This window comes from Theobroma cacao, chromosome 2, assembly GCF_000208745.1.
Source record: "Theobroma cacao cultivar B97-61/B2 chromosome 2, Criollo_cocoa_genome_V2, whole genome shotgun sequence".
NCBI lineage: Eukaryota > Viridiplantae > Streptophyta > Magnoliopsida > Malvales > Malvaceae > Theobroma > Theobroma cacao.
This window is the reverse complement of record NC_030851.1, coordinates 34,817,848-34,877,259: the sequence shown is the minus strand read 5'-3', so window position 1 is coordinate 34,877,259 and position 59,412 is coordinate 34,817,848. Positions and strand designations below refer to the sequence as shown.

The following is a 59,412-nucleotide window of genomic DNA, read 5'->3' as shown; positions in this document are numbered from 1 at the left end:
AATATTTTAAATTTTTAATGAAAATAAAAATTAAAAGATTAAAATATGAAAATACAAATAGAGACAAAATAAAAAGAAATTGCAATAAAATATCATATTAATAGTTTAATAATAAATTGTTAATATTTTAAATTTTAATGAAAATAAAATTAAAATTAAAAAAAAGTATTGTTAAATTATAATAATGAATAATTGTCTGGTTTATTAAATTATAATAAAGAATAATTTTATCATTTTATCATTTATTCTTTAACTATTCTAAAATTATTCTTACTAAGCAAACATTATAATGAATTATAATAACAATTCATACTCTATTATATTTCATGAATCAAACAATATAATAATTATTTTATTTTATTTTATTTCGTGAACCAGACATACAATAAATTTTATATAAAGGAGGATGGTTTATGGTTTTCGGGAATGAACATGCTAGTAAGGTTCGGCCCATAGTCAGCAAATTCTTAAACCCAAATCCAAGTATGTATTGGACTGCAGGGCTTTTACATTATAATGAATGGCTCGAGTGGCTCCTGGGCCTGCATGAGCCTTTCTAAGAAGATTTGCAAAGACAAGGCTTTTTGTTTTGTTTTATTATTGGGTATAATAGAAACACTTTTGTGAGGTTTGATTGAAAATATATGTATCCCTATTAGTTTGAAAAATACACTCTTATCTTTTCTAAGATTTGGTTGAAAATACACGTTATCTTTTTGAAAAAGTAATGATATTACTTACCAATTTGACTTTAAATAAAAAAAAACAATTATAATCAACTAACCAACTAGAGTCAGATTACGTTCTAAATTTTATAATTTTAATATTATTTTGAAAATTCTTAATTTGTTAATTATATGTTGATTTGATGTTTAAATTTTAAACATGTTATAAATTTTGAAGATTAAAATGTGCATAAAATATTAATTACTTTTCGTTTGTTTAAAAATATTTAAATAAGTAATTAAAACTGTTTTAGGCACGGTAAGATCACAAGATAGTATATTTATATATAAGGAATGAAAGAGAGGTTTTCTCCTAACTAATTAATTGTCAAAAAAATATAAAAGGGCATTGTGCTCATGGTTACTTCAATGAATTGATTACTAAGTGATAATCATTTTAAATCAAACAGATAAACAATGAGATAAGATACGCCAATCTACATTTTGTCTCTAAGCATTTTTCTTTCCTTTTCAAGAGATGTAAAGGTAAATCCTCAACCAAATAATTTTTTTAGGGTGAAATCATGCAAGATACGTAGCAGATTCAGTGCATAAATTACTTTTGTTTTCTGTTTTTATCAAGGAAAAAGAAACGTGCTACGTACATTGACAGGCATGTCTATATCCTTAAAGCTGTTCTTTGAGCCCTAGATGATTGAGCATTAAAATACTAATACAATCTCACCTAACAAGATTAGGATTTGCATCTAAATCCTGATAAGCATAAGGTTTAAAGACATTAATACTTTTTGTATATCGCAACTTGATTGGTGTAAGACGTTTTGTTTGCACTCTAATTCCATTAAAGTATTTGCTGTATATTTGTGACAAAAATCTAGCTAGTGCCTTTTCCCTGTAGGCGACATTTTCTGTATGGCTTGCTTTAGTGAACATGTATAGCACACTTTTATATTTATTTACAGACTGAAAATGAACTACTGACAGTCACAGGAGGCTTATCTCCACACATTTAATGTTATTTAAATACGAAAATGTTATTGAGTGCTTATAGGTGTTTGCTAAGATCATATTTATAAAAAGGAATTTATAATTAATGTGTTTTTTTTTAAAATTTAATGAGAATAATACATTAAAAAGTTAATTATGTATTTAGTACTCAAATTATAATTATATATTCGATTTAAAAATTCAGAATTCAGTATTCAAAATTTACTTTTTGTTAAATAATTTCTACAAGAGTAGTTTAATTAGTCATCAAATTGGTAACATGTTAAAGAATAGTCAACAAGAACAAGTTACATGTCTGATCTCTGATGTTTATTGCCTGTTTTTTTATCACGTTATCCATTTGATGAGTAGGGTTATCAAGGTGTATAGGCTTAATAGAATGGAATTTGGAGTATTTATTGTGAAATTATTTTTTCCAAGTACCAAATCAATAATTTCATAATATTTTAATTAATCTTAACAAGGTACTCCTTAATCAGACTTTAATTATTTAGTAATAAGATTTACCCTTAGCAGTTATTTGCAGAGAAAATATCAGTCCGAGTGCCCTGGCAAATCAGCAAGTTCAAAGTTTTGGGCCAACAACACGCGGCAAATGCCCGAAACGCTTGAAAGCCTGGGATGTTAATTATTTGATGAAAACCTGGGATAATTCCAATCATATATGCTTGCTTATTCAACTGAAAAATTGTGTTTTTAATCATCATTGCAAGACCTGATTTTATCTTCACCAAACTTAGAAGATTGATTTGGCAAGCAACCGACCTTTTGAGAGTGTTTTAATTGTTAAGGATATCATCTAGAGTCAAATACATTGACTTTTTTTAATTTTTGATTATGATTATATACGGGTCTAGTAATTTTCAAAATGAACAATCCGTTTCAGAAAAATATTTTCACGAAACACATAAGTTCTGTCATTAATCAACCTTCAATGTTTTTATTAGATTGATAATGTGGTAGTATTTTTAAAATAATTTTACTCTTTACTAATTTTAAAAATTACTATTATATAAACTATTTTTTATTTTAATTTTTTCTCTCTTTAAAAAAAAAAGAACTCTCAACCCAGTCACCCCGTGGCCAGCGGCACTACCTTAGGGAGTGTATTAATTTGGTGCTCCACTATCAAGAAAGCACTAGATCTGGTGCTCCATGGGGAAGTCCAAGATCTGGGGTGCACGGCCAGATCTCACACTCCCTTGGGGAGATCTCGTCAGATCTGGTATTCTACTGTCAGATTTGATCGTAAGGTGGTTGATCGATGTAAAGGAGTGTCGTCGATCGACCTGAAAAGAAAAGAAAATAATAAAAAAAAAAGTATTTTAAACATTTTACTTTTAGATATTAATGCCGTTTACACGTTTAAAATGGATAATTTATTTTAAAATTAATGAATTACATGCAATTATGATCAAAGGTTGAGAGTGTTAGTATATTTTACCTTATATTTTACCTTATCATCTAATTAGATAATCTTGAATTTGAAGAGATCCTCACTTGACATAATTTATGTAGTTTTTTACAACTTCAAATATAAATGGCAATCATTTATGTCATAAGAAAAGGATAAGCACATAAGAATTGGGATACATCTATAAATTGTTACTAAACTTAGGATTATGAATTGGATGACAAATTAATGGAGGTTTTCTTTTTTTTTTTTTAATTCGAGAAAGGAGGATTCGAACCTTGGTCTCTAGATAAAGGATTATACACCAATCAATGAGCCAAATGCTCGGATGCTGATAAATTAATTAATGGAGGTTGATTTTTTAATGCTTGGATGCTCCATAAATTTTTTTGACATTCTAATCTTTCTTTTTTATCTATTCTATATTTTTATAGTTATTATAGTTTTTTTTAAAAAATATTTATAATTTATGATGATTTTAATAAAATAAATATAAATATCTATTTACATATACTCTTTTCCATTTTCCACTTTGGATTGGAAATGGAGATTAAGGAAAATGATTTGACTTTTAAAGTTTTTAATATTTTTTAAACAAATTTCATAACATTGTTAGTTATACTTTTTGATGTCAAAAATAAAAAAAATTATTAAAAGGTAATACGAAATATAGAAAATTATGACTTGTAAATGCTTTCTAAATAAAAAAAGTAGACATGATTATAAAACAGATTAAAAAAGAAAAGTAAATATTCAATTTGAAATTAAAAAATATAACCTGACTGGTTACACGGAATATATGTAGCAATTTTTTAATTGTAAAACACGAAACCGTACTGTTCTTTTCTGCCCCCAAACTATCGGGCAATGCATGGTTTTCCATTTTTAGGAGGTAATATTTTTAAATAGAAATTACAATAATAAATTTGAAAAAGGAAAAAAAATAATAACAATTAAATAACTTTCGAATATATATTTGATAACCTATTTATGACAAAAACCATTAATCCAATCAATCAAAATAATATAAAATTAAATCAAATTCAATATGATGGGACTTTGATCAGCCCAAATTATTGCGTTTTAAATTGGCAATTAGTTTAGCAGTTCCCGCATAGAACAAAAGCACGTCTAATTGCAGGTGATCAGTATAAAAAATTAAAGATGACTTGAATTTTCAACTCCTCTTTAAAGAAGGGATGGGAATAAAGTACGTGCTAAGCAGGGCTATATGCATATATAAGCATATTCTGTAGAAGTATATAAATAGCCATATGGAACTCAAGTGTAACTACATGAAAAACCCTACTCTAGAAGCATTCAAAACCTCCCTTCACAAAAACTGAAAACACCTAACTCAACCTGTCGTCACAAGAGCAAAATTAACATGTCCTAAACAGCCATGGCTTTTAAAGTTCTTCCATCAAAACCGCGCCTACATGACCGAACATGCATTTGGATTTTCGTCACTAAAGAGAGTAATGAACTTCTCATCTGCTGCATTTGGACTAGGCAAAGCTTGCACAGCGTTTTTAACATAGCCTGACGGTGCCTTCTTGTCATAAGCTTGAGCAACGTAAGGGTAAGCCACTAAGTTATAAGGGACGTAGGGCCAAAACTCAGCTCTCTTTCCTGTGCTCTTCACTTTCTTTAACACCTTGTTTGGCTCAACGTATCCGGTCACGGTTACTCGGCTTTGCTTTCTGTTCACGTCAACTGATTTCGCACCTAAACAAGATTATAAGGAATAAAAAATATGACTTCATGGCATTTACCGAGAAAACAAATTAAAAAAATGGAAAGAAGCAAATTGGGGTAAAGTTTTAAAATATGTCATGACGAGGACAGAATAATTACGACGTGAAAGCGGTAGATGACGTGGCTGGTTTTGATTAAATCACTTGACGTTAAGGGTCTGTTTGGTTTGTGGGAATTAGTAATGCATTTATTGTGGCAGTCCAAGCCCTGAGGGTCTTTAATGTCTCCAAACAGAAAATAAAAGATATTTCCAACTACAGTTTTGTTGTTTCCAGAAAAACTTGTTTGTTCTTATCCTTTTCAAGTGATATGCATATATACATGTTTCCCTTGCTACGCCGAAGCAGAATAAACTGTGTATTTACCATGCAAGTGAAAGAAAAAACAAAATAAGGGAACTGGAAATAGCAATCTCTGGTTCTCTGTAGAAAATTTATGGTTTTAACTTCGAGGACTTTGCAGTACGGAGAGAAACAAGCATAAATATAGCTTCTGTTTTTTGCGGTTTGTAAAACGAGGAAGCTCTAGCGATTCTCCTTTTCTTTTGACTTGGTTTGTTTTTTCCTTTCCCTGTCCTCCTTTTGGAAGAGAAATTAAATACTCTTTATTGTCTGTGCTGAATTCTGATACGGTATAGCCATGGAAACCAGGCTCGGAAAATAAGGTGGCTAAAGTGATAGTCAAAGAGAAGAAGTGCAAAGGGCTGCAATGAAACTTGTTATTAACCTTTTTTCATGAACTCTCATGATTCAGTAGGCTGTGACGGATTACTATAGCTAACAGGCTTTGGTTAATTCTTTTTAGAAGGCAAGACCCCTTTTAGCCTGGTTGGCTTAAGGGCTTCCTTCCTTCCACCATGAATCAGGACATGCATGATTAACACGAAAAATTTAAACAAAAAGTAAAGAAAGACTGAAGATTGAGGGAAGGAGAGAGCATTCTATTGAACCTTTCATGGAGGACACAGCGTTTTTGACTCTCCTTTCACAGCCATCACAGTCCATTTTAACCTTGATCTCAACAGTCTGCCAAAAAAAAAAACAAAGAACACGAAACTCGGTTTTTAACATCAAATTAAGGGAGCCACTGAAGAAAAGATCATCACTAGCAAATCAAAAGAGTAAAAGGAAGGAAGCAGTTGACAGTTGAGAGAGCAAAGACTATTACTGTAACCAAAAGGCGAGAAAAGGATAAAAGAGATTATTGGAGTTGACGAGTACCTGCATTACTTTTCGCTTCTTCCTTTTGGTATGAACAGTAATTAAATCAGAAATGTAGTCAGAAAGAGAGTCCAAAGCACCCATTTTTTTCTTTTCAACTAGTTATGCAAAAGCAAGAGGAGTTTGGGAGAGTTTGAAAGAGTTTTGAAGGAGAGAAATGGGTCAGAGGTTTGGGCATGGAAAAACATGGGACATCGGGGTTGTATTTATAGCAGGGTAAATGATACGATGGGGGGAAATAAGAGAGAATAATTGATTATTGTGGAACAAGTTGTGCTTAGAATTTTAATATAATAAATTAAGATGATGACTTGTGCCCCTTAATCATGCCAATTTCTCCCAAAATATCATGCAGGACAACTGGGCATTTGGGGTTCTGCTTTGTTTTGCTTTGGCCGCAACACCTTTTAATGGGAAAAGAATTACATATTGAAAGGGTCTTAGGGTCCTTTCAGTAGTAGCTTGCTTATTTTACAGGTTAAATTAATGGCGAGCTGTTGTCTGGCTGTTTTCGTTGGTCCAAAGAAAGGGAAACTGTTGTAAAGCGGTTCAATGTCCGCGTTGATTACCTGTTCAGTGGCCTACAAACAGGTGTTTTCTCATTTGTAATGCAAGTAATTGATTGCCTATGCCCACCGTTTGTTCTATTTTTTTTAACCTATATTTTCCCTTTCTATATTGATCTAGTTTTATGGAATTAATAAAAAAACCTATTACTTTTTGAATGGAATATAATTGATTGCCATGGTTTAAAAAAAATTACATATTAACTTGGTTCAGTAATTTATACAGATTAATACTAAATGTATCAAAATGACGTGAAACAGAACGTGTTTGCAATATCGATAAAAAATAAAATTAATTTTAATTAAATTTTAAAATTATTTGTAATCGTAACAAAAGAAATAACATTTTGAAACATATAAGAGGGGTTATTTTTTCCACCGTTAACAACCTTACAATCATTGAGTCTCTTTTTATGAAGCCCTAAATGTGACGGATCACTTGATTGTGAGCGGCAAAAGGTCAATAATCTTCCAAACAAAATGTTTGAATTATTGTTTTCTTTTTCTGTTTAAATTATTTATTTATTTGGAGGAATAACTCCCATCGTTCTGATGGAGATATATAATTTTCACATATAAAAGGGGGATCAATTATTTAATGATCTGGAGCCCGTCTGTCTTGCATCATTGGGAGGGTGAAAGGGTCTGGGTAGCTGCCTGCCTCTCTTGGACTATTCCTGCCATGCATAGCCCTTTTCTCCTCATATTATACCCTCTTGTCCCACTCAACGCCGCGCCTACTAGTTACCACTGCATAATCGTTTGTAATTTGTAACTAGCGATGTCAACATCATGACTGCCAGGCTTACAAACTTTTAAGTTAGCCAATAAAATTCCCACATCCAAGCCCACAATAACACCAAAATAAATAATTATTCAGAAATAGAAAACAACCAAATGAGTAAGTAACAAATTAGATATGCAACATTTAGATTTCAATTACTTGTTGGAAATGTATTGAATGGTAGACATCAAATGATCATATCACTATGAGTTTTTTTTCTCAAAACTCAATGATTATTTTTTCTTCTCTAGAAGCAGAAGTACTCAATGATTTGACATCGAAATCTCCAAACAAATTTGTCACGCTAAAAATCAAAAAAAAAAAAAAAGACACCCTTTTGTCAATTGCCACGTTAATAATTTGCCAATATCAAGGAGGAGCCTATCTAATTTCTTGTCCAAAAATTAAATATATAGAAATCAAAGAACACTTGGGTGGTTTTTCTATATGCGGAATCTTCAAGTATTTCTGAATTATGGACATGCAAAGTACCTGTAAATGCAAATTTCCTCATTCTACAATTAGCTAGAGGTTAGCCGAAATGTTGATGGATTTGAGAAGTAATGCAAGCGTTCATCCTCACACAACTTTTTGGTATCCATTCCTGCCACAATTTTATGGCGTCCCCTCCTTGTCGTCAGCTTTCAACATTCTTACAGAATTCTTTTAGTTGAAAAGCAAAGAGCCTAATTTCGATTTAATTTCAGGAAATATTTATAAATTTGCTCTAGAATAATTAATTGCATCACACATTTTAAATTATATTAATAATTTTGTTTAGCTATATATCAAATCTGTTAATTATGTCAATTATATCATTTCTTAGTATATATATAATTATATATGTGTGTACAAGAGGAGGGATATATAAAATTAATTTACATATTCTATAACTTCATGTACAATTAATATTTTAACAAACTAATTGTTGTATTTAACAACTTATTCATACTCATTATTCATATAAAGTTTCAAGTCAATTCAATTTTTATATCATATCAATCGAGAACATTATTTTTTTCAATATATATTATTGTTACATGAATAGAACATAAAATCAAATGGTTGGATTAACAAAATATAAATTATATAAAAAAATCCAAAGATGTAAACTTAATTATTTTTATATCGGTATAAGTGGATCCCTAATGGTTACCTTAAAACTTCAACTTAGAAGTGTCGATTCCAATCCTAAAATTTATAGAAAGGATGAAATTTATGGATGGGAGAAGATTGTTATGTCTTTTGTTGTGTTGTCCTAGGTTCAATGAGTATGGCTCTACATGTACCAAAACAAAGTGTCTCAAGATGTTTTGGGAAAATTAGGGAAGACTGTCTAAAATGTTTATGTTATACTAGGCTCATATGTCAGCAATTGGAAATCATATGAAGGATTGTTGAGAACTATCACCAAATGCTTGTCATTAGGTAACTGATTAGGAGAGTAATCCCCCAAGGGTATTCAGTATTGTCAGAACCAAATGCAGACAAACTAATTAGTAGGAATGATGCATGCTCAATCTTATCATGCTTGATCGGAGGAAGTTGTTTCCGAGAAGTGGGTCTTGAGTTTCATTCCTATCAAGTATCAACATCCTTATCCTTTTTCAAAATGAAGCCTAAAAACCAATAAGCACTTTGTTAGCAATAATGTCCTGCAAAAAAAATCTAAGATTTCTGTCATTTGGCCTAATTTTGACAGGGGAAACGCATTAAATGAAATGGGGTCTACCTTATGTAAAGTCTTCTTCCCTACATACAAGGCAAACATCCAGCCATCCACTCGAGGACGATTTCCATGGTTTATAGTGCTTCCGCCTCCATAATTACGCCATGTCATTTTCTATTTATGCAGATTGGTTGAGTATATAACTGTTCAAACCCAAAAAAATGGAACTCTACCCGTTCACTCTAACTCTAGGAATTAGTTGACTCAAAATAAATAAAGGAAATACTAATTAAAGTGTCTGAAAAGAAAAATGAAGAAATTAATAATGAGAGAAAAGTTGTAAAGAGAAACAATGAACCATATATATTTATATATAAACCACCCTATATCTTGTTACAACTCTTCCACGTGAAAAGGACGTGCATCTAAGCCTCAAGCACCCCCTACTTGATAACTTTAAAACACGAGTATGGACATTTCTAAGCAGCTAGCATATGCATGGCTCATAGCTGAAAGCTGCTATGCTCCCTTCTTTCCTACACCTCGCATTTTATCAGGATGATTGTCCAATTCAAAAAGTATCTTATTCAAAGTTATGCACAGCTTATAATTCAAGTTATTGTAGAAGATGATTGTGGACCATAACGTTCACATGCGTGCTGCTCTGCTAAATTGGCCTCTTAGGGACATTTTGCTTGGATTGAGAGAATAAAAAAGGGAAGGAATTAGGGAAGTTTGTAGTACCTGTAATATAAATGTAAAATCTCCAATGTATTATTTAGAACATCAAGTTATAGAAAACAAATGACATACCTATTTAGATCATCGTGAGCAGCAAAATAAACAAGCGGAAGCTAGGAAAAATTTTTAGTTAGTGTCTTCTTCTCTCGTTTGTGGCAGCTCGTAATTTTGTGGATACTGTGATTAAGTCAGCGGTGAAGAGTGAACCTGATGTGTGTTGGGCCCCTTTCTCGCCCTCTGGCTCTCCTGGGGGCACTATCTTAGCTGAAGTGAAGGAATGAAGAAAATGTTGAAGAATCACCTCAAAAGCCTAACCAAGATTTAGACTTATATAGTGCTAACTCTTTACATTCTGATATCATCAATCTTAGTTGACGAGTCTTCCTAATCATAAATCAATTTGGATAGATCAAATGCTTAGCCAAGCCTAGTGTAATCTGATAACAACAAACAAAAAACCAGACTGATGACTCTAATATTGCTTTAAGTGGTGTGCTAATTTAAATTTGGTTAACATCTAAACTAGTAAAAACTGAGTGAAACTCGTGCTGCTCCTTACATGAATATACGCATTTGTTTCCTCTTTAAACTTCATTCTCATCATGTTTTTGATATCCTTGATACCCAATTCGGTTGTTTTACTCTTTTATGATTCTTATGCTTCTGTTCATACATTTATCGTTAAGTGTCATGCATTTTAGCTATAAGGTTGAATTATCTCATGTTATTCGTGAGTTTTAGCATTTTTTTTGCTCGTTCAAATAAAATTTATTAAATATAAAAATTGATACATAATCCTAATTCTTGTTAAGAAGATCAGATGCAAACTAACAAGTAAACGTCAAAGATAAATTGTAACAATTTCCTAAAGAGAGGAAAGTGCAAAACCTCACCCAAGTTCACCTCATTTTAGTATGATGCAAAAAACATCTTAGCTCTATCCACCCCAAATTTAACCCACAAAAGCATTGACTTTCTGAAAGGTTTACACAAAGACAATGTCCCCGATCACTTTACATAAGTTGTGATCAATTTCACTAAAAATATACCAATAATTCCATGAGCCAAGCTTGTCGATGAAATTACCACTTTAGAATTAGATTCAATAATCAACCTCTTAATTTGTACCAACACAAGATGAGGATGCAAATAGTTGGAGTGCATGCTTAATAGCCATCAGTTTCACATAATTATTGGAGTCTTGAATCCTAAGGGTGTCGAAGAATAATCCAATGACAGAGTCAAAAAAATCCTCAAATGCTCTTCATTCTGTAGATCAAAGTTTACTTCTAACCGATCTATCCACATTGAATTTACATTCATTCTAAAGGGAAGGAACCCATGAGGTACCTAAGAGAAAGTCACTAGAGAGTCAAGAAGTATTAGCATTTCAAGGTTCAGTCTCAAAACCCCATTTTACATATTTTACCTAAGGATTATCATCCATGATTTTATCTTCTTTCTGCTGAGATTTTTTACTCAAATTCTAGTTTATGTTTGTTTAGAATTACTTTGTTTAAATAGTTATTTGGTGATTACCTTTTTTTTACTTGTTAAATAAGTTTAAGGTTTTTTTTGGTGCTTATAAATATGTGCTTAAACTTAGGGTCAAGTTTGGTTTATTTTGAGAGTTGAAAGACTCTTTAAAAGAGTATAAGAGAGAGAGAGCTCTTGAGTGTAATGGGTTTTGGGTATGTGGGATTAAAAAGAATTGATGATTGTTTAATGAAAGTTGGTTAGTGAAAGTTGATTGTTTCATTAAAAAAATGTGTTCTTTGTATTTGGTTATTTGTTTTGGCTTACTTGATTGGGTATTAGTCATAACAAATGGCATCAAAGTTATCCTAATGAAAGATATCGGTGGATGGGTTTCGAAGTATGGGATAAAGCCTTATGATGGAACAAATAATTTTATTTTGTGGCAAGTAATGTGCTTGATGTGTAGTACAACAAGGACTGAGAGATGTATTTGAAATAAAGAAACTATAACGACTACAAGTGGGAAGAGATTCAATAAAGAACGGTAAATACAATTCATTTGCCTTTTACTCCTAAAATTAAATATGATGTATTGAATAAGAATTTTTTTGAAAGAGTTGATAAATGAATTAGAAGGAATTTATATGTCAAAATCCATCAGAACTAAGTTATTTTTGAAGAAGGAATTGTATAGGTTGAAGATAAAGGAAGGAAAAAGTTTAAAGGTATGCTTAAACGAGCTCGATAGATTTTTTACTCGGTTGTCAAGTATAGAAGAGATAATTAAAGAAGAGGAATATAGGACAATCATTTTGATTAATTCACTGTTGAGAAATGTGATGTCATAACTACACCAGTGATGTTTGCTGATGATACTTTAAGTGTGAAAGATGTGATTGTTATTTTTACATAGCATGATAGATTAAAACGAGGATATATACAAATATACATACTTTAAAAAATATATGTGTATATAAATTTACAAAAGAGGGATGTTAAGTTACACTAGCATATAACAATCACTAATTGTTACACTATTCTATAAATTTCAAAACAATTTTTATTTTAATAAATCAATCATTTAATTTAATAATTTATTTGTTCTTGTCAAGTATATAAAGTTTCGAATCAATTTAATATGGATTACATTGATTGAAATATATCTCTTCTCTTTATACATATAACGATTAAAATTTTATTATAATCAATTATTTAATTAAATTAAAATTCAATTTGCATGTGGAGATATATAAAGTAAATCATATAAACATATATGAAATGGTGTAAAATTTAATCAATTTTACACGATTTAAGTGGATCCTTCAATCCTTATATATTATATATATATATATATATAATATTGGATATCTTGGAGAGATGTACACTTGACTATCCAAAGTCAAAAACTTGGGAAAGAGTTGAAGGAAAATTATAGTGCTACTAAGATTTAAATTGAAAAATGGGAGCCACGCAAATTTGAAAAGATTATTTAAATAATCAGATGATAGAGAAGAAGATTATTTAACGCCAGGTAGGCGGAGTTAGATGAAGTATTGGTAAACGTCTTTGTTCATGTCACACTGTGCTTCAATCGATTTTATACGATGCTCACAAGTAAATGTGCAAAAAATAATAATTATAATAGAATAAATAGTGGTTCTCGATTTCAGGGCTTAATCAAAATATCAAGTTTAGTTAATTACACAAGAAAACTGCACTGATATGATGTCGATTTGCTTTAAATGATGATATAACAGCCCAGGATCGGGAGTGACTTAATGTGTTCATCAGTTGACTCAACAAAGCCCAAGGTTTTGTGAATGCAACTATCAACTCTCTCTTTCTCTCTCTCAATATTATATATAATAAACAATATGATTTGAACATAAGCAGATTCATCAAGGTTGCCCAATATCAAGTGCAAGTTTCACAATCATAATTCATAAGAAAATGATCTCTTCTTTATTATATTGTTATAAAAAAAATATCACATAGATTTTTCTAGATGAAACATATGACCGCAACATTAAATATATATATATGATAATTTTTACATCTTCTGTGTGAGGTATTAAATATAAGAAAATATAAATGTTACATCGTCTTTTAATGATAAACAGTTGTTGGTTAATTAGTGGTTGATTAAGCATGCCACGACTGGCAAGCCTTGATGACCTGGCATCACTAAGTGTGAGATACGCCTACGATGTTTATGATTAACATATATTTAATGAATTAGACATGTACATCGTGAAGAAGAGTTAAGTCAGGAACTTCAATGGGAGGAAAGTAAGCAGGAGTTCCCCTTTTATAAGCTATATTGCGAAGCACCAAGAGCATATTGTCCAACGCTTGATCCCAGCTCCTTTAAGAGGCCCTAGCCCAAATATGTCCAAGTCAGGCTTGCGAGCCAGGACATCAAAATTCTGAAACATCTCCCCTTCCTTTTTCTTTTTTTTTTAATTTTCTTTCTCCCTTCTCTAAAAGTCCATTCCAGCATCGTCAAAGTCTAATCTGAGTCTCTTCTGATTACTCAAATTTGTAATCATAACGCAAAATGTTGCTAGTTGAACAGTCTTTCACAAAACAATAGGAGTTAGAAGACAATTACTCGTCCTTACCATCATACTCAATTTAGTAGCAGATTGTAAAATGTAAACTAATGTCAACTATTCAGCGTAGGCTCAAATTAATGGCATTATTAAAAAGCCGAAAAACTCTGTCAAAGTCGATACCAAAAGCCCAAACCATATTTTCCTTACAACAATAATTGCATCCAAAAGATTTGTAGACAAAGAATCAATTCCTGGTTGTTTTCAAATATTCTCATCATAGGGCGCTTTGACTATGAAAAGAAAAACAGGCAGAATCTATCACCCTAACCATCTAGAAGCCTGAACCTACTCGAACCCAAAAAAGGCCAGATGGGCAAATCACAAGACTTGGGTAATTACGACTCAGCAGAAACTTTGAGAGAAACAGGCAACAAGTGGCTAATAAAATCTTGTCCAACTTGGAGTTCTCAGCCGCCCCACTTCTTGCAGCCACTCTAGCAAGTCCCCCGCTGTCACTGAGGCCATGAACAACGAGCCAATCACTTTGAAACAGGTCGCGGACCATAACCTTGGCCCCGTTGATCGTTACATTGGCATCAGATTTTGCAACAGTGATATTGAACCCTCCCAAATAAGTCTCTAGCACTACCCCCTCATCCCAATTAACCAGATCCCTCCCTGGAATTTTACAAGGCACGATGAGGCTTAAAAAGATTGACGGATACACGCTCCAATTACCCATAAATGGCTTTATCATTTCATCAGAAGGAGCAAAGATTGTGAGCTTCACATTGGCTCTTGGGCTCTCCAACTGCGAGTCAAGAAAAGATGCCATGGCAAAGTACCCTTTTGACCTTAAAGCTTCGCTGGCTTTATCAAATGAATTAAAACTTCGAAACGTATCCGCTCCTACACATCCATGCTTGGAAACCTTGAAGCTTGGATCAAAAAACTTGTCAAGTTTATAGACTACCAAAGTCCCATCATCGTACGCGGGTGTCTTGCCAATCTTGACTCCATTTAATGAAAGCTGATCATCAGACGGTGAAGAGGTTACGATCAGGGAGTGGCTAGGAGACAAAGTGGTGAGTTTGGAACCAAAGGGGAGGGCATTGAGGAATGAGAGAGGAAGAGATTGAGGAGAGAAGTGGAAACGGAGAAGAGAAAGAGAGGGTTGGCCGGACTTAGCGAAGACAGTATCAGATGGAGAGAAAATGGTGAGGTTTTGAGTTTGTGGGATCAGAGTTTGGGGACCGTACTGGAGGGTTAGAGACATGGATACCATGCCGATATCGGAGAGGACTTGAGCGGCGTTGGAGATGATATTGGAGGAGGCAGAGAAGGAGAGAGAGGGTAGAAAGAAGAATACGAGAGAAAGGAGAAGTTGGACTGCCATGGTGGAGCTTCCAATTAGGTGGGGGGTTTTTCCAGGGTTTTTGGCTCTTGCTTATTATGGTGAAGGGAGGGTTTTGTAACTGTATGTGATTAAGGTTGATTTTGTAGCCTGGCTTGGAAGGCATTTGGCGGGAAAAGTTTGTTAAGGAATGGTTTGTCGGAGTGACGATAATAGCCTGGGAGTTATTTGTGAGGGACATTTGTAGAGATATATGCATTTATTATTGAATCAAGTACATATACTCGAATACTTAATTAACAATTTACTTACTTTAAGAGTGACACGCAACTACTACGGAGAAGTTTTAGTGCTTAACGTGGAGTTTGTTTACTCCAAGAATGATATATATTCACGTGGCGGAATTGGTTAGTCTTGAAAACTGCACAATGAGCAAAGAAGTGCGCTAGGAAGTCCAGGAGTTTTACCTCTAACAATCCAGGATTGCCCTCCAACTATATAGATAAGCATGGTCCTCTCAGATTTGCGGAAGGAAGAGCATTACATATATCTATAAGCGTAGGCTCTAAGACGTCATGTTTTTGAGAATCTGAAAATCCAAGTAAAAGAAAGAAACAATGAAGTTACTTCTGAAGCTAATAACATCAATGCCAACATACTTATTCTCATTCTAATTTGATCTAGAAAGTATACAAGAGAACTAAGGGTGGGCAAACGCACTACACGCCAAATAGATGAGGCTTGGCAAACCCTAAATACATCTTCTTGGATCAAATAAACCATCGATGAAGGAGATCAAAAGGTAGTTAATTCAAAATAAAAATCGTTGATTGGCCAGCCAATCTGCTCAGATATAGCCCTTCCTAGAAACATGCCATACAATGGAACTCCAGTCTTGCTGCTGCTGCTTACATCTCACATCTCACATCTCACCACAAATGAACCAGTTATTTGGCAAGCAAACAAGGTTTAACAACTTAATTATTTGCAGAAAGCTCTCATATCTGTATATTGCACTAACACCCAATATGCATAGCTGACCAAAATCCTGACACTGCCCATTGAAGACAAGGTGATGACTATTGACATAACCTATAGAATTTGGCAATTTATGTTGTTCAAACGACAAAGAAGATAATTGAAAGGATGAGAAAGTAACTCACTTGATTGAGAAAGGGAATGATGAGCTGAAAGCAACACAACCCCCTTTCTCCCCTTTGTCCACTCTGAACCAGCTGAGAGGCAGTAAGATATTGGATTCATCTGTAATTCACAAAGCCAAATAAAGAGGCAAATATACATTCTTGTAATCTTTCACATTAAGTACTAAAGTGATATTAGATTCCAGAGTAATTAGTTCAATGATGAATAAGATTAAATGATAGCAATATTTTTCATCCTTAAAAAGATCATGTCTTCCCAGTTACAACTGTCCCCTATCCAACTGACTCCAAATCTACAGTTTTGAAACTGCAAAATCTTCAACCGGTAAATAGCCAGGATGAAGATAAAAGAAATTGCCACAAAGTCACACCTTTGGTTCATATCACGTCTATCAGATACCAAATATGTGGCCCAGATCCATTTACTAGGAAAAGATGATGACAATAGTGGGATCTCGTATGAACCTGAAGGGCACCATCATAAGCCCAAAGTCTCTCTCACTACTGGCCTCCACCAACTAATGGCATTTTCCTCAGCTTATCAATCTTCCTAGCCAAATTTAAAGCTGTATCCTTCTTCCCCTCATCAAGTAAAGCCTGTTTCAGATTACTAAACATCTTGGCTGGAGGTCGAATACCTGCATCCAACATTTCCTGAAAATACTTGCAAGCATCATCTAACTTACTGTTGTGACACAAGCTGTTAATCAAATCAGAGAACATATGCATTCCTGGAAGCACTCCCTCGGCCTTCATCTGAGCCCAAACCAGCATTGCCATATCCACTTGCTCCTCATTGCAAAACATCCTCACTATAATTTCATAAGTACTCACAGTTGGCTCACAGCCCGGCTCACTGGTCATTTTCTGGAAAACCAAATAAGCCTCTTTCATCCTTCGAGCCTTTATCAGGTGATGGAGAATTATATCGTATGTTCTTGAATTTGGACCGACCAAATTTCTTCTCATCTCACCAATCACCCGAAATGCATCATCCATTTGCATTGACCAACAATAAGCCCCTACAAGAGAATTATAAGTAGGTGCCTCAGGTGCAAAACCACAACTCTTGGAACGTTCAAAAAACTCAAGAGCTTCACTTAACCTCTTCTCGGAACCCAATCCATTAATCAAAGTACAAAAAATATGAGGACTAGGCTTACAATTCTTTGCCTCCATCTCATGAAACAACTCAACCGCCCTATTATACTTCTTTGCCTTACAATACGCATTGATCAAAATACCATAAGTCACAACATCTGGCTCGAAACCCTCATCTTTCATCTCTCGGTAAACCTCGTCTAACCTCAACAAGTTGTGTTCTTTTCCCCATCCTTCCAACAAAATTGTATAAGACTTGATATCAGGAACAAACCTTCTCTTTTTCATTTTATCAAACACTTTGTTTGCTTTCTCAACATGTCTAGATTTACTCAAAGTATCAATCAATCTATTAAAATCCGACGTATCAAGCTTGAACCCAAACTCCTCCATCCTCTCAAAAGCCTCTATAGCCTCTTCAACCTTCCGGCCCCTTGCGTACCGCCGCGAAATCAATGCAAAAGTATCTTTGCTTAACAATTTGCTACTCTTCATGTCATTCACCAAATTCCATATCAATTTGAATTGCTTAATCTTACCCAAAGCTTCAATCAAAGCATTGTAGCTTTCTGTATTGTATTTAAACCCTTTTTGCTTCTCTGCCCATGTAAAAAATGACATTGCAATGACACCCGCATTACTTAGCCTCTTCAAAACCTCTGCAACAAGTGAAGGGGACACTTCAATTGAAGCGTTTTCGAGCAATTTATCTACGTGAATATCAGAGCGGCTTGAGAGGAGTTTGCAGATTTTGGCTGCGTCTTCTTCGAGTTTGGGTTCGGCAGGTTTCTTTTCATAGGGCTCAAAAGGCAATTTTTTGGGCATCAAATCCTCGTGGATCGATCTGTAGATCATAAGATGAAGATTTGATGGATACCCAAATGAGTCTTTGTGGTCTGGAAGCGAGTTGAGATTGAAATTTTGATGTTTGATGGATTTCTGTGAGTAAGTGGCGAGTGATGATCTTGTGCAAGGAGTTAGAAATTTGGGTTTTGTGTGGGTTTTTGAAAATAAATTCAGAAATCGAGAGAGACCCATTTTGATTCTTTGTGATACTATGATTATGACTGTGAGATGAAAAATCCAAAATTGGAATTTTCCATTTTTGAGGGGATTTAATTTTGGCGGGAAGAGGTGTGGCCAGTAACAACAAAGAAGCGGTGAGATGAGAGAGCAATATTTTTATTTAGAGGGATTTTCCAGCTCTGTTTAGCGGCCTTGCTGCTGTTGCCAATTGAATTCAAACATTACGTCCTCAAATACAGTATTCTACATACACGAGTATCTGATTAACTATATTAATCAAGTTATTGTGGAAAAGAAGAAAAAAAGACCCTTTCTACTCTTTATAATCAGATCAGTATCCATGTCATTCGACAAAACATACAACTCCCTCAGTCACTCTGACTAGATAAAGTTGTCACTTGTTGATTTCTTTATCTCTTCATTTCCTATAGCTACTTTATTTGCTGATGTTGGTTAAAACATCAGATAAACAAATCAAAAGTTTGTGGGACTATGTAATGACCATCGCCAGCGACTTCTTTAATGAGCCTATCAGAAAAGAAATCAAGTTCTCTCAGGATTCATGATGCTTGGAAATGGTGACGGGATGAGCATAGCTGAGCAAAATAACAGACCTTTCCCAGCCTGTTTTCCTTGCCACAAAATATTCCTATTGCGGGGATAGATAGATAGATAGATTGCGCAAGAGAGAAAGAGAGAGAGAGAGAGAGAATGACAATACAACAGGATATTTTAATCAATGAATTTGTCTTCCAACATCAACGTGCCAAATGAAAGGTGGGTAGAACATACAAGAGCGTGCAAATGGCAACGCAAGAGGGAGGTCTTCTTAATCAACGTACACTTCTGGGTGGCTTGACCATTAAATACTAACCCTGAAGCCAACAACACAGAGCAAAACCTCAAGTGAATTCACTTGTTCTCCCCTTAATTCTGGCATCTCATATAAAAAATATCGTAGCCTGTGTGATAAGAGGAACCCCCAAAAAATAGGCATACAGACCAAAGAATGTATCTCATCTGATGGTGTTCTTTTGAACCTTTCATGAGATTCAGATGCAAGGATAATGCGCTGAGTCCCTGAAACATTCACCTTTTAGTTCACAGTTCACACCTCTTCATGTGCACTGATTTGACTGTGAATTCCAGTCATCAAGAAGGTTTATTATAGTTTCCTCAAACTTCTTTGCCTGAGGTCCAGGCTTCAAGACATTTACATCACCCCATTGGGAGCAAGGATCCATCCACCAGCTCTTTCGGCCAGTGCACCATGCCCCTGGGGCAGCACGGTTTCGCCCACGATTGAGGATCTTTTCATCAACCATGTCCAACACAGGATCATCTTTTTGAAACTGTCTCGCAAAAGCTGCTCCACTTTGGGCCATTTGATCATAATCAGTAATGTTGAGAAAGTGGGGTTCCATCTTTGGAGGACTGTCCCAAATCATATATCTTAAATCACCGTTAACAGTAGTATTCTTGAACTCCGGTGAATTGCAAATAACAGAATGAAAATAGCTTTCTTCAGCCAACATAACATTGTTGAAATACATCAGAAGGGTCCGGGGTAGATTATCCCACCCAAAAAGGCAAAATTCCAGAAAGGATCTGCTTAAGACAACCCATTGGGAACCTGCAATTCAATACCAAACTGAATGATTGTAGCATCTCCATAGAAAAAAACAGTCAAGTAAATTTTTATTTCATGAACAGTAATGGACTGCAATGGTATGGATTGACTTTGCCTGTGAATACTTTGAAAGCATCAGGCATTTGTCGTTTCTCTGTAGCATGAAAAATTTGGGTCCTCCTAGCTAGGTAAAGCCCTGGGTCAACTACAATAGGCTGGATCCGTTGACCTCTGCATAAAAAATGAACCAATATGATTTAGATTTAATTGCAACTGTGCAGCAGAAGCATCTATACATTTCATGAAAAGGGTTTGCCTACTCTTTCCACCCAAGGTCACTAGTATGATCAATGAAATTGAGGTCCCTCCTAACAGAAGAGAACACATGGGACAAATCTGAGATGTGAAATAAAACAAACAAAAAGGTTAGTACAATTAAGAACAACACAGCATGGTCTGACAGCGGAAGAATAGTAAAAAATTACAGAGTAACATATTGAGGGAAAAGAGGCATAGGGCCAGCATGAGGAATTCCCATCATCGAAATCGCAAAGGAGAAATGCAAAAAAAAGGCACAGGTGAATTCAAGGCTATTATAGAAGAAAAGTAATACTGGAATCTGAGATTTTGTCCAATGTAACATCCAAGTTTGGCACCTATGAACCGTGGGTTGGTTGGCACATTCAAAGTATTGAGGTTGAGAGAAACAAACAATTGGGAGGATATGGGACAGAGGGCTTTCTGGCCTAGTAGCATTGGGAACTAATTTTAGGATTTCAATTTTATTCTGTCTAAAGCTTCTCTTCAGCAGAAATTAAATCAGATTTTTCGATATATCCTATCAACAATGAAGTGGAAAACAAAAATTATTACAGAAGTTTAAATCAATAATCAAATAATGGTTCCAACATGATTATCGAGTATTTGAAAAAATTAATCTTTAAGTCAAAAGTGGTATCATAAAAATATTATGCTTCGTTTTATTTATTACCCAGCAACCACTATATTCATAGACCTGAGTTGCCTAGTTGCAAAAGTGTTAGTTTGCCAGACTCTACAACAACCACAATAAAATAAATAAAGAACATCAGAAATTCAAAGCACTTCACTCCACAAGTTAATGCATCTTCATCACGGGAATTCTTCTCACCCAAAGTAACAAAGGATACTAAGCCTCTTTCTTTCCCTCTAACATACTAAACCTTGTAATAGTTACTGACCAACCAATATTTTCATAATTGGTCACACTTCAGACAGCTGCTGAAGCTTCAGATCCATATCACCTCACAGTAAAATCATTATTATTATCCTGCCCTTTTTTAATATCTTTTTTTCAAGATCATAGAGTTTACTATAGCATAATGTTAGCATTTTTTACCCTTAAGTAGGCCATTAACCAAAACAGATACTACCATCTATAGCTAGAAAGATTTCAGTAGAAGAAAAGACATCGCTCATTTCCAGCGAGAAAAGGAACTGATTTAGTTTTCTGTGGCCCCTGGTTGTAATGGTATGAGGAAAATGGCCCTGGGTCTAATGCCAAAGTGTATTAACTTGAAGGATCTAGCTTCATATCTACAACAACCAATAATCACGGAACTGATGTACCAACAACTATGTCTGGCTATCTCAAAAACAGACTTAGAAAGTGAAACTGAGAGTGCTGGACCAGCCATAAAATAAGCAAACCACAGTTCTATCGATGTAACAAATAATTTAACAGGCAGAAATTCGGTCCAAAAGTTGCTTCCCTTCACTAAACTAACATTTGAGCAAAACTCTGCAGATCTGGACCCAAAAAGGAAATTGTAGGATTGAAACCTCCTGAATCATCAATACGAATCTGCTCAAGTACACTCATTAAGAAAAAATAAATGTCAGTCATCCTCCATTATGTACTTTCCACTATCCAGTATGTCAATCTGATACCCCCACTACCATATACATATGATCATGCACAAGTGCATTCGTTTACAACAGATAACAGCTTCAAGAGAATCTCCATTTCATCGATGCAGGGTGTTTGCTAGATGTTTTCCAATCTAATCTACTCCCAGGACCAGATTATGTTTTAAAATAAACTATGCTAACAACAGTTCTCATCTGATGGATAGATGTATCACCAAAATCATTGCAAGTTTCATTTCTAGATTGTTAAAACTGCTCCAAAATAAAGATTGCTAGTTAAAGCTAATCCATGCTTCCATGCAGAAATCTTTATTTAGTCAGCACTAAAACCGACATTTTAAGTAAATTAATATCTTGACACTATTATGAAGCAAAATATCTTGATAAGAAGTAATAGCAAGAAAATTCTTAGAATCATGATACCATAACTGGAACTGGAAACTAGTCAGAAACATTATCAAAATCAAGAATTTTCCTTGAATCATGTACAACATTCACAAATTCAATCCAGAGTTTTAGACTGTATGGAAAGAATTTAAGATTGGAATGTTGCACTAAATCTGGCAGAATGAATCTAAATAAGAAAGCAACTAAAAGAAAAGTTTCTGTTGAGGTGAACTATTTATACTGACTACACTGATTATTCAGCAAACAGCAACCTGACCCCAATACAGAACCTTTAACAAATCCAATTGATCATAAAAAAACACCTTAATCAAAAAATCTCAAATTCCCATTTCTTATTCAACCGCACACTATATGCCCAATGCTAATTCATTCGAATTTCCAGTAATTCCAACTATATCAAGAAGTTGTGTATCCAAAGTAAAACTTTTCTCCAAATCAAAACCTCAATTCTCCTAGCAACTCCATACAAAAGAAAACAACATAAATCCAAAACAAAAAATCAACAATCGAAACCGCTTACCGTCTTGAGTAACCAAGGGATAATCCAAAGCGCTCAAAGCAATAAACCAATCCCAGCCACGATCAAGCTTCATCAAAACAGCAGCAGCATGTAACGTGGCAGCAATATGCGTGGAACCCATATAAGAAAACCGATCAGGCTTCCCAATAACATCCACATTTCCAAAGCTCCTAATAGCAGGCACAGATTTCAAAGCCAAAGCCAACCTATACCTTTCCTCATCAGAAGCATCAGCTCCAAGTTGCAACAGATACCGATTCCTGGGATGATAGACAGCAAGCAGTAGCCTAAAGATCCGATCTTTATCACCTCTCCCACCAAATATATAGTACCCAAAAGCTGGTGGATAATGAAGGCCATGTTGGACTAGGGAAGGGAAAGGTCTAGGGGAGCTGAAAGCTGAGATTGAGTAAAGTAAGAGGAGGAGAATGGAGAGAAATGTAGTGGAAAAAAGAGTGAAAAGCCATTTCTTTTCAGCTCCCATAACAATAGTGTTTTAAACTCTTCAATAATTGTAGCTTTTTTGGGGGGTTTTTTTTATTCGAAGATTGAATTTTGAGCATATGGGGTTATAGATGATCAGAGGAGGACATTTGGGTTGAATTTGGAATTTGGAGATGTTTCAGGAACTCGGTATTTGGGGATCTTCAGTTTCAGAAGGCTGAACAACATTGGTGATAAAATCTAGATCAGCACAGTAAAGCATTTTTTTGTTTTTGCCGAATTCTCTCTCTCTCTGTGTAATGCCAATGCAAATGATTAAAGCATTTCTCTTTTTTTTTTTTGGGTTGTATGTGTAAAAGGCTCTGTTTCTTCGGTGATGAAATGTTTGGAGTTGAAGAGTTTACTAGGGTTAGGGTTTTTTATTCTTTTTTTTCTTTCGGTTAGATTGGCTTTGGTGGAGCGGATATTCAAGTTTCAATATTTCTTGGATTTTCTTCGCTCTCTGCAAATACGATCTGATTTGCTTTTTCATAATTTGATCCAACAAAAGTTAAGGATTAAGTTAACCCACTTTCGCTTTGCGTGTGGCAAAACTCAAAATAGTTCGGCCAACTGAATATTCACGGGCTCCACTCGCGCGTCGAATAACTCGCTACCGTCAAAGAAAACACCTCGAAATTCAAATGAGTTCCACGAGTGGTTATCACGCGCTGAGGAGCGAAGGTGGGGGGAAAGATTTGATCTCAAGGGCTTGGGTGCTGTTGTTTTCACATGTAAAAAAAAAAAAAAATTAAAATTTGCTATTTCTAGGAGCAAGGGTCAAAGCTGGAAAATAGAGATTTTCTCCTTTCATTCATCATTTTAAAATTGACAAAAAAACCAAAGAGTTGTACCATGGCAAAGTCATCATGCATGTGTTAAGCAGAGACGTGTCGTGATGTGATGGAATTGGCCTCCTAATCTGTTACACACATTTTTTTAGTTGTTTCAAAGTATAGATTTAAATAAGGAAATAAATATTAATACGAAGACCAAAACAGATTAATGTCACACTTATTGGAAGGTAGATAGATGGGATTCGCGTTTTTATTTGAAATTATTCCCATAGTTTTTCAAATGTCAAAAGTTTTGAAGGCCAAGTATGTATTTGTCACTAATAAAGGAGGTTAGGCTGGATTTTGGACTCGATAATGATAGAGAGAGAGGGGATGGATCAGCCTTATATTCCGTAGTAATTGTCCTTCTCGCCAGTATAAGTTAATGTGGGTTGTTGAGTAGTTGAATTGCATCCGCAAATTCGCCAAGTTACTATTTGATAATAAATCATGTGACTTTTAACGAGGCATTTTTGTAGGCGATGGGGTGGCTCTTTTGACTAGGTATATGTGCCTCTTCATCACAAGATTTTGTTACTTAAAGAGACAACGTTTTCTTGAAGTGCTCCCAATTTCTTCATTGGTTTAGCCTCCCAAGTCTCATAAATGCTTGTCGAGGAAAACAAAGTTTTTACTCGATTGGCATTGGCGTTGGCATAGAGCAAAGATCTTCGTTATTTTTTATTGGAACCAAGAAAAAAGGTAAATATTATATACAAGACATAGCTTTCATCGTACAAGTTCGATAGTTATAGTTATTATCTATGTTTATAAACATAACATAAAAGCAAAGATCTTCATTATTAGTATACTCAAGGGTATAAATAAATCCAAGAGGTTTTCAAAAAACCAAGCTAGTCCTCTTAGAGTCTAAGCCACCAACCTAGGAGACCAGCAGAAAGCTCGAGCCACCCTTAACTTAATTTCAACATTGTTAAAAAAGTTTATTCTAGTTATCGGCTCCTCATTCCCTTTGGTAACGAAGACTTTTGGAACCTTGACAATCAAATCCTATCAATCTATCTTTCTTGGCAATCGTTTTCTCATATATTTTCATGCTCGGAGATTTATTTTTTGCCAAACTCTTACATTAGTAATTCCTCCCTAGTCCAATAGCAAGATAATTCCTAAATATTGGTAACTCTTCCTTGGTTCTCACTATTGAAACTTAATTACTATTGACAAAACAATCGTTGCAAGTGATACGAGTATGTATCACTTCTAACTCTTGCAAGTTTAAATTTTCAAATCGAGAATAATGTTACTTAATTAAGGCTCTATCAAATTTTTATGATCAAAAATTAAGAATAGAATATGTAAACTATGGATGAATTTAAAATTTTGTATGAAGAGTGATTAAAATATAACTATAAAGATAATAGATGTATATTAAGTTTTATACATATAATAAAAAAATTAAAAATTAAAAGGTGACGACCATCACCACTCGCCATTCCCTTGACTCTGTCACTAGTAAACATTAAAGCTACAAGTCTTATCATTATCAAAGTACTTGGTTAAGAGATTTAGGTACGAAATAAAGGTAGAATTAAAACTTTTTATTTTGTCTAAGATAAACCTAGCTTTTACTGTCATATTATGAAATAACTAGATTAGGATAAGTAGTTAAGAAAGTGCATTTTTCTTTTACTTAAGGATTCATGTAGTTATAAATAATTGTATGTATTGTATTGTACAGTCACGCATGCATTGTGAAGAGATATAGGTGAGTTGACAGATTTGGATGATTTATCGATCATTAAGACAAACAAATTTAATAATGCAAAAATAAACTTATTTATAACATCGAAAACATGTTTACAATAAAATGCTATATATATTATCTTAATTAAAAATTATATATGATGCAATGAAAAACAAGGAAAATACAACCTCTTTAACCTATATGACATGTGAATATGTGATGCAAAAGTCCTAGTAGCAAATTGGATTCTACATGATATGTAAAATGACAAAAATGCCTCTAAGATGTACATGCCATACTTCAATATTATGATAGTCTTAATGCTATCATATTTCTATATATTGGGTCATCATGTATATACTAATGCACTTACATAATAGTTATCATACGGACTTGTTGAGTTCTATGTTATCAAGCCATTTAAGAAAATAGGTTTAACTTGTAGTAAGACAAGGCCGCTTGGAACTTGAACTGCTATTGGATTAGATATATACTAATGCATTCACATAATAGTTAGGGAAAAAAAACCCACTCTTTTAAGTTTTAATTGAAATTTTAAACAAGTTTATTAGTTTTCAAAATAAATATTTCGTCTAAAAAATGTAAACACCGTTAACAGAGATTAAAAAAAACTAAAATGGTTTTTTTTTATTAATTTTACAAATTATTATCATATTTTTTTAAAAAAATTAAAAAAAGAGCACTAGATTGGTGCTCTCATGGGGAGCATTTTTTTTAATTAATAAAAAATTAATAAATTATATAATAATAATTTTAAAAATGAATTAAAGATAAATTTATTTTTTTGCTCTTGTCATGTTATTAAATTAACAGTTAACTAACGGTTAGATCTAAGTGTCGAATAAAATTTTTTTTTTAAGGTAAAATATTTATTTTAAAAATTAATGAAATTTCATATAATTTTGATCAAAATTTAAGAGAATAAGAGTATTTTACCTTAATAATTATCGTATGGACTCATGGAGTCCTATGTTATCATGCCATTTAAGAAAATAGGTTTAAATTGTAGTCACATGATCGAGGCGGCTTGGATCTTGAACTGCTATGGCCTTAGATCTGCACTCTTTAAAGACTTCTTGTATTTGCTTTAGCTTGGACCTTATCTTAAGAGCGGAATCTACAACTTGACTTTTCTTCAGGCTAGAAATACTCCCGACTCTAGTAAACTGCACTTATTGCTATTAATATGAGAACACAACTGTTTCAGCCCAAGGAAAATTAGAACTAAATCTTACGCATAATATTTCTTCAGTCTGTACAAATAAGAGTCCAACCAAGTCCATCAATCGAGTGCCTCCTACAGATTGAGTGGTCTTGACGATATACGATCCACTCCACTTCGGCTTGAATTTGCCCTTGGAATCAATTAATGAAGGTCGCATTTCCTTTTAAAGACCAAATCTTCATTTTTTTTGAAATGTAATTGAATATTAAGTCATTAATAATATCATAAATCAATTAACATTCTTGATTCTTCAAGTGCGTACCTTCCCATCTGTCCCATGGTGGAGAGGAAGAAGAAGGTGGGGCAGCAAGGACAGGCTAAATGGGGATATTTATCTGACAATCAGAAGTTTTAAAAAACAAAGCAGAATAATGACCAAGTGACACATAGAAACTATGACAACTAAGCATAATTCCATCTTAGGCCCAATTAGCAAAAGGCTAAAATAGTTGACCTTTTCCTCTTCTTTTAATACAAAGTTAGAAGCTTCAGTTGCTCCCATTTTCTGTGAAGAAGTACCCGGAATGTGCCCTTAGACATCAAACTACAGTAATCCCTCTCGCAGGTCATCGAATGATATATTGCTAACACCTTCACCAGTCTTTATAAGGCGAATTCTTCCATCACGACGGATACATATTTCTGGTATGTATTTAACTTCACCATTTATGCTGTCATTGTAAACTCTAGTTTCAATGTCACCCTCAACATAGACTGAAAAGTTTTTAGTGATTTGTTGAACCGCATAAGCCCCAAGTGTATCATTATACACAGCAATTCGATGCCATTGGGCAGGTTGTGGTGTGTTTTGGTCCCTTATGATTTTCTGATCATACATGCCACCTGTCCCAACTGTAAACATAGTCACTGTTCGTCCATTCCTCAATATCTTCTGTATAGGGGCTTGCCCAACTTTTCCACAAATAATTGCCCTGTGTACACCACGGTAATTCCAACCACTTGCAGGATTGACACCTTGAAGCATTGGCTCACGCTTGTCAGACTTATTGCCAAGAAAATCATCAATCTCTTCTTCCATTTCATCGCCTTTCCCTTCGTCATTATCGCTACCAACCGAACCAGTCGAACACCACAACTTGGAGGTACGTTGCACACCTAGAGAAGAGTTGGGTGCTGTAGGAACAGAGATTCTAAGGAGCTTTGCACATCTGCTGGCGAGTGAAATCATACTTTATTCAGTGAGTTAACTCAAAACTGGTGATTCCAGGGGATGAACCAGAAGAGTTACCAAATCTTCATATGTAAATGAATTGTTTCCTGTGGTATCTAATAATATAGAGTTTGAGTAATCTCTATTCAGTTATAGAATGAATTTGGATAATATTTTTAATATTTGACTCGAGTTCAAATATTACCCTTGAGATACTTTATACTCGAATCTAATTATATTTATGTATGTATGTATACTATCTATATATATATATATATTAATATTTATCACTTTAATTAAATTCTTTTTTTGTAAATTAATAAATATAAATTAATATTTTATATGATTTTTATGTATTTAACGGATTCAATTAATTAGTAGATAGTGTTATATTATTAGAGTTCGGTTTTGAACAATATTTTGTAATTTTATTTGAGTTTTAATAAAATTTGGANTATAGTATATATATATATATATATATATATAATATTTATCACTTTAATTAAATTCTTTTTTTGTAAATTAATAAATATAAATTAATATTTTATATGATTTTTATGTATTTAACGGATTCAATTAATTAGTAGATAGTGTTATATTATTAGAGTTTGATTTTGAATAATATTTTATAATTTTATTTGAATTTTAATAAAATTCGAATACCTAGTTAATTAAAAAGATTGGAGGACAGAAATAGCTGAATGGTATAGGCCTGCAACGACCGGAGACTTGAATGATGGATTGAGCCAATGAGCCTTGTGGCTTTAGCTTGACTCTAAACCAATAATAGAGACGGCCACGGTCATGTAAAACCCAATTGAAAGTGAGTTTGGACCTGGGAATCTATTGTAACATATTCTTTTTTGCCTTATCCTCAAATGGACACGTGTCCTCCGCCCGCAGCGATTTCGTCCAACTGCCAATCACGGCAACCATGCAGTGAAAGGTTAAAGGCAAAAGTGCAATTACAAAGATTACCCCTTAGAACGACATAATAAAGTAAATAAAACGACATGAGACTTCCATCAATGAGTCTTTGGGGGAAAGGCCAAAGGTGGAAGAAAAGCACACGAATTGCCATAATAGGAAAAAAAAAAAAAAACCGTAGCTCATAGCTCATAGCTAAGCTCCTGCTTGCTTTCTTTGCTTCAGCAGAGCGAGACCAAGGAGAAGAAGAAAGAAAATATAAATAACTTTATAATTCATACAAATAATGGTGGTGTTTGGCGCCAAGAAGGTCGCCCATGTGGTGTCCAGTATTGGCGGGAATGGAGTGGGCCAGATTTTGGCCGCCTTGGCCGCCACTATCTTGCTACGCGCGTTGTCCGGGCCCGGCCCTGCTCTCTCGCCTGAAAATGAAACCGGTGAAGAAAACGACGACTTCTCTGATACCGATGATGATGCTCCTCCAGCCGCTGGCAAAGTTTTTCCCGTTACCATAACATGGAGGAACATCACCTGTTCCCTCTCCGATAAACACTCAAAATCAGTAAGAAAATGAAAATTTTCGGTTTTTTTTTTAAATTATTTCATTTACTGTTGCATTTCTGCCTGGTTGCCAACAAATTGCGAAAAGGAAAAAACTATATTGAGCTTTTTGAGTTAAAATTGAAAATCAAAACCATACGACTATTATCGTCTTTTAAATAGGATAAAAGATATTTATTTTATGATAGGTTCGGTTTCTGCTTAAAAATGTGAGTGGAGAGGCAAAACCTGGAAGATTACTCGCCATAATGGGGCCATCAGGATCGGGAAAAACCACGCTGTTAAACGTTCTGGCAGGTCAAATTTCAGCATCGCCGCGACTACAGTTGTCAGGTCTTTTGGAGGTCAATGGGAAGCCTAGTTCAAATAAAGCTTACAAGTAATGACATTATTAAATTTGAAACTACTTATAGTGTAGTTTATATGTGGGTGTGATTGGCTTTTCTAAGAGTGGTTGTTGGTTGTTGTAGATTTGCTTATGTGAGACAGGAGGATCTTTTCTTCTCGCAGTTGACAGTGCGAGAAACATTATCTCTGGCTGCAGAGCTTCAGCTTCCAGAGATATCTTCTGTTGAAGAGAGAGATGAATATGTGAACAATCTCTTATTTAAACTAGGCCTGGTAAGGGTAACTTGATTTCTCTATGTTGGAGGTATGATATTGTGAGGCTTGTGGAACAAATTATTTTCGTAATGTTAATTAGCTGTTATTTGCTTTTCATAATAATTGAGTGTTTTGTAAATTAGGTGGTTCACTGGAATCTACTAATTACACTCCTACAGCGTATATTACTGATAATATGACCTTTGTTTTTAGGTTAATACAAAGTTGTGCTGTAAAGGGATTTGATCCCCTCATAGTCAATTATCATAAACATTATTATCCTGATTCAGTTTTTCATTCTGTGTTCCTTTTATTCTTTCTTCAAAAGGTCAGCTGTGCTGATTCAAATGTTGGTGATGCCAAAGTTCGTGGGATCAGTGGCGGTGAAAAGAAACGTTTATCGTTAGCTTGTGAACTGATTGCAAGCCCGTCTGTAATATTTGCTGATGAACCCACAACTGGTATGCATGATTAAATGTAATGTAATTCTTCTTATAAGATAGCTCTTGATAACTCAAAGTTTTTCCTATTTAGACTTTGATCTCACTCTTTGAAGGTAGGTTTAGTATGCTTGACAAAAGCCTATCTGTCATGCTATATTTAGTGTCAACCAATTGCCTCCTTAATGGTTGATGAACTCCAGTTCTCTGGTATTATATGTCAGCAATTTTTCCTAAGAAATCTTGATAGAGCATATGGGGTGCAAAGAATGAAATGGAGCTAAGAGTGTTATCGTTTGGAAGTTCTTCATAGAATATCTGCCATTTATAGGAATGTGCACGAACAAGTCAAAATTCAATTTGACATATCATATCATGTCCATAGCAATCAGTTATAACCTTTCTTGTAGAACATCAATACAAATAGAATGTCTTGTTGGTTGGAGAAGGTATTCAGGTTTTTCCTGTGAGATTAATTAATCATCTTCAAAAAAATAATGAAGTGCTTTTGAACTGTCAGATCCTGTTTGTTAAAAACTAGCAATCAAGTATGCCAGGTATGGATTTCAAAAAGAATATTAAAACTACAGCTTAAGAGTAGCTAAATAACATTTTTCAACACAGTAGAAATGAATAACTTGCTGAATATTTGATTTGTATGCATGCGTAATTGGAGATTAGCTATGTACTGAACAAGGTTGGCTGGTGCTTATACACTCTCTAGTTGTACATTTTGACAAATTAAGGCTGCATAATCCTTAATTAGCCATATTTTGGGACATGAGGCAGTGTTCAGATGCAAGTGACAAATATAGACAACCTCCACAATGAGTGTTGCCTGCAGATTTGAATTGTAGCCTTCTAGTGCCCACTGGATAGATTACTGTTAAGAGCATAAGTTATGCAGAAACCAGTGCCCATAATGAGTGTTGTCATGCAGTATTCCTATGTTATGTTTTGTATTGAAAAAGTAGTAATTTACATATTGGACTGTTTCAAACCAACAATAGCTGTAATGGATACCAAAAATTGATGATGAGAAGATTTTAGCTGGCACCTGAAAATATTTGGCATGTAGGTGTCTTTACTATCACATATTAAGTTCATTTGTCCCCAGTTATTTGATGGAAATCAATGTTAAATATATAAGACCATTTGAAATCAAAGTTTCCTCTTGCTAGGCTTAATTATTCTGCTTCACCTGCCTAGGTTTAGCCAGAACTGCCCACCCCGATAGGGTTTTGTTAACTGTTGATTGGGTTAAGCCGTGTATATTTTTTCCTTATCCCCATTGGAATTATCCACTGGTCATAGAAATTTTTTCCAGGGCTGACTTTGATTTTCCAATTTCTTGTGGTGCATTCAGGACTTGATGCTTTCCAAGCGGAGAAAGTAATGGAAACTCTCCGCCAACTTGTACAAGATGGTCATACTGTAATTTGCTCCATACATCAGCCTAGAGGTTCTGTGTATGGTAAATTTGATGACATTGTGTTGCTAACAGAGGGTGAACTTGTTTATGCTGGCCCTGCACATGATGAACCACTGGAATACTTCTTAAGATTTGGGTTGTAATCAAACTTTTCTTCTTTTAATTGTGCCAATGTATTGTTTGCCTGTGTACTATGGTTCTTTCTCATGTTTACTTTTTGTCAAAATTATTTAAATACTGATTGACTGATTTTTATTCTCTGTAAGCAACTTGCAATTGGAAGAGACATGCGAAAACCTGGGACAAGTAGTATCTTATTTATTTAAAAATATGTTAGTTGACCATTAAAAGGGTGCATAGTTGGATTCAGGACCAAGAAACTCCATAAAGTGTACACCATCCTGATTAACATCATTATTCTGATATATTGATTAGCATCAATATTCTGGTATGTTTGATTATAATGTAACACTAGCGTTCTTGTATAGTGCTTGAAATCTAGCTGCATGTTTACACATCTGTCAGCATCAAAGCTTAGCAGTGCAGGAAAACATTGTGTTATTGCTGTAGCCTTATCAAACCAATATTCCTTGTAAATAAGAATAATAGCAACCTATATACTGATGCATTGCTTTTTATATATTTTGACTAGGCATGGTTCTGTTTCAGTTTGTATGAGTGTGGATGATCTATACATTGTCAAGTTCACAAGCAATTTACAGTTTCATGGACAAATGCCATTTACCTTCAATCTAGAAGCCTTCTTCTTCTTCATCTCTCTCTCCTTGATATCATATTACAAAACCTTTGATAACCGCAAACTTGGTTTTTTCCTTCTGCATTTGCTTTCTTCCATAAAACAAGGACTGTGTTTCAAACTGTGCATTTAGATTAAAATAATTAATCGAAATATACCAGTGAGACTTATGCTTGAATATCGGTTAATCAACAGGTACCAGTGTCCAGATCATGCAAATCCTGCAGAATTTTTGGCCGATCTTATATCTATTGACTACAGTTCTGCTGACAGTGTCCACTCTTCTCAGAAAAGAATTGATGCTCTTGTTGAGGCATTCTCAACACAGTCATCAGCAGTTCTTTATGCCACTCCATTTACCAGACAGACTGGTCTAAGGCATGGCATTAAGTTCAGCAAGAAAAGTGTTGCTAAGAGGAAAGGGGGTTGGTGGAGACAATTTTGGTTGCTTCTAAAACGTGCATGGATGCAAGTTCGTTTTTCAAATTTTACTATAACTTTTATGTCTATATAATTTTTTATTGCAATCTTTAAGGACATAATAGGATTTAGGGATAATGCTTCCTGTCCAATCTTTGGTTGATTGAGATATTGTGGTAATCCATTTCTCTGATTTTTTTACTGCTTTATTTTACCCAGGCTGGCAGATAATTTTAATGACATAATTAATGTTTCTTTAACCAACTTTCTATGTTTCATCCACTCCTGGGGACTAGAGCCACAAGGAGGAAAATGCCTAAAATCAATAAAGTCAATTGTATAACATGTTAGGCTCTCTCGTGAGGTTTTTTAAAAAAGTCTTGCTAATTATTTTGCTTTCTTCTTTCTTTCTTTTGTATTGTGTGTTATGTCCATGTACCTGTGCCTGTGTGTGTATGCACAGGCTTTTAAAAGTTTTTTATTGAATGCACATAACTTCTGTACCTTTCTTTATCCAATTGACAAAATGGTTGACCAGGCTTTTCGTGATGGACCAACAAATAAAGTTCGAGCTAGAATGTCAATTGCATCAGCTTTAATATTTGGGTCAGTTTTCTGGAGAATGGCAAGATCTCAGACGTCCATACAAGATAGAATGGGATTGCTTCAGGTATGAACCCTTCTGTTTCCTTGAAATTCTTGCTTTCTTTCATTTTAAAACTGCGACCATGCATTTTTGCAGTATATGAAGTTCCTTTTATCCTACTTTACGCTCTGATTTTGCTTTTGGTAAGACTGTGGACCACACTGAACTAATTTTTTATCTATAGAGCAACTTGGTTGAAAGAATGAGGATTGATTGTACTGAATTTGGGTATGTTCTTTGTATTTGTTAGGACATCTTCAGGAAGGTTGTCTCGTGAAAGTATAAACCATTTACATATCTTACTGCTTACTAACTACCTTTTTGAATAATTTAATGAAAGGCTTTGACCTTGTTTTTGAATATACCTCTTTTCTTGTCACAAATGATTTACCAATGGGTATATATGTTTTTTTCCTGTCTCAGTGAACTATTTAGAGGGAGAACCAATAAGTTTTAGATTTTTAAACATCATGAAATTTCATATATTGTACATGTGATTCTTAAGTGGCATAAGTGTTGGCGTTTTAAAGTTCCTTAGCACTCTTTGTAATCATGTGCCCTGTGTCAGGTTACTGCAATAAACACAGCAATGGCTGCTCTCACAAAGACTGTAGGTGTATTTCCCAAGGAACGTGCAATTGTAGACAGGGAGCGTGCAAAGGGATCTTACACACTGGGACCCTATCTACTTTCCAAATTGATAGCTGAGATACCTGTGGGAGCAGCATTTCCTCTAATGTTTGGTGCTGTGTTGTACCCCATGACTCGTCTTCATCCTACCGTGTCTAGGTCTTTTTCGTAATCTACCCTTATAATCAAGCTCTTTATATTCTTTACAGTAGAGGTAAATTTGTTGCACCAAATCTGCAAATATCATTTTTTATTGAATTGATTGATCACCACACATGTAACCTTTGTGGAAGAAGATAGCAAAAAAAAAGAAGAAACAATTTTTATTGACATTGTTGTCAATGATACATAAGAAAAATTTAAGAATGCCTTGATACATCTCCCATGGGAGAGAACCCCTTAAGTAGTAGCTTTTTGTTCATGGCTTTTTTAGGAGATTGCAGTTGTGCTCCTAGATGTGCGAATGAGTAAGCATGAATTTTTGTAGAGTAATGGCAATTATTTCATTGATACTAGCAAAGAAAAGGATCTTGTTGGAGTTTTTCAAAAACGCTTGTTATCAAGTCAATCCTGTTGTTATTTTGGTAGAATGCTTATGAAGACCATTTCTGTGACAAAAGCAAGCAATTGCAATTGGTTCCGAAGTGTGCCTTGTCTAAAGAATGGTGTAGTTATTTAAACTATAATTTACATATGATTAACTGCCTCTTTTTCTCTAAAATGTCTATTGTAAACACAAAATTGTGGTTTATAGTTGTCAATATTGAAATATTTGAAAAAAATCACGACATTAAGCATCAATCATTAGATGATTTGTAAGTTCTTTCATAGTGATTAAATGAACTGACCTAGAACTTTTACTTCATAGATTTGGAAAGTTCTGTGGAATTGTGACTGTGGAGTCTTTTGCTGCATCTGCAATGGGTCTGACAGTTGGGGCCATGGTTCCAACTACAGAAGCAGCAATGGCCTTGGGACCCTCTCTTATGACAGTCTTCATCGTCTTTGGAGGATATTATGTAAATGCAGATAATACACCGATTATCTTCCGTTGGATTCCCCGTGCTTCTCTCATAAGATGGTACATAAATTAATACTAAGCTCTGGTAGTGCATTATTTGGTGATAAACCAGGAGCTGTGTTATTTGTCCTTTCCTTATGATAAGTCACATCTTTCTTTACCTGCCTTCAGGGCTTTTCAAGGGCTTTGCATCAATGAATTTTCTGGTCTTAAATTTGATCATCAGCATTCGTTTGACATTCAGACTGGAGAACAGGTATGAAGAGATCATAATTCCCTCTGTTTGACTTTGAATGAAGAAGACTGTCCCGCTTTGACAAGACAGAGCTATCAACTGGAATGTTCTGTTTAAGACTAAGAGAAAATCAACTTCTGGGTTATTAATATATTACTATAGCATATTGGAATGTCCTTGTTCCAGTGTACATAAAAGAACTCAAAATTGTACAATTGTTCAGTTTCTCAAAGCCAAGTAACTATGAGTAGTCAGGTTCGTTAATTATAGCAACTTGTATTAAAGGATGGCTGAACATTCTAATTAGAACAGACCTCCCAGTTCATAGATTGGTGAGAACAGATTGATCTGCAGAGAATGCAAAAAAGCTACATGCTTTACTCAAATTTAATGTGCGGAAATAGTTTTCTCAACAGTGCATTTACCATTTAGTACGAGGACTAACTCACTTTGTATGGATAGTTACAGGAAATCGTCAGGAGGGCCAACATAGATAACATTAATAGGGTTAAGCATTCTCATGAGATTTTACTTTTAGTCAAACGCAATCTATGCTGAGATTCTCTTTTTCTTGTTAACCGTTTTCATGAGACTTTTGTTTTAGTTAATTTTAGTGTATGCTAAGATTCTCTTTTTCTTAAATAATTACAGGCACTTGAGCGACTCTCCTTTGGAGGAAGTCACATCAGAGATACAATTGTAGCTCAAAGTAGAATTTTGTTGTTTTGGTATTGTACCACTTACTTCCTCCTTGAGAAAAAGAGACCCAAATACCAGCAGCTTGAGGCACCTGCTATTGGGCAGATGGAACCACGGCTAAAGCTTGAGCCTTTAGAAACTGACCACCCTCCTTCGCTGAAACAAGTTGAACAAAATCAGCAGGTTGAGTCACCTTCAGTTGACCAAATCCGACCATTCATCCTAGAAGGTTTGTAATCATTTAGGCATTAATGAAGTTGTTAATAGAAGTACTACTATTTATTGATTTATGTCATACAGGTGCAAAGTAAAGGAGATGTCTTTGCAATAAAGGAGGGTCTCATGCATTTTCTGAGCTAATGAGATGGTTCTATAGTACATCACATTTACATCAGTGATTACTGTGTAGCGGGAAGTATACTTTCCCATGTAAAATCTTGTCTGTAATGGATCTTTATGGCATCCAAATGAACCATATCTTTGACATCTGTTGTCTAATAATTAGCTAAAATAGAGGAAAATCTAGTCTTCCTAATACATACTGCTATCATGATATATCATATTGTTTTGAGAAATTTTTATGTAGTTATGCTGTTCCGTATGCCACTAAGCAAGAGAAGGAAAGAGGTCCTTCAGATTTCTTCATGAATTGCAGCTGCAAAATGCTGAGACCTTGCTTTCACTTGGACATGGGCATGAGTCTTGATATTTCCGATGGAGGACGTTGTGGTCCAGCATTACCAGTTGTTTTTGGCATGCGAGAATAGTCTCAACTCTAGATTTTAGGACCACATCTCTTTGCTATTGACTGAGCACTTCCCTCGTCATTTTCAGTGGATGGATTCAACCATAATAATTTGCCCCTGAAGTATGTATGTGTTCCATCTACTTTTGAGGCAGCTGAGCAAGGATTGCAATTTGTCTCGCTAGGGTCAGGTGTGGCCCAGACTCAGACTTGACCTAATCAGACCGGGATTCCAAAGAACAGTTCATAATAGGACCTGAAACTTTCTAGGATCACAGGGGACTGCTAGCTCATGGTCGCTAATAATTTGATCGTCAATTTTAATTATTTTTTAGATTAATTGGAAATTATGGTTGTTGGGTTCGCTTAGATTGAGTAACTCTGCCTAATGGAGGGCGCAGCAGGCAGCGACGCCCTCTCTTTCTTCCCCTCGCATACCTTCTCTCTCTCATTCTCCAAATTTCCCTATCAACAAATCCTTCGTTATGCTCTTAATTCCCTTCGTGTCAACCGAAGAAAACGAAAGTTAAAGTTTAAATTATGTTATTCTTTGTGTCCCATCTTTTATTTCAAACGAATTTAATTTTTTATCATTATTTTTGAAAATTATTAAATTTTTTTAAAAAATTAATTTTATGTAATATTTTAAAAATTACTGAATAAAGTTGAGTTTATATGATAAAAGAAATCAAACAAAAAATTGATAATTTGAAACAAAAAGAGAATACTATAGAGAGGTTATAGATGTGCTGGAATATATAAAAAAGGTATAATGTTCAAATAATTCTTAAATTTATAACTAATGATCAAATAAGCTTTTATGATTAATGATCGATTAATGGTTATTAATGAAAATATCATTTTATATCTACATGACATTGAAATAACGTTGATGTAAAAGATGAAAATGTCACATGATTATATTATCATATCTAATAACATATTACTTCATCATCAATTATAATGTCATCATATCACATCATTATCAATTCTGATTAAGGATGAGCAAAATCAAATCAGACTAATTATCCATCCAAACTAAATATGATTTGGATAAAACGATTCGGTCTAATTGATTTATTGGATCAATTGGTCCAAAATATTTGATCCAATTGGTTTTTGATCGATTCTCGATTTGAAATTTTTTAAACCAATCCACTCAAAAAACTAAACTAAGTTTTTATATATATTAAGAAGAATTGATAGTAAACTTAATTAATGATAAACTTAAAATATTAGTTTATTATATGTACGTATACAAATTATAATTATAGCAATTTAATTTTAATTATATATATTTATTTATAAATGTGTCTTAATATGAATTACAAGTTATATATTTTAAATAATATAACTTATATGTTAATATTATAATATATGATAATAAATATATTAATAAATTATAATTATTACACCGCAGTAATATTTGGTAATATAAAATGTTATGAATATATATAATTATATAAATATTATATATATATATATTTAATTTATACATAAGTATTACTATAACTTATAATAAATTTTATTTATATGATTACACTTAATAATTTTATTAATTATTACCTTAGTTTTTATAACATATTGTTTATAATTACTTATTATTTATACAAACTTTGATATAAAACATAATAACATATAAGTTGTATCATTAATTTCATATATATATATAATAAAGTAATATATAATATATATATATACATATATTTAATTTATACATAAGTATTATTGTAACTTATAATAGATTTTATTTATATGATTATACTTAATAATTTTATTAGTTCTCATCTTAGTTTTTATAACATATTGTTTATAATTAGTTATTGTTTATACAAACTTTAGTATTAAAATTAAAATATTATAACATATAAACTGCATCATTAATTTCATATATATAATAATAAAATAATATTTTATATATACATATATTTAATTTATACATAATTTGTATGTTTTACAATTATAGATAAAGTTTATAAATTTTAATATTACAATTTATAAAAAAAATGATAAAATATTGATCTATTGGTTAAAAATCAAATCAATCAAACCAATTCTGTATTTGGTCGGTTTAATCTTCTTTTATATTTAATCAATTTTAGTCAATTTTTTAAAAATATTTATTCCATTTAATTCTTAAGTATGATAGATCAAATCACTTAATTTACCCATTTGTTCACTTTTAATTATGATATATTAATACGCTAAGTTAATCTTATACGATATAAAATGATAAATGATATTTTGATTAAATTAATTATTAGTTATAAGAATTTATTTGACTCGAAATACAAATATAAAAATTTATTTATATCAAAATAAAAATATAAAAATTTTTTTAAATAATTTAGAGACCTTTTTTAGATACCATATTCATCTAAAAGTAACTAAATTTCCGAGATAAGTAAGATACTAAAAAGTCCTTGTCAAATTATTATTAGTTACGCGGTAGAATCGCCGCCCCCCTACAGTAGAATACAATTTCCCACTTCTCGTTGCAGAAGCTTCGACTTCCTGTTAAAAGAGATTGTCCCACACGTCACCCTTCCGTTGGGCCAACCTTAACTTTCTGCGAAATCAAACATGTAAATTCCTGCCACGTGTCCTAACCCACTTTGTCTATAAATACTCCGTTTTGTCATTAACATTGCCCCGTTCATATATCTTTCCACAACTTTAGCAACTTTGTTTAGCGTCCAAAACCATGGAAGCGACTTCTTCTCTTTGTTCCACAACTTCAGCTCTCTCGCCACGTCCATTCTCCGGCGATCCATTATGCCGTAGAAAGGGTCTCGGAGGAGAAAAGAGAGCAGTTATCAAAATATCGGCGTCGAAAAGGGACGCACATGGTCGCGACTTTGATGGGAAGCTTGTTGATGAGAGCATGATCGTGTTAAGAAAGAGAATTCACGAGATGAGCATGTTGGAGAAGAATCACGAGCCTCCCGAGCACTGGATGGAGTGGGAGAAGCAATACAAGAAAGCAGACTATGACTCTGATGTTTGTGAAGCAGTAGGATATTTGCAATCAAAACTAATGGAAACCAGGCCCAGCGTGGCTTTGGGAATGGGAGCTGCTCTTCTTTTTAGCGTATCAACTTCAACGGCCGTACTTCTCTTTCATGTTATGGCTGTGTTAAAAGGGTTATAATATAATTAGGGTTCACTTTGTTACTACTTTGATAGCAAACTTTAGGAGCTTTTTTTTTTAACTATATTCATTGTCATCGTATTCATAATCTAATTTTATTGTAAAAGGTAATTTGCAACATAACATTCTTATGCTGTGAAAATCATATTTTTACCATATTTATACAAATTATTCTAAAAACATAAATTGTTAAATATGATTTTTTTTTTTTTTTGTTCGTAGTGTCGAAGCTATTATTGTCTTCCTCACGCTGCCACGCCAAGGTCGTCATATGTACTTTGCTTGTAAGCAAAAGTAACTTTTCGTCACGTCTGTCGCTTGCTACAATAAAAAGTAAATTAGTATTACATATTTTCATCATTAAAACATATTAAGATAAAGCAATAAGGTTTATTTAATGTAAAAGAATTCAATTTGCACTGACTTCCCTCTTTTTTTTTTTAAGTTATATTTTTGTATATATTCATTTGATCAAATCAATTTTTATTTAAATAATTAATAAGTTTTATTTGTTAGAAACGAATTCTAATTTTCATAGACTTCCTTTCTTTTTTTTTTCTTTTGATAATTTTTCTTAAATTTCACCTGAAATAATTCTGTCTTTAATACAATAAATAATAAGGTTTATGTAATGGCAAAGAATTGTAATTTACATCGACTTCCTTTCTTTTTAATAACTACTTGAAATTAAAGTTAATCAACAAATCATATACGTATTTATTTTACGGACTATTATTTTATGCACAATCAATAAGGTTTTTAAATTCTACAAACAGAGTTAGAATATTGTCACACATTTTTTAATTTACTATGCTTTTTACATATACCTTAATGAGGCATGTAATAACTCTTTAACTCCAATAATGGTTTGTTAGATAGTTTTTCTTATCTCTACTCCTAAACACCAACCTTTACTCTTTAATTACAACATTTATAAACAAATAAGATAAAGACAATCAAGCTCCTAAACATGGATCGTCCATCACCTTTCAAGCATGTCTTTTAGATTGGAAACGTGAACCCATGATTTATAGACTTACTTAAGTTCTATTTTTAAAATTTAAAACGAGATTGGATTTAACTTTCAGTCTGTTACATTTGGTATCAAAGCAAACTCAAATTTTTACTAATGTAAGGCTCTCATGAGAGATATAAGGGTCAAGATAGAATTGGATTAGGGTAAGAGTCTCTTTCTTTTACGAGAAAAGAGCTAGAGTAACGAGGGTGTTACACAATTAAGTAGGGTAGAATGTCATGAATCTTATATCAATAAAAGATGGAGTTAGTCTTGGACTCTTGAGTATATAAATATAGATCTTCTACCACATATTAAGCATGTTTTTTGAGTTAGAAATATAGACTCATGATTTAGAATTTGGCCACACAAAATTAAACTTTAAGTTCTGACTTGTGATACAAAGCATAAGCCAACAATTAAATTAAGTAGTAATAAATTTGAGATTTCTTAATTAATTGCATATAACATTCGCTGACCTAAGACTTTATTTAAATTAATAATTTTTTATTTTTTTCTTTATATTTTATACTAAACAAAATTTAAGAAATAACTTTTTCTTTAATTTACTCACTGATTTGATATCTTCCTATCAAACATTCTGTTAAACAAACACAAGATGGTTACGGAATTAAGAAAAAAAAAAACGCGTGAATAGTTAGTTGAAGATGGTTTAAGGAGTCAGTTACACAGTTGCAAATGGGATGATGCCTTCACCTTCGCCACTTGCTTCAAATGTGACCTTGTCTTTGGTCAACGATACCTGGCCACGGCCGGTGGTGGTGGTGCTGCCCATGCTCCCATCTATTTGTTATCCTTATGGACGGCCTTTATATATATATATATATATTAACACTTGAATAATTCATTTTAAATTAGTCAAATTATTCTTTATACCTTCAGAATCCAATTTCAAATGCTTTTTAATTCATAAAGCGTTTGCTTATTCCATGTTTTTTCCCTCGTCAGGTGCTCTCCAATACATATAAAATATTACCAAAATCCAACTAGCAAAGTTACTTCTGTCAACTCCTCTTTTTTCTTAATTTGTCAGATAATTTTGTTTTTGTTATATATAAATTCATAGGCGAACTGGTCCTATGTAATTTATTCTGGTACGTCTCTCCATTTTGTCTTTTTTTTTTCTCTTTGTGGTTGTATGATGATACAGAGAACCTAACCGTCGTCCTCATTAAATTCGAGCCGGTTCTCCGTAACGAACACCGTCACTCGACGATCGTAAGTCAAGCAGTGATGTGACGGTAAATTTACCTGCCCAATACTGTGTGTTAGAAAAAAGAATAGCTTAAATTACTCCTAAACTTAATTGAAATCAATAATTGATGACTTTAGCAATAATTACTGTTAGGAGAATAAATTAATAAGCATGATTAAGGATATTAAAAGGATAACTTAATCATGCAGTTATAAATTAAGGGATTTTCAAAAAAATGGAAATTAACCACATGTCGCTATCACGATGTGACAGGTGTTGTCGTATTGGGATCCACTCTGAAATAACGCGCTAAAAAACTGTAGATGTGCTGTTAACAGACACGGTTTCTCCACCCCTTGTCGTCTAAGGTATCGCCTGAGTCACATGTCCTACAAGGCCACAACCATATTTTATTCAGCCTATCAAACTATAAATATAGTGCCAGACTCAGTACTACCCCATTTCCATCGACGCAGCATTCAAATATTATCCTTCAAAATTTTCTTTGCTTCAGAAAGCAATGGAATCAACGTCTCTATGTTCATCCTCTCTTTCCTTCAACCCTTTTCGCAGCTCAAGAACCTGCCTTCGAAATCATCGTCAGAGAAAGGCGATCTCGATGAAGACATTCGCCATGAGAAGAGAGGCGCACGACCAAAATTGTAGCGGACGTCTTGTTGATGAAAACATGATTGTTCTCCGGAAAAGGTTACACGAGCTGAAGATGATCGAGCGGAACTACGAGCCGCCGGCGAATTGGATGGAGTGGGAGAAACGTTATTACACGAGTTATGATTCGATAATATGTGATGCTATGGGTGTTTTGCAAACCCAGTTGATGAATACGAGGCCAAGCTTGGCTCTGGGGATGCTGGCTTTGATAGTGTTAAGTGTGCCAACATCTGCGGCTGTGATGTTTTTCCATGTCATGGAAATAACTAAGGGGGTTCTTGTAGCTGGGATCCATATGATGTAAGAAAAGTGATGATCTATCTCGTTTGTAAATACATAGAAAATTCATACAGAACAATAAACTATTTGGGTTTTTATTTTTTTTGACTTATTTTTAGTTTTGGGATCTGATTTTTAAAGTATGCCAGTAATTCATAAATTTTGGTTAATTATATTTTGAGTATATAAATTTATTATATATATATATTTGCCCAAAAACTGTGCTTATGCTTTTGATATTGAGCTTGTTAGAGTTAAACCAAATTAATTCAATTTTATATTTAAGTTGCTTATGTGACTTCTCCATTATTTGATGGAACTAATTTTTGGTCCCAATGATTGTATGAGATAATTGCCTTTAATTAGTAACCGAGGGAGGATAGAAGTATTGCGTGCGCCGCGTGTGTAACAAATGGCAGGCGGTTAGAAAGTGTTGTAAAAAAAGGTGAGACATGTTTGACAAAATTTAATGGATGACTGCGCAGGTTATTATATAAAAACACGAATGCCAATTAAATTTTTGACTAATGAAAATGAATATTTGGTGACTTCCAATGAAATACTATTTATTTATTTTTAAATTGAAAGAACGAGAATTTAAATTTTATTTTTTAAGTAAGAATATACATTAATTAATGAGTCAAATACTTAAATTTTAAAATACTATTTATATTAAAAAAATATTAATCTAATCTAATTTAATTATCTAAATAATAATTCCCAATTTTACAGATTCTTAAAAAATTGAATCCTTAACGTCATTTTAATAGATAGGCCCTTCACCCAAAACTTTGAAATATTGTATCTATTAGCAATTTTTATGTTATGATTTCTCTTTTTTTTTGAAATTCTTATATTATGATTTCTTATTATGCAAATTTACTTTTTCATATTGGTGATTGTTTTTGTTTATTTATTATGTAGGGGGATTGTTATTTTCAAATTTAAAATTAGAATAAAAATTTATTTAAATTTTTTAAAATAATTTAAAGACTTTTTAATACATTATACCTAATTAATATTTATGCTTTTTTTAAATTTTTGCTATTTTCTATAAATAATTATTAAATTCTCAATATGAATTTTTATATAGATCAATATAAAATAACAGGGTGAAAAGAAGTGTCCTTGAAGCCCTTTCAACCTTTTTAATGATGGTCATAGCAATCATTCTCTAAATGCTATTGTTCCAAAACAGATTACAAAAAATTTGGGAGATATGGTTAAACCATCCAACCATTGACAGAAAACAACAAATAGTTTGCTCTGGTATTACGAAGAATACAAGGAAAATCAACTGCATTCATCACATCGCCAGTATCCAGTAACGCGCATCTAACAAACAAACGAGTCCATCTTATTTAATGGGATGGCGACTGCTGCATTGTGATGGCACCCGCTTGCTAAACAATCACACAGCAAGATTCTAATGTGCCAAAGGCATTAGGCAAATCTCTCAAGCTACATATTTGGCAGCAATTTAAAGTAAACAACAATATACAGAGACAAAGAAAATAGGGCAAACACATGCTGCCAGAAGAGAAGTGCTGAAGCCTCACTAACTGCATAATTCCTCAAGCTAGCAATAGCTCCCAACAAAATGGCACTTGGTGTAGTGTATTGCAACAAAAGCACAAATCTGTACATTGCATCACCAGGGACAAGAAAGTTCATTTTACTAGCAAGTGTCACGACCCCTATTCCCAGCAAAGGTAGCACCAATAGCCTTGCCACCATTATGCCAACAGTGGTTCGGAGTCCAAGCTTGGACTCATTTGGACCCTCAGCTAACATACCCCCAAGAATGAGCATCACAGAAGGCACCATTGCACCAGCTAAAATCTCCAAGCTGTCTGTGAGGAAAGATAGGGGAGCATCATTTCCAAAGACAAAGGCTTTTAATTGAGGCACCATACCAACAATGATAGCTAACAGAGATGCAATTGTAGGGGGCTGAAGTATGTGCTGTATTGGAGTTTGTTCAGCAACAATTCTGATCTTCCTCACTACTCTAGGTTCAGCCAAGCACCGAATGGACATAGGACTGCTACCACTAGTCTCTACATTGGTATCAAGGTCGGGAAAAGTGGTTAGTGAACGACTTGAGATGCTGTTAAAAACCCTGGCAATGAATGGTGTCTTAGAATGTTCGGTCTCTGTTTCTTCAATGCCTGGCCATTCAGCTTCTACAAGAAGAGGCCTGCTGATATCATTAAGCGGCCTCTGTTCCTCAATTTCAGTCCCTTCTTCGACGACCTCATAGAACTCCAACGGTGGCTCCATCATGTGATAAACAAGGGTGTAGACAAGAATTACAGCAACCCACTGTGCAAAAGAGACATAGGACACACCTCTCGAGTGGCAATGGCGTCCAAAAGGGGAATTAGAAGTGTGACATACAGATCCAACAATAGCAATAAGAAGGTTTCCAGTATTGCCAAAGGCAGTCATGATAATGGTAAATCTCTTGAACTGAGGTGGCGGGCGACATATAATAACCACCAAGAACCCAAGCAAGCAACCAATAAAAGTACTGATTAATACATTGACCGGAATGAACCACCACTGAGCAATGCTATCAAGCGTAATGCTTTCACCCAGTTGGGTAAATATTAGGCAGGGCAAGAATAGGGCGAAAACAAGCTTGCTTAGGAGCTTAAATGTAGCTCTCGGAATGATTTGCGTTTTGGGATGTGCAAGAACCAATCCTATGACTGTAAGAGACAGAAGTTTCATCAAAGGCACTGCACTCAACAAATCTTCACCGCTAGACTTCATATTATTTTTAGCAATTTCAGCTAAATAACGAATCATCTTTCTTTCCAAGTCCTTAGAATATTAAACACCAAATTTTCAATTTCTTCCTGCAAACCCTACAAAAGAACAAGAATTACACAACAAAAATAGTGAAATCCGACACATTCTCCAAAACCCATTGGATAAAGTTGTCAATTGTAAAACATGGATTCATTATAGTACCACAGAATCTCACAAACTTATCAATAACCATAACTTCAAAAATACCCAGCAGCAAGAAATTAAATGAAATCAAAGAAAATGGATAAAAAGCTGAAAAGATTAAACAAAAATTCCTGCTCCAGCTAAATCAATGAGAACGCAGAAAAGGGTATCAAAGACAAAGAGCGGGTTAGAGCGAAAACTTACGAATCAGGAAAATACGTCGAGAAAGAAGTAACAGCTGAAGAGAAGAAAATACAAGAGAGAACCAAAGATTCACGGAAGAACTTTCGAGTTTAGAGATGTAGAAGCATGAATCAGATATCGCCTGATAAGTGGATCAATTTAAAAAAAGCAAGAAACCACCCAACTTTTTTTTGTTAATTCAAACAAATTAATAGGACTCTCTTTTTATGGTGGAAAATTTTGGGACTCTTTTTTTCCCTTTAGTACCCTTCATTTTCAGCATTTCTACTGTCCATTTCCAATTCGGCCATTCCAGGCTATCAATATCGACAACAGACTTCAAAACGTTCCCGTATCTGTTCCTAAGTTTAATAGTATTGTTTTTTTTTTGTCGCAAGACATTCCCGTTATTGTTTGTAGTTTTTTTTTTTTTGGTATTCCCATATTTAATTTAATAATTAATATATTGCGTATATTTTTTTACTTCATAAATTCTATTAGAACCCTCCCTCTAATCAAATTAAAAGAACAAGTTCATGGCAAATTTTGTTTTATGTATTTTCATATTAGCAAACAATTTTTATGACATTGATGAATATTTTCGATAAATCTTTGCTATTAAAATTTTTAATGATTTATTTATTTTTCAACAGGTACAAGAATTTATTTTAGAAGTCACTTAATATATAGAAGATTTTCCATAAAAAAGTATTGATAATCTTAAATAATTTTTAGCTAGGTAATGTATTATTGTAAGAAAAAATTATTATTTAATTGCATTAATTCTAAATTCTTTCTTTTTAACAATTTATTTTTTCCTTATTAACTTTTATCAATATAAAATACTTAATCTATTTAACATTTAGTTTTCAATAACATACCAACAATTTTTATATCATAAATTCAATACTTAAAATTAAAAATTCAGTACTTAACTTTTTAATGTTGAATTCAAGTTGGATTTTTTCCGTTTATCAAATAAAAATAATTTTTTTTAGAATATACTCATATTCTTACCTTTTTAAGCACAAATCAAAAAATTTTGATAGCCATGTTTGAAAAATAAAATGAATATTCAACATGAGATACTAGTAGTCATTATTCATAAATATTATATATATATATATATTGCTAACCAATTTTGTACCGTTCGCTGATAGTGTGATGAGACCATTTGGATTGATTATTCTAAAAGAATCAATTGGATTTCAGATCTGTTGTCTGGTTGGTTCGTTAGAATCAAGGTTTAAAATCCCAAAAAATCAATTTAAAACCCCATATATATAAATCATAACAAGAAAAGTTCTTAATATACAGCATTTAAAATTTGATAGATGCTTATTCCTTAGATACTTAAAAATGGGTTTTAATTACTTCTATAATTCTAGTGAATAAAATGTTTTTGCAAGCAGAAATGATATTTCTAAAAGAGTATTTTAACTTTTTTAAGATATTAGTAGAACCAAAATAATTTTTAAAAAGTAAATTTCTCCACCAACTATTTAAAGTGGGTGAAAATTACCGTGACTCTTTGCTTTTCAAAAAAAAAATTATTGTGACTCTCACTGAACTTGTACTGTCAGAAGAATCTCGATGCATAGTGTAAGGACAATTAAACTTTCGATTAAATGACTTTGTTAATATGATATTTATCAAATGAAGTCAGTAATTTCAGAATATGATCTTTTACTGATGAAGAGGTTGTAAATGATAAAGATGTTGCTCATTAATACAAGGACAATGAAATGAGAAATGGACTCAATATATTTTAGAATTATATTATTTATATAATACTAGATAAATAACTATTGTAAAGAAAAATGTTTTTCAAAGCTCGATAAGATTAAAAAATTAGTAGTATATGGTTTAGACTTGAGAGTGAAAATTATTTATTTATAAAATTCATGACGAATAAGGTATGGTAAAAGAACTAATTAATAAATATTATAATAATAAAAAACTTTTGCTTATACTTCTCTTCCTTACAAAATTCAATTGCAATGTGTTGATAAATGTTATCATAATTAATAAGTAAATAAAGTTTGTTAATTAATATAAGAATTTCAAATAAATCTTAGATTAAAAATGTCTAAGTAAAAATATTAATAATGAGATGAAATAAATTTGGACTTATAGTTATGGAGAAATTTCTAATAATTGCACTCATATTTTTTTATAACTATTATATATCTTATATGAATAGGTTTTAGAATTTGTACATCTTATTTTAGGTAAAGATTACTACATAGTTGCTCATAACAATTATTTAAAAACCAAGGACGACTCAATAATTTTAAAAACTTAAAACGAAATATTTTAATAAGGTATTTTTTATTAAAATTTAAAAAAGTTTATTGTTTTAGTCTTTTGAGATATAAAAGTTTTAATTAAATTTTTATAATCAAGTTCTTTTAATATTTATTTTTTAATTGATAATATAACTAATTCATTTAATCTTTTTTAAGACATCGTTAATTTTAAATAAGATTCTATTAATTTTAGTTTTCAAAAACTTATTTCTCTTGAAACCAAGGGCTACTTAATAATTTTAAAGACTTATAATGAAATATTTAAATGAGTTCTTTTTTATTGAAATTTAAAAAAAATATTAAAATTTTATTGTTCTAGTCTTTTATGATGAAAAATTTTTAATTAAATTTTTATAATCAAGTTATTCTAATATTTCTTTTTCAATTAATAATATAATCAATTCATTTAATATTTCTTAAGACATCGTTAATTTTAAATAAGATTTTACTAATTTAGTTTGAAAAACTTATTTCTTCTGAAATAATATTTACTAAAACTGTTAACATATTTTAAAAGCAATATATGCATTTGGAAAAGAATCAACTTTTCTTATACAATTAAGTCTGTCGATTGAACTCTTATCTTTTATTTGTATAATTTCTTTTAAAATTTTTGACTTTAAAAATAAATATAAACTATTAATATTAGAATAGTTGTTATATTTTAAAGAATATTCAAGATTAAAGTAATATTTTTTCAAACTATTATCGTCTAATGACTTCAACTTTTTACCACTAAATAAAAAACTAAAAATACTTTCATATATCTTAAATTATTCAAATATACTTTAGATTGAAAAAATTGCTTGATCTAATATATATAAGAAGTAATAAATTCTAAATGAAACTCACAACTTTACGAAGATAATAACGTAACAAACTTCCCGTATATTCATGAGGAAAGAGAAATTCAAAAGTTCATATTATAAATTAAAAAAAATTAATATTATATATATATAAAAAATAACTATTGAAAATCTTTAAATACATATTTATTAATTATCTTAATTTTTATATGTATTTTAATATAATTAATTATATTATTATTATAAAATTATAGAATCTTTTCAAATTTGAAGTCTAAAGCCCTTAAAGGAAAGGACTAAGGGCCTCATCCCAAAATTTTAAAAAATTATATATTTTTTATTTTATTTTAAAATTTTATTTTTATTTTTTAAAAATTTTATAATTTCATCTTTCAAATATTAAATTTTTTATTTTCGTCCTCTCAAACCTAAAATCTTAACTCCACTATTGTCTAAAAACCCTTACATGGCTTTACCTAAGAGCCACCCCTGTTACAAACAGTTTTAAAATCTGAAAAAAAAAAGTGTGAATCCAATTAAAAGCAAGACACTTAAATCGTTAGTAAGATAGTTTTTTTTTATAGATCTTTAATTTTTATCTTAATTAATTATTAGATTAAAAATTAAAATTCTCACATAAAAAAGACAACAAATTATTATTAAAGGCAAAAAGTTTGAAAAGAACCTTGGAGAGACTTTCATAATTTCATACAAAAGACTTGGCGAAATTCCACGCGCCATTTAGCTTTAAGGTTTCGTGATCTGTACCAAGGGCAACAGATCAAACCCAGAAAAGTAAGCTGCCTCCAACAGGCATGGAAGTGTGCTATACGTGACTGATCTTCCCCGGATTTTTATGTAAGCCTTTTCTGCAACAACCTACAGCAAAATGCAAGAATAGTAGCTAGGGTTAACATAGCTTAATCAGATCAGAATTAAAATAATTATGTGGAATTAATAAGAGGGAGCTCCCTTCAGTCCAAGACGTGACAGCTAGAACTGAACGCAGCTCCTGCATCGTTGGATCAGAAACACATCATATTTTCCTGCGCATTCTTTGATGAGCTTTTGAACCAACGAGTCAGCAGCCAAGTACCAGCCCTCAACTGCCTCGGACTGGACTGAAGAGAGCTCCTTCATCCATAACCCTCACAAGAATATACTATATCACAGACACTCAACATTCATAGTATATTAATATAGATAGATATATAATATATGGACATTTATCCATCAGGTGCCGGCCTCCCCCTCTCCTATATATCTAAGAATCTTGTGAGAGAGAGAAAGCAGAGTGAGCCAAAAATGGACTGATTAAGGTTATTGACTTTATTGGTGCAAAGGGAGCTCATAGGGTTTTCGAAAGCTTTGATAGGAGAGGCAAAGGGCTGCCTAGCTAGGGCTTCAATTATTTGACCATCACGCAAAGACAAGCTTGCAATTAGGAACACTCCACAACTCAATTTTTTGATGCAAAAAAGAGGGACTAAGCAACTCTTATATAGGAGAGAAAAAAGAGAAGTAGAGAACTCTGTTCATGCAACAACAGAAACAATCTTCTGTACCATTTCCCAAAGTAAGCTGAAAAGCCCCCTGCTGAATCACATGTGACTTGCTTAGACATAGAGTAAATGGTAGGTACGAGGATGGGAGAGGAAAGCAGATTAAAAAGTAGAAATGAATGGACGGATGGGGTGTCTCGACATCGAAATCTAAGGGCAGGCTGAGAGGTAGATTGAGGGCAGGGTCATGCATATTATCATATAATGTGTGGTTTGAATATTATCCTAGTATTTTTAAGCCTTTCTGCTCGATGTAGACAACCCAAAAATTGTCGTACTCTGCTGAATATCTTGTCATACAGCTGTATGCATCTAATGGCAACTACTGTAGATGCAAAGCTTTTCCGCTCACTCCATCCCAATCCCATTTGTCCTAGACAGCCACCTCTTCCATCTACCTTTGTCTTCCTTTCTATCGTCCCGATCTACTTTAGGAGGCCAAGAATCTCATTATTACAGCGGATTGATTTCATTGCATTTTGAACTCATAACCATGCACGGATCAAATTTAAGGCCATCACCGACTTTATACATCAACACATCATGCATGCTGATCTTTTTCTTTTTTTTTTTCTGTAATCCATGGAATAATTAGTTGGAGTTGAATAAACAGGAATTACAGTCCAACTAAGGCCTAGTATCATATTATTTTTTTCCCTTAAAATGTTTATTTTACATTATTTTATTATAATTATATTGATATCACGTAAAATTAAAAATTTTGGGATTAAGATTTTTAAAAACTTAGTTTTTAAAATCTTAATTACTCATAATATTGTAATAAGATAAAAAGAAAGTGAGTGTGGACATTAATTTTGAACAAAAAAAAGTATAACATATTACTCGGGGGCATCAAACTATTGGATTAGCTCCTTTTGAGCACACATTAAGCCATAATATGTTCATGCTAAGTGGATCTTTCTCATAGCTTAGAGGTTATATATCTTCTCTTCCCTCAATTACTAGCTTATCTCTTTGATTAAAAAAAAGAACTCCAGCTGGTTTGGTATGATCTTTAAAGTGTTTTGTTAGCTTAATTAGTTGACACCCGTATGATATAATCAAAACTTTCTTTTGAATATATGTAAGACAATGTCAAGTGTTTCTTATTAGAAAAAAGTGCATTAAATGTCTTGAAATATCCAAAAAGGAAATGCAAATATGAAACATGCATTCGAACATTTGATTAATTATTTAGTACACGATCTTTTACTTAAAAAAAACTTTAAATCATTCTTTCTCCAATTATTAAAAAAAAATGCAAATATGACATATAACATGTATAACATGCTTATGTTAAGACTTAAGAAGCTTGTCTTTTTATTTATTTTATTTAAATTTTTTTGATTGAAGAAGATATATGAAGCATGTATGTACGTCTAATAAGTGAACGATTGCAAAAGAATATTGCTCGAAGGAGTTGGCTCTTAAGAGAACCAAGCTTGTTGGCTTCCAACTATAATTGGCAAACTGTATCAAAAGTCGGTTGGACGGTTAGAATTTTACCCAACCAAACCAAGTCTCTTACTAACAATATTGTTCCCTGTTCAAAGTCACAGTAAACCGAGTTAAAAAAAAAGCAGTAAGATTTCTCTATTTGAAAATTGGGAGGCATGCTATGTTAAATCGATGTTATGCAGAAGTGTACCTTAATTTGGCAGACTCTGATGGGTCTCTTTTTGATGCCTTCATGGTGTTATTGGAAGATATGCTGGTTTTTGTTTAAGGGCACATCATCCTTTTTCAGCCTTCTGGACGTTGCTTTTGTTCTTGCTTGAGGAACCGTTTAATTCCTCATTGATTAATGGAAGTTCTCTCCTGATTTAAAAAAAAAATTGGCAGACTCTGTACGCCTGTAGCTTGTTTTTTGGAGCCATTGATTGTACTGAAGACTTGTAATCTCTCTCACTCACAGTTACAGCTTACAATCGCTAGGACTATACGTGACAGAATTTATAAATCAGGAATCTCTCCTGTAAACCCTAGTACCCTGTCTAGTCATTTCTCATTTCACTTTTTATATACAGTTGCCTTTGCCTCTTTTAACCATGAAGGATCTTTCTTCTCTTGCTTTTTATTTGTTAAACAAGTTATCAACATTTTCCAGTATTATAACCAGAGAAGTCCACGGGCAGAACCCAGGACGGTCTACTGGGTTGCCTTTTTATAAGATCCGAACTAGGTCGAATCCGTTTATTATTAGAAATAAAATATTTTTTTTATTAATTTTTTAGTTTTTAAAATATATATTAAGATTAAGATTAAGTAAAAATAAAGTATTTATATAAGCTAATAACATAAACTAATCATGTTGGGTTGAATTGGGCTGTAGCTTTAAGCTTAAATAGGTAGCTAGGCTCTTGGACACTTGGTTATAATTACGAGCTAGATAATTTTTCAATTTAAGTTGATTACAAAAAGTTAGATGAATGATGATTAGTAAACTTTGTAAGTGCTTTTTTTGCCGTAATCTTGTAAGCTAATCTAAAAATTAATTGTTAAAAGAAGATACTATTGTGAAAGAAGAATTATTGAGCATTTGCACGTAAAATATAGATATATGAACTTGATATATAATGTCAAATAAAGTTGATGAATTATTTGTGTCAAAATTTTGAAAGTAAATTACTTGTACAGTTTTCTGAATTCTCAACATCTTTTGTTTTGATTCCCTTATTTTAAAATATAGTGTTTTGATCCTTAATATTATATAAACTAAAATTTAATTTGACAAATCTTATCAATGGTGGCCCACCACCCATACAAGCTATTGATGATGCAGTCTGTCTAAGGCCAAATCCCATAATAGCTCTTCTTTGATGATTCCACGAGAAAAACTTGATTACTTTTTTTTACCTGCAATACTTTCTTGTTGACGTGTCCTCGAGACATTGTCTAAAAACCTCATCGACATTTTCTTTAATATAAAATTATAAATTATATAATTTTTTATTGCTTGTAGTTAAATACTAACAAATTTCCATTATGACATTGCATGTCATCATTTTGCACCACATCACATCATCAATTTGTGACACATAAACATCACAGCACAAGTGATTATTGCATTTGGCCATCCGTAGAAAAGAAGATGATATGGAATTTGAAAATGGAAAGTTACTAGTATTTAACAACAGAGTGATCAAGAATGTACTACTTATATCACATTGGTGATCAAAAATTTATTTTTTAAATTTAAATAGTTAAAAAGAATTAAAGTTTAGAAAACTTAAATGACTAAATAAATGATTTACTCACAATTTAACCGGACAGAGCAATGGTGACAACTTTATATTTAAGTTAATTTTAGGACTAAGTACTTTGTTTCAGTTTTTCTATATGTTTTATGGTCTAGACTCTCTTTGAGGTATAATTCTCCTTGCTAGTACAATCCTTTTTTCCCCTCAATTTCTTGTTACTAAGTTAATTTTCTTGTATTTCAAATTCATATTTTCAAACTCAATTGCTAATTTTTCAAATGCACATTATAATGTATACATACTAAATTGGGCTTGAGAAGATGTTACCTTGGGTTCCTCAATAGCTACAAGCAATGATTCACGTTGGTTTGAGGATTGCCCTTTACATGATTCATCATCTCTATACGCCTGTGACAGTGACTTCCGCAAGGATTTTGTTCAACCAAGTGACTTTGCTTGTTTCCCCGTACAAGTTTTCTAACTTATCCCACATACCCTTATTAAAGGCCGGCCTTGCAAATTTTGCTTCAATGAGCTTCAAGTTCTTGTTATCCCATTCTTTGTCATTTGATAGAACATCGAGTCCTTTAGTAAGAATCTACCATGTTTTTATGTCTTGAACCATAATAAAAGTTTTCATTCTTATCCTCCCGTGAGTTCAATTTGAACTATCAAACATATATAGGAGGCTATTGTGATGGATTGCCCTTCACCAAAAGTAGTATAAAAATTAGAAGCATAGTATAATTTCAAAGTTGTTACACTTATAGCACTTGAACATTTAGTTTATTGGTTGGTACATGATCTCTTTGCTTAAAAAGTAAAGTTTGAATCTCTTTTCTTCAATTCAAAAAAATTAAGTTTTTACACTTACAAAATAGAGTTCAAACTTTTGATATCAATTGTTAACTTGAATGTAAATAACAATCCAAAAGTGAGGTGAAATGAATTGACATTAATTTTTTTCAAATTTAAAGTTGAATAAATATTAAGGAGAAAAATGATAATATAAGAAACATATACAAAAATTTAAGCACAAATGAACTCAAAACTAAATAGAGAAAGAAAGGATTTAGTCCTTCCTCAATTCACCTGCATCCTCCTCCCTAAGCTTTCCTTGCCAGGGAGTTCAGTCTGCTAATTTTGTTAAGCTTTACAAATATCTTTTCAAAGTTTAATATAACCCCCTTTTTTTTTTTTTACTAATTTTTAAAGTTAAGGTATAACCTGTAAATCTCAAAATGGGTTTTTACAAAAACCTCCTAAAAATTTTCAAGAGGATGTCTTACCTTACGCTATAAGGTTTTTACAAATGATCTTGCAAACCAAAATACCTCTTAAATGTTGGATGTTTGCCTAATAAGTACAAAGAAAATTTTCCAAAATTAAATACAAGTTGGAGTTTGAAGCACTAAATTTTCTAGCTTCTCTTGAATTCTTGAGAGTATTGAGTGTATCATCTGTTAAGCCTGACCTCTCACTTTCTAAATGTGTTGGAATGCTATTTTTATAACTGAAATAGCTTTTGGAACCATTGGAGTTGAGCGGAGATAGAAACTAATGGTTAGAAGATGAAAATTTTTTATTATTGTTGAAAACCCTTCAGGGGATTGATCCCTTAAATGGGGGAATCAATCCTTTGGAGCTTGACTGAGTTTCCAAGAGGTCCTGCTTAATGGGCGATTGATTCTACAATGAGGGATCGATTCTCTCTTCAACGTCTTCAAAAGTTGCACTTAGGACTTTTTCTAAGTTCAAAACAAATATTTTTACTTTTAAATTTACTTGGACTTTCTTTCCAACTCCATCTTGAAAATATTTTTGTCAAATTTGATTTCCATAAAAATATGTTAGACCTCGAAAACATTTTTCTTTTCAATAACAAAAGCTTTGGTCAAGTAAAGCACATAGAACATTTTCTTTCTAAAAATCAACAATGTTAAAATTGTTATGAATATTTTTGTGAATATCCATTTATGTTATCTATATCTAGATTTGATATAAATTAGATTGAATTAAGATTTAATTCATCTAATCCTTAAGTGTTATTTTCATCTTGTAAATTCAATTTAGATAAGGGATTATTAGCTTATAAATAGACCCTTTCACTTCATTTGTAAATATATATTTGAATAAGATTTTCTTACTCTCGCTAATTACTTTCTTTCCCTCTAAATATTTTCATTTATATTTTTCTACAGTTATTCTTTTAAGATTTCTTTCATAACACGTTATCAGTACGATTCTCTGATCTCTCAAGTTTTAGAATTATTATGTTTTCATTATCTTCAAGCTTCAAAAGGATTTCAATGATTGGGTTTTGATTTTTTATTTTAGAAAATCAGGTAAGTGACTTGATATTTCTTTAGCATTTCCATTATCTTAAAATCAACCTTAATATGAATTTTACTGTCATACTGTATATATTATATTTTGTCTCTTGATTGGAAAGTGAATTTGTTATTATATAGCTATTAATGAAAAACCATGAATGTCCATTCCCTAAAGTAAATGTGACAAACGAGATACTAATAAAAAATTATAAATCTGTCTATTCCTTGAAGTGAATACGACATCATTTAATAATTATGGTCATAATAAAAAATCCATTCATTTCCTGAAATGAATGTCACATCATTTAATAATTATGATTATGAATATGGAAGAGGTCGTTATAATAATTTACACTATCACTATTTTAATTCTGAAATAGTTTTACTACTAGAAGTTGATGGATAATTTTACCATCAGAATCTAAGGATAATTTTGCCATTAGAAATGGATGGATAATTTTACCACAAAATGTAGATGGATACCTTGACCCACTAACCCACTAGAAGTGGATAATCCATCAAGAAGTGGATGAATACTTGTAACCCACCAGAAGTGGATAAATAATGAAAAGAATAAAAGGGATATAGAAAACGTATTATTGTTAATGTGGCATGAAAGATCATTGGTCACGTACCTGTTGTATGTCTTAAATTTTATCAAGCATCATTGAAAATTAAACATCTTGTGATAATTTTAATCATGACCAAGTTGATATAGCACATTAAGATATTTGTATCAAACCCTGTTCTATAAAATAATTACGACGTCATTTACATGTTCAATAGAATGTTTGCATATTTAGGAAATTCAAAAAATCGTTAAAAGACGATATTGCCCCTAATGGTACCATTAAGTCGATTAAGTCTTGAACTAGTTCAAATAGGAATTTTAAGGTAAAATTAAGAGTTTCACAGTCCATGAATGATTTAAAATTTTGATTTAAAGTTCAAGGATCAATTAGGAGTTAAACTAATATTTTTACTATTTAGGGGTAAAATGGTCATTTTCTATCTGGGGACAAAATGAAAATTTTTAGAAAATATTTTTTTGGCCCCATTTGACTTATTGGAGTATAATTTGAGTATTGGAGTATGATTTGAGGTTTATAAGTGAAAAATTTTATTTTTCGATATAATTTGGAATATAGGGGCGAAATGGTAATTTTGCCACCTCATGGGTAAATCGGTAAATTTTCACCCCCGACACTTGTCAAGACTAAGGGATTTTATTCATCATGGAAATGGATAAACATGAGAAATGTGTGGTGGAGAATTAAAGAATTAAAAGTCAAATATTTAAAATTTGAACCAATAAGGAAATACCATGTGTCATGCTTTATTATTTTATTATTTCTTTATAAAAAGGCAAAAAATCAACCCATATCTCCCATAGTGATCAGCCAAATCAGAAGAGAAGAGAAACCAAGGAAGAACAAACCCTAGGTGGGAAAAATCAAAGAGAAAGTGTTGGAATTCAAGGATTTGATCAAGTAAAGGTAAAATTTCTTTGATTTTGCTAGTGATTTACCTAACCCATGCATTTTCCCTTAATTTCCATGGTTAAATTACATGTTTTCATGATGAATTCATGGCTAGTCAAAATGGATAAGGAGAGAGAAAGATATTGGATTGAATTGATTTTAAGATATGTTAGTGTTTTTAGTTAGTTTAGCATATTTAGAAGCAAAATCACAAGAAAAGAATCCATTTTCCCCATGAATCTTCATTGGCTGAATCTTCCTTGATGTGTGTGGGTGATGGATTGTTATTATTTCAAGAGAAATGGCTTAGAAAATGATGAATAATGGTGAGAAAATTGAGTAGGAAAAATCACGGTGTTAGTGCATTGTAATGGTCAAATTTTTCTATCAAGAAATGGGAAGGTTTTTATGCTGAAATTGGTATTTTTTGAATAATGTTTGGTGAATTGAGGTATTAGAAATGAAATGGAGCAATTTGGAGCCAAATCAGACACAATTGTCATTTAATCGGGTAATAGGCCGAATTAGGTCAGCACCGCATTTAAATTGTAGTCGAATAAGTTGCATATCATATCATGCATATACATCGAGCCTGAATTAATTTTATAATGGTCAAACATTAATGTGGTGAATTATGTATTGTACATTGTAGATAGGTGGTGAGTAAATTACACTGGTAAAAGTACAGAGATTGTGC

The 59,412-nt window shown here is 32.7% G+C and overlaps 9 protein-coding genes across 9 annotated transcripts; 3 read left to right on the top strand and 6 right to left on the bottom strand.

Annotated features, from left to right (window-relative positions):
* LOC18609746 (heavy metal-associated isoprenylated plant protein 20) lies at positions 4,262 to 6,475 on the bottom strand. The gene is made up of 3 exons (XM_007045019.2): positions 6,087 to 6,475; positions 5,816 to 5,891; positions 4,262 to 4,836 (listed from the first exon to the last, which is right to left on the bottom strand). Exons 1-3 carry the CDS (start codon positions 6,168 to 6,170, stop codon positions 4,544 to 4,546), a joined length of 453 nt encoding a protein of 150 aa, XP_007045081.2. The 5' UTR covers positions 6,171 to 6,475; the 3' UTR covers positions 4,262 to 4,543.
* Positions 14,212 to 15,276, bottom strand: LOC18609745 (putative fasciclin-like arabinogalactan protein 20). The gene has a single exon (XM_007045018.2). It carries the CDS (start codon positions 15,274 to 15,276, stop codon positions 14,212 to 14,214), a length of 1,065 nt encoding a protein of 354 aa, XP_007045080.2.
* On the bottom strand, positions 15,871 to 18,737 carry LOC18609744 (pentatricopeptide repeat-containing protein At1g71060, mitochondrial). The gene is made up of 2 exons (XM_007045017.2): positions 16,398 to 18,737; positions 15,871 to 16,288 (listed from the first exon to the last, which is right to left on the bottom strand). The coding sequence occupies exon 1, from the start codon at positions 18,534 to 18,536 to the stop codon at positions 16,899 to 16,901; it is 1,638 nt and encodes a 545-aa protein (XP_007045079.2). The 5' UTR covers positions 18,537 to 18,737; the 3' UTR covers positions 15,871 to 16,288; positions 16,398 to 16,898.
* On the bottom strand, positions 19,237 to 23,960 carry LOC18609743 (beta-glucuronosyltransferase GlcAT14A). Its single transcript, XM_018116240.1, has 4 exons — positions 22,991 to 23,960; positions 20,475 to 20,550; positions 20,270 to 20,385; positions 19,237 to 20,157 (listed from the first exon to the last, which is right to left on the bottom strand). Exons 1-4 carry the CDS (start codon positions 23,472 to 23,474, stop codon positions 19,643 to 19,645), a joined length of 1,191 nt encoding a protein of 396 aa, XP_017971729.1. The 5' UTR covers positions 23,475 to 23,960; the 3' UTR covers positions 19,237 to 19,642.
* On the bottom strand, positions 27,788 to 28,465 carry LOC18609742 (single-stranded DNA-binding protein, mitochondrial). The gene has a single exon (XM_007045013.2). It carries the CDS (start codon positions 28,447 to 28,449, stop codon positions 27,805 to 27,807), a length of 645 nt encoding a protein of 214 aa, XP_007045075.2. The 5' UTR covers positions 28,450 to 28,465; the 3' UTR covers positions 27,788 to 27,804.
* On the top strand, positions 29,525 to 37,377 carry LOC18609741 (ABC transporter G family member 7). Its single transcript, XM_007045011.2, has 12 exons — positions 29,525 to 29,920; positions 30,108 to 30,298; positions 30,390 to 30,540; positions 30,851 to 30,983; positions 32,329 to 32,530; positions 33,347 to 33,623; positions 34,110 to 34,241; positions 34,786 to 35,006; positions 35,716 to 35,928; positions 36,040 to 36,124; positions 36,755 to 37,031; positions 37,103 to 37,377. Exons 1-12 carry the CDS (start codon positions 29,645 to 29,647, stop codon positions 37,111 to 37,113), a joined length of 2,169 nt encoding a protein of 722 aa, XP_007045073.2. The 5' UTR covers positions 29,525 to 29,644; the 3' UTR covers positions 37,114 to 37,377.
* LOC18609740 lies at positions 40,193 to 40,847 on the top strand. The gene has a single exon (XM_007045010.2). The coding sequence runs from the start codon at positions 40,252 to 40,254 to the stop codon at positions 40,696 to 40,698; it is 447 nt and encodes a 148-aa protein (XP_007045072.2). The 5' UTR covers positions 40,193 to 40,251; the 3' UTR covers positions 40,699 to 40,847.
* Positions 43,363 to 43,998, top strand: LOC18609739. The gene has a single exon (XM_007045009.2). The coding sequence runs from the start codon at positions 43,450 to 43,452 to the stop codon at positions 43,903 to 43,905; it is 456 nt and encodes a 151-aa protein (XP_007045071.1). The 5' UTR covers positions 43,363 to 43,449; the 3' UTR covers positions 43,906 to 43,998.
* Positions 45,009 to 47,315, bottom strand: LOC18609738 (protein PIN-LIKES 2). Its single transcript, XM_007045008.2, has 2 exons — positions 47,046 to 47,315; positions 45,009 to 46,753 (listed from the first exon to the last, which is right to left on the bottom strand). Exon 2 carries the CDS (start codon positions 46,692 to 46,694, stop codon positions 45,342 to 45,344), a length of 1,353 nt encoding a protein of 450 aa, XP_007045070.1. The 5' UTR covers positions 46,695 to 46,753; positions 47,046 to 47,315; the 3' UTR covers positions 45,009 to 45,341.

Coding starts and splice junctions, on each gene's coding strand:
- LOC18609738 (XM_007045008.2), bottom strand. CDS start 46,694: ATGATTCGTTATTTAGCTGAAATTGCTAAAAATAATATGAAGTCTAGC.
- LOC18609746 (XM_007045019.2), bottom strand. CDS start 6,170: ATGGGTGCTTTGGACTCTCTTTCTGACTACATTTCTGATTTAATTACT. Junction 5,892..6,086: donor AGAAGCGAAAAGTAATGCAG/GTACTCGTCAAC, acceptor TTTTTTTGGCAG/ACTGTTGAGATCAAGGTTAA. Junction 4,837..5,815: donor CGCTGTGTCCTCCATGAAAG/GTTCAATAGAAT, acceptor AATCTTGTTTAG/GTGCGAAATCAGTTGACGTG.
- LOC18609745 (XM_007045018.2), bottom strand. CDS start 15,276: ATGGCAGTCCAACTTCTCCTTTCTCTCGTATTCTTCTTTCTACCCTCT.
- LOC18609741 (XM_007045011.2), top strand. CDS start 29,645: ATGGTGGTGTTTGGCGCCAAGAAGGTCGCCCATGTGGTGTCCAGTATT. Junction 32,531..33,346: donor GAATACTTCTTAAGATTTGG/GTTGTAATCAAA, acceptor GTTAATCAACAG/GTACCAGTGTCCAGATCATG. Junction 34,242..34,785: donor ATAGAATGGGATTGCTTCAG/GTATGAACCCTT, acceptor GCCCTGTGTCAG/GTTACTGCAATAAACACAGC.
- LOC18609744 (XM_007045017.2), bottom strand. CDS start 18,536: ATGGGTCTCTCTCGATTTCTGAATTTATTTTCAAAAACCCACACAAAA.
- LOC18609739 (XM_007045009.2), top strand. CDS start 43,450: ATGGAATCAACGTCTCTATGTTCATCCTCTCTTTCCTTCAACCCTTTT.
- LOC18609740 (XM_007045010.2), top strand. CDS start 40,252: ATGGAAGCGACTTCTTCTCTTTGTTCCACAACTTCAGCTCTCTCGCCA.
- LOC18609743 (XM_018116240.1), bottom strand. CDS start 23,474: ATGGGAGCTGAAAAGAAATGGCTTTTCACTCTTTTTTCCACTACATTT. Junction 20,551..22,990: donor TCCCTTGGTTACTCAAGACG/GTAAGCGGTTTC, acceptor TTCACATCTCAG/ATTTGTCCCATGTGTTCTCT. Junction 20,386..20,474: donor AGTGACCTTGGGTGGAAAGA/GTAGGCAAACCC, acceptor TTTTTTATGCAG/AGGTCAACGGATCCAGCCTA.
- LOC18609742 (XM_007045013.2), bottom strand. CDS start 28,449: ATGATTTCACTCGCCAGCAGATGTGCAAAGCTCCTTAGAATCTCTGTT.